General features: G+C 40.1%; 1 protein-coding gene across 2 annotated transcripts; it reads right to left on the reverse strand.

Moving 5' to 3' along the window:
- Positions 1-20,903: 20,903 nt before the first annotated feature.
- Positions 20,904-48,337, reverse strand: Sertm1 (serine rich and transmembrane domain containing 1). Of its 2 annotated transcripts, none has more exons than XM_070002961.1 (3): positions 48,186-48,337; positions 47,475-47,690; positions 20,904-24,134 (listed from the first exon to the last, which is right to left on the reverse strand). In XM_070002961.1, the coding sequence occupies exon 3, from the start codon at positions 23,941-23,943 to the stop codon at positions 23,620-23,622; it is 324 nt and encodes a 107-aa protein (XP_069859062.1). In that variant the 5' UTR covers positions 23,944-24,134; positions 47,475-47,690; positions 48,186-48,337; the 3' UTR covers positions 20,904-23,619. The 2 variants fall into 2 exon arrangements, with proteins under 2 accessions (XP_069859062.1, XP_069859063.1); XM_070002962.1 differs by lacking the exon at positions 48,186-48,337 and adding an exon at positions 47,856-47,886.
- Between the last annotated feature and the right edge of the window lie 23,752 nt (positions 48,338-72,089).

Raw genomic sequence — 72,089 nt, forward strand, 5'->3', positions numbered from 1 at the left:
ATCTCAACCTCCTGTGTATCTAGGATGGTAGGGTTAGTGACCCAGGTATTAGAAAGGTTTTTAATAAACAAGTGTCTGACTGCCAAGGCACCAAGGCTCACACCTTTAATCCTAGCTACATAGGAGGCTTGAGCTCTGAGGACTGCACTTCAAAGTCAGTCTAGGCAGGGAAGTCTAGGAGACTCTTATTTCCAATTAACCACCAGAAAACTGGAAGCGGCACTGTGGCTCAAAGTGGTGGAGTGCTAGCCTTTAGCAAAAGAGCTCAGGGACAGCTCCTTGGCTATGAGTTCAAGCCCCAAGATTACCATCACCACCACCACCACAAACAAAAGCAAACTGACAACTTGGTGTTGGATTTGATATAGACTATAAGAAAAAAGAAGAAGCCTAAAATGATTCTGTCATCCACTTAATTTGATGTGATCTGCAACCCCACTCCTCCATTTATTTAATTGACATGCCCTGAGGGTTTTCCTATGTGTCAAGGGTCATACTAAACATGAAGGTACAAGTTCATGTATGCAACAGCATTTCTTGGACCCCTCACCCCACACTTGTGGTCAGACACTATTCTAGATTCCCAGAAGCTAGCAGTGAATAGAACTGATAAAATATGTTGAGACAAGCACACATGCAGAGACAGGAAGAACAAAAGGCTTCTATTATTAAATCGGTAGACAACAGGGAAGATGGGCTCTAGAACAGCTACTTCAAAGAGATAAAGCAGCATGAAAGTATCTTACATGAGCAGAAGTTGTTTCCGAAGAAAGGTAGCAGGAATTCTGACAACAGAACCCAGAGCCAAGTTTCAGACATTTTGCTAATTCAAGTTTTAGTGCAACAGGATATTAGTGGTAGAGGCAGAAAAGTACAAGGAAGGAAGATACCTGCAGCTCTTCTGAGAAAAGTGGCTATTTCTTACTCACCTTAACTTAGGGTCAAAAGGAATAGAAAAATCTTTAGGAGGCCAGAAATAAAATAAGATTGTTCAGGAACGTATAGTCTTTCCTGTTCTTGGTTTTATGCAGTAGCACCCAATACAGGAGACAGATGATAAAATAAATAAGTTATATAGTGCATTTGTGGTAATAAGTGCTATGGAAAGAAACATAATGCAGGTAATGAAAGCAGGAAATGTGGAGTGCATGCGTATGTGTGTGTTCACACACATTCATACATGTTATTTATTTATTTATTTTTGGTGAAAATTATGGGGCTTGAACTCAGGGCCTAGGCAGTATTCCTGTGGGTTTTTTTTAAATTTTATTTTATTGTAAAGATGCTGTATAGAGGGGTTACAGTTACATAAGTAAGGTAATGAGTACATTTCTTGTCCAACGTGTTACCCACTCCTTTGTGTTTCTCCTACTATCCCTTCCCTCCCCTACCTCCTCCACTCCCTCCTACCCAGAAGTTGTAAAATTCGTTTCTAACATAGTGTCTTGTGAGTATCATTGTTGCAATGGTCAATCCTGTGTCCTTGTTTCAGCATTTGGTTATTTCCCTTCCTCTACCCAGATTAAATAAATGTATATACAAGATCCAGAGTGCTGGGCGCCGGTGGCTTATGCTACTCAGGAGGCTGAGATCTGAGGATTGCTCTTCAAAGCCAGCCCAGGCAGGAAACTCCATGAGACTCTTATCTCCAATAAACCACTACAAAACCGGAAGTGGTGCTGTGGCTCAAGTGGTAGAGCACTAGCCCTGAGCTGAAGAGCTGAGGGACAATGCCCAGGCCCAGAGTTCAAGCCCCATGACCACCACCACCAACAAAAAAAGATCCAGGGTATCAAAATCAAAAACAGCGAGGAAACAGGGGATATGCCATGGGGGAAGAACATATAAAAGAAAAATAAATCTTATAATACATTAAAAACAAGAACGATAAAGAAAAACCTCTTGTGTCCATATCTTGGGGTTCCTTTCACTTAGCATCATCTTAGATGGTCATAAGTACATAGCTTTTGAGCTTTTCTACTCATCTGATTAAATTATCTTAGAAATATATTAATTATTGCAAAGGCTGCTACTATTCTATTATTTGAGCCATAGCTCTAACTTCTGGTGTGTGTGTGTGTGTGTGTGTGTTTCATTGGTGATAAGCCAGCCTGGGCTGGCTTTTAGCCTCAATCCTCAGCTCTTGGTCTCCTGAGTAGCGAGGATTACAGGTGTGCGCCATGGGCACATGCAGGTTATTTTAAGTATGTGTCAGAAAAGGATTTGTGGAGACAGACATACACAAGGAGTGCCTGTCCTCAAGGAACTCAGTCTTCTAGATAGCTCAGGCAGGCTCAGCACCATGTGAGATGATCTGAGTTCAGGAAATCCATGAGGTGAAATGCAGGCACTAGCAGCGCACCTATCAACGGAGGAGTAGGGAAAGGTTAAAGCAAGCATCTCAGAATCTCAGATGTGGTGCTACTTCAGCCATATCTGAAGTTGAAGCAGAGTTTAGCAACTTGAATAAAACTGTTGAGGCTTGGATCGTAATTGTCCTCCAAAGACTCAGATGCAAAGGTTGCTTGCCAGCCTGGTGGCACTTTTGGGAAGTGGGGAAATCTTTAGAAGGTGGACCTAAAGGAAGGAATTTGGTTCATTGGGGTTATGCCCATGACTTTATCATTGGTGATGTGACCATTCCATACCATGGGATATGGGATTCTCATGATGGGGAGTAGGTCAAGAGCCCTCTCCTGCTCTCTCATTTTCCCAATACCACCATCATGGTGGGAGTGTGTGGCGGAGGAAACTGCTCACTTCACGGTATTGGGATTTCTCCATCTTTGGTGCTGTTCCACAAGCAGCTGCTAGGGAATATAAACCTCCTATAGTATATGGTAGAAACCATAACCATCCCAGTGACTCTCTACTCTCTAATACACAGTGAGCAGGAGGGCAAGAAAATGAGCAAAATATAGTGTTCACCCTTTTAAAATTGAGCAGGACAGAGAATAGACAGAGGATAGACAGAGTCCATGAAGCACACCATAGCAAAGGCAAAAGAGACCTCATCATGACAAGTATGTGCTAAATAAATATTTGTGCCTTCAAAGATTCAAACAAGCAATGGTGGCATAGGCGAGCTGGGGAAAGCTTATCAGAAAGATACTTGGACTTGGTCTTCAAGGAGGAATATATGGGTTTCCAGGCACAAGGGCAGCATTCAATTAAGGCAAGTGGGTAATAGCAGTAAAGAAATGCATAGTTAGCTCTGAAATTATTTTTCTGTTTCAGAAATCTAGCTTAGGCCCACAGCAATATTCTGTTACCTAAATCCATCCCTGATTAGGCAGGAAGGAAATGATTTCATTCTGAAGACAGAGATATAAATAATCACAGAAAACCAAAAATATAAATGCTATTTATTTCTGGTTCTTCTGTTAATGTGTAATTAACATTTAGAATAAAAATCTAGGAAGAAGCTAATTCTAATATTGGAAAATGATTGAAGAAAGATTTCCGGAGAATCTAGGAAAAGCTTGGGTTTTCTGATAGTCTTGGAGGAGTAGGGCTTTAAGAATTAAAGTAAGAGTCTCTGTTTCTATTTCTGCTTACCTCAGCCATGTCTTTCTTCACTGGATCAGTTAAAGATAACCAGATCTTAACGCTTCCAGAGCTATGATTCCCCAATTACTCTCTTTATCTTCTTATCACACTTCATAAATAGGGCACGGACTCCAAGCCAATTGCACAGTTCTGAGAAAGCAGTGAAAACTTGTCAGAAGCAAACATTAACTTTTGGTTAACACTGAATGAATCTAGAGCAATTTCTCTCTGAATAAACCAATATGGATTTGGGTTTGCTAAAGACATAGAGTGATCCACTCCTCCTCCTGCTCCTCCTCCTCCTGCTCCTCCTCCTCCTGCTCTTCTTCCTCCTTTTTCCTTCTTTTCTTTTTCTTCTTCATCAATTCCTCTTCTTCACTGGTCTCAGGGCTTAAAACTCAGAGCTTGGACCCTGCCCCCTGAGCACTGTCCCTGAGTTTTCTTGGGGCTTAAAGTCAGGGCCTAGGCAGTCAGTATCTCTTAAGTTTTTTTGTTTTTTTGTTCTTTTTTTTTTTTCTCAAGTATAACACTCTACCACTTAAGCCATAGTTCCCCTTTTGGATTTTTTGTGTGTAGTTAATTGGAGATGAGTTTCACAGACTTTTCTGCACAGGCTGGCTTCAAACCAAGATCCCCAGATCACAGCCTCCTGAGTAGCTAGGATTACAGGCACAGGCTACTAGAGCCTGGCTCTAGTTTTGTTTTCAATTGATGCATATTGTTTGTGCATGCTTATAACACAGAGTGTGATAATTTAATACTTGCTTATAATGTTTGTCATATTTCGCAGGACAAACAATATTTCTATCTCCTTAGATGTGTGTGTGTGTGTGTGTGTGTGTGTGTGTGTGTGTGTGTGTGTGTGTGTGTGTTTATTAGGGCCTTAAAGCTCTTCTAATTACTTCTATTGTTCTATAGAATAGTAGAATATCTACAGTATACAAGCAGTTTCTCCTCCTCCTCCCCCTCCCCCTTCCTCTTCCTCCTCCTCCTCCTCCTCCTCCTCCTCCTCCTCCTCCTCCTCCTCCTCCTCCTCCTCCTCTCCTCCTCCTCCTCCTCCTCCTCCTCCTCCTCTTCTTCTTCTTCTTCTTCTTCTTCTTCTTCTTCTTCTTCTTCTTCTTCTTCTTCTTCTTCTTCTTCTTCTCCTCCTCCTCCTCCTCCTCCTCCTCCTCCTCCTCCTCCTCCTCCTCCTCCTCCTCCTCCTCCTCCTCCTCCTCCCCCCCTCCTCTTCCCCCTCCTCCTCCTCCTCTTCCTCTTCTTCTTCTTCTTTCTCCCCCTCCTCCTCCTCTTCCTATTCCTCCTCTTCCTCCTCCTCTTTCTCCTCCTCTTCTCCTCCTCCTCCTCTTCTTCCTCCTTATTATTATTATTTTGTTCCGGTATTGGGGCTTGAACTCAAAGCCTGGGTGCTATCCTTAACATTTTCACTCAAGGCTGGCACTCTAACACTTGAGGCACAGTTCCATTTCTGGCTTTTCGTAATTAATTAGATATAAGAATCTCATGGACTTTCCTGCTCAGACTGGCTCGCAGTGGTGATCCTCAGATCTCAGCCTCATGAATAACCAGGAATACAGGTGTAAACCACCAACCTCCTGTACAATTTATTATATTAACTAGCTTTGTTTATCATGAGCAGGAAGTGATCACTGGAAGAATTGGAGTCAGAGATCTCTCTGAAGGGGGAGTTTAGAATAGAATAGGAGTTGGGAAGGAGCTAGAAGGAGAAAGAAGACATTTGCATCGTGGGGAGAGGGTGGAGGGAAGACAAGTTATAGGCAGTGGCTGGAGATATGGACAGTCATGTTCAGTAGAGATGGGTCCATCCTTGAGAATGTCACATTAAAGAACAAAGGTGTAAGTAGGGTGGGCTAGAAGTAAATTCAGAAACTCTTGCATACTGCTTCGGAATTATGATGAGATAATTTCTCCTTTCCTTTTCTTCTTTCCTTTCCTTTCTTTTTCTTTTCTCCATTTCTCTTTTCTCCCCTCCTCTCTTCTTTCCTCCATTTCCTTCTCCCCTCTCCCTTCTCCTCTCCCTTCCCTTCTTCTCTTATCACCTCTCTCCTCTTCTCTCCTTTATTTTTGTGGTGCCAGGCTTGAGGCTTGAACTCAGGGCCTAGCCACTGTTCCTGAGCTTGTGTATTCAAGACTAGTGCTCTATCACTTGACACATAGCCCCACTTCCAAGTTTTTGCTAGTTAGTTGGGGATGAGTCTTATATACTTTCTTGCTTGGGCTGGCAACAAGCCACAAACCTCAGACCACAGTTTCTCGAATAGTTAGGGTTACAAGGCTTGAGTCACTGGCACCCAGTTTAGTTTTCCTTTTAAACTCCAAAAATAAATAAATCAATGGAAAAAGGTACATTAAATGAACGTGACAAAACTTTAATATTCATTGTATTTCTAAAAGTGTCTTCAATATACAAAGAATAGAGAAATGCATGAAAGAAATAGGAATAGGCTATAAATCTATAAATAACACTAAAATTAGGAAAATATATGAACCATTAATTTTTTATGTATAAAACTGAATTAAAAGCCAAGTGCCAGTAGCTCACCATTGTCATCCTAACTACTCAAGAGGCTGAGATCTGAACATCGATTTTTTAAAATTTTATTTTATTGTAAAGATGTTGTACAGAGGGGTGACAGTTACATGAGTAAGGCAATGAGTACATTTCTTGTTGAGTATTGTTACCCCTTCCCTTGTTGTTCTCCCACTATTCTTTCCCTCCCCCACTTTCCTTCTCCCCCTTCCCCACCTGAAGTTGTAAAGTTCATTTCCAATATACTTTTGTGGGTGTCATTATTGCAATGGGTAATCCGGTGTCCTTGTTTCAAAGTTTTATTATTCCCCTTCCCCTCCCCAAATTAGACAAATGCATATGCACGACGCAGGGTACCAAAATCAAGTGCAGTGACAACAGGGGATATACCATAGGGAGAAGAACACAAAGGAAGCAAAAAAAAAATCACACAGCACATTAAAAACAACAACAACAAAGACAGACCTCTTGTGTCCATATCTTGGGGTTCATTTTGTTTAGCATCATCTTTTTTTTTCAAATTCTTTATTGTGATTAAGTGATGACATAATTTCCCAAATTTCACAGTATTGTGGGATAGTGATGCTTAGTTAAAGTCACAAAGACATTCTAACTTTCATGGGGCAAAATGTCTATCATTTATGAGTTCTATGAGCTTTGACAATACAGTTATTTCTTCCACATTGGGTGATATATACATTTCTTTTGTTTTGCATAGCATCAGCTGTTCCTTCTTTCCCACTTGTTCCTTCCCTCCCATCGCTGCCATTGAGTTGCTTAGTTCATTTTGATCAATGTCCAGTGCAGCTGATAGGTCCCACTGTTGTATGTTTTTCCCTGATTCCCTCTAGTTCTGTGTCCTCCTCCTGGTTTCCCTCCAGTATGCACATATATACCATACATGTGATCAGCAGCATGGGGTTATTTAGTAGTGATTTGACCAGATAAGTGGAAGTCTTTTGTTTCTTAAATCTTATTAATTTTGTTGTATCACCTTACGTTTTGGATTTAACATCCACTTATCAGGGAGACCATGTGCCGTTTGTCGCTTTGCTCTTCTGTTAGCATCATCTTAGATGGTCACATGTACACAGCTTTTGAACTTTTCTGCTCATCGGATAAAATTATCCTAGATGTTTACTAATTATTGCAAATGAGGGAAACCATGGGACCTATATTTCTTTGGGTCTGGCTTACTTCACTTAATAGAACATCAGGGTTTGAAACCAGCCTGGGCAGGAAAGTCTGTGAGACTCTTATTTCCAATAAACTATCCAGAAAAGGCTAAAAGTGCCGCTGTGGCTCAAGTGGTAGAGCACTAACCTTGAGCACAAGAAGCTCAGGGACACAGCCCAGGCCCTGAGTTTAAGCCCCAACTCCAGCCCAAAGCAAAACAAAACAAAAACTGAATTAAATTAAGTGGATTGATTTTTTTCAAGACTTGATATAGAAAGCAATAGAAGCAATCGAAGGTTCTTGAACAGGTCCTCAAAATACAAAGTATTGAATATATTAAGAAATTTATCATGGCAATGTAGTTCGGAATGAATCAGACATGGGAGTATGAAGTTTGGAGATCATGGCTATTTTTCAAGTTGTTCTAGTTATTCAGTTAATTATTGCTGACAATTGAAGTAAAGAGGAAAGAAATTATTATTATTATTATTATTATTATTATTATCATTATTACTATCAGTTGTGGGGCTGAAATCAGGGCTTGGGTGCTGTTCCTGAGCCTCTTTGTGCCAAGGCAAGTGCTCTATTACTTGAGCCAGAGCATCACTTCTGGTTTTTGAGTGGTTAATTGGAGATAAGACTCTCACAGGAATTTTTCTGCCTGGGCTGGCTTCGAACCACCATCCTCAGATTTTAGCCTCCTGAATAGGTAGGATTACAGGCATGAGCCACTGGCACCCTGAGAAGGAAATTATTTTATATCACGGACTATCCAAACATTGCTCCTTAAGGAAGGTTTGGAGAAAGTTGGTGCCTCATCAAAAAGGTAGGAAAGTAGCTAAACAGGTGTATCATAGCACAATTTTGGGCAATTTCTTGATTCTCTAGTGTCCCTAACACAGTCACATTCATTGCCAGTATCTGGCATTGAACTTGTCAGTGGAAAGCTGGACAGGAAGCAACTGGAAAACAGAAGCTGGTACGTGTATAGAAATGCAGGCTTTCCAAGTGAGAGAAGAAAACTCAGATCCAAAAGTGAATGAAACAGCCAGCATCTACACAACAAAGTCACAGGTGCCAGGAAGATTCTGCTCTTATCTGGATCCGAGGTTATGGTGCTGCCTACAACGGCACTTGGGGAACAGGAATGGAAGAGAGAGAGAAACCCATTTTTGACATTTCTAAATTCTCTACACAATGACATTTCTTTCAACATAGCCACTGATTTAAAGGCCTGTGGCACTATCTTTTAAACTCCTTAACATTTTCTGTGTTTTGTTCTTATGGATGTCTCCTATTAAATTAGCACCAAGCTAATTTAATAGCTAGCATGGCAAATTTCCAAATTTCATTCTTATTCTATGCATCTTATATTTTATTTATCCATGAACATTTGCTATGTCAGAGCAGCATGAGAATCTCTATCATAGTTTTTTTTAAAAAAGAATTTCCACAGTGCTCAATATTCCATTTCTTTTTTCAAGTATATTATACTAAATTGTCACTAGTAATAGACTTAGACTTTTTACAGTTAAAAAAATAAGGGAGAAAATCATTTGAGCACATTTACTTAACAAAAAAATCATTGTTAATGACCAAAATTCCACTCAACTTACTGGACTTGTTCAAATTTTAACTAGAACATTTTACTTGTGAAATTAAAGAATACTGATGAGCTATATTTTATGGATACTTTGAATGTAGGTATTAACTTCACCTACAAACATTCAGCTCTGAGTAGTGTGCTCTGTGTTGACTTTAATGTGAAAAGACTTCAGTGTGAGCCTAGAGCTAAGCTATCATTCTGCTGATAGCTGTTCAGGCACTCAACAAATACCTCTGAATTTCTATCTTCAGCCTTCTGCTAGATCTGGACATAAACTGGTGAAACAAAGCCAGGCTTGCCATCCCTTGGGAGAAAAGATTGGTCTCCTTGTGGTTCATCTTCTACCTTTCCATTCCACTGGGCTGTTTCTCCTGAACCATGAGCTAACCTAACTCAGCCCTACTGACAGTAAAGTTAAATGCAGACTTCCCTCTGTGTGTGTGTGTGTGTGTGTGTGTGTGTGTGTGTGTGTGTGTGTGTGTGTGTGTGTGTGTGTGTTTGTGTGTATGCACATGCGCGCACATGCATGTGTGCCAGTACACGGGCCTGAACTCCAGGCCAGTGAGTTAATCCCATGGCTTTTTAGCTCAAGTTGGCACTTTAGTACTTGAACCACAGATCCACTTCTGGTTTTCTGCTGTTTAATTGGAGATAAAAATCTCATAGACTTTCTGTCTGGGCTGGCTTTGAACTGTGATTCTCAGGTCTCAGTCTTCTGATTAGCTAGGATTATAAGCATGAGCCACTCATGCCTTGGCTTTTAACTTAAATTCTTTTGGGACTTCTGATCTTTTAGTTTTTCTATTCATTCTGTAGGGAAGAACAAAGAAGTAAAATTTATAAATTGTTTGAGTAAATATTTATTGAAGGTTTTGCAATGGATGTCCCTTCACAAATACTGGTTACAGTCATCTCTTTAACCTGGACTAGTGAATTTAGGTACCCAGGATTCTAAAACCCACATTGTTAAGCCAAAGGATTCATATCATTTTATTTCTTTTTAGGTTTTCATTAATGAAATACAAAAACAGAAGTTATTTTCTTGGGATGATGCCATCTTTATCCTATAAGAACTGACATACTCCTTATGAGGAATTATTTGCCCCTCATTATAACAACATAGCCAAATACAGATGAACTGTGATCTGCCCTAGAATGATTTCAGACCCTTATAGCTTATAAACAGGTGCCTTCTTGTGATGAAGAGATCTGTCCAGTGTTTCTATATTTAATCATTGTGTGTAGTGTTCACAGTCTGTAACTAACAGTTCAGTCTGCTTTGAGCACAAAGGTCTAACTTGTTGGAGAAAAGTAGGTTGCAAGCTGCTAAGTGATAGAGGTTCCTTCAAGTTAGAGAGAGGAGTCCAGTGAGAGGGCACTGGTGACAGCAGGGGCACACACAGTGTGTTCCAAGTGCAGTGAGCAGAGTGTCTGAGGCCACCTCTCCAGCCTCAGAAGCTGACAGGAACAGGGACGACACCTCCCACAGGCTATTGATCGGGTGAGCACACTCCTGGAAAGGTCTACCAGGAGCTTTCTGCCGTTAAATGACTTAGAAAAATCATTGAAATGGAGACTGGTATTTCTGCTTTCATTTCTTTTGGGGAGGTATTTTGTAGCATCTAAACAAGTGTCTCAAAGGGAATTTTATTTAGTTTGTTACTCTAAATGAATTTTGTGTGGACATATTAAAACCCAAGGAAGATTTACTTCTCCTTTCTTAGCCTATCACTCATTCAGTTGTAGACTCTACTGGGGAGGTATTACACATTCTGACCTATGAGTAGCTTGCAGCCTTCCTTAGGGCACACTGTGGTGAAGAGGCAAAGCTCAGAGAATCCTGTGTGAAGGAAGACAGATGATCACCACAGTGGTATTATACATTCTACCAGAGGTAGTATGAAACCTACAGGCTGCACTCCACCTGCGACAGTCACAGAGGACCCCAAACAGAAACTAACTATCTATGCAAAATACAAGGAGACATACTACCTAACCAGGTATTGGGAGAGGGTAGGGAGAAGGATGGTGTCCAGACGAAGGGTGATTTCCTCTTTCCCTTCTCTCTGTCAACCAGATAAGATCCCTGAGATTACTCCTGGGCATTTATTCAATAGAGAACAAACATGGCTACAGTAAAGTCATCAGCACAACCATTGTTCACTGCAGCACTATGCACTACAAGATATGAAATCAGTCCAGATGGCCCTGAATGCACAAATGGATCAGTAAATGTGATATATATATATATATATATATATATATATATATATATGTGTATATATACACATACATACACACACAAAATGGAATTTTACTCATGTATTAGAAAGAATGATAATCGTTCCATTTGTTAGGAAATGGAAAGACTTGGAAAACATATTGTAAGCCAGACCCAGAGAAGCACAAAGGTTTTTCATGGTTTCTCTCATTTGTGGTAGATAGAATGTGTCTATAAATCTAGAAGTAAACACTTTGGGATGGGCTGTGTGCACATGGTCACAAATGATTAACTGATGTACAACAGACTCTATGGAGAGCTCAAATAGTATAATCTTTTAGAAAGACTATGTCAAAGCCCAACAAAATCAATGCCAGGTAATGGGTACATCCAACAGGGGGTGGAACTAAAGGGAGAGGGGTAGGAGAATTAAAGAAGAGAGAATGCAGCTAAGAATTCATTGCATATACCACAAAATTTAAGAAAAGTAAGGGAAGAGGTGGGTCAAAGGGGGATCAAAATGTTAAAGGGGGTGATACTGATCAAAATACATTTTATTTATAAAATGCTTTGTTATATGGCACTTGCTTTGTACCCAACTCCTTAAAGATAACTTTAAAAATATGTTTTTTAAAAAAGTCAGGCATGGGCTGGGAAGGTGGCTCAGTGGTAGAGTGCTTGCCTTGCATGCATGAGGCCCTGGGTTCGATTCCTCAGCACCACATAAGCAGAAAAAGCCAGAAGTGGCACTGTGGCTCAAGTGGTAGAGTGCTAGCCTTGAGCTGAAGAGCTGAGGGACAGCATCCAGGCCCAGAGTTCAGGCCCCATGACTGACCAAAAAAAAAAAAAAAAAAAAAAAAGAAAGAACCAGGCACTTGTAGCTCACATCTATAATCTTTACCTATTCAGGAGTCTGAGATATGTGGATTGTGGTTTGAAGCTAGCCTGGGCAGGAAAGTCCATGAGACTCTTATTTCCAATTATTCACAGAAAAAGCTGGAAGTTGTACTATAGCTCAAGTGATAAAGCTCTAGCCATGAGCAAAAAGGAACTTAAGGGCCCAGAGTTCAAGGCCCAGGATGGGCAAAAAGTAATGTAAAAAAACAAACAGGCAAAATATTTTTTTAAAAAAGATCCCCTGTTTTCACTGTATTTGATTCTGGTGCCCTGCATCTTGTATTTACATTTTTCTAATTTGAGGAGGGGAAGGTAAATAACAAAATGCTTAAATAAGAATATAGGTTTACCTATGGTAACAATGAGATGTATAAGACACTATGTTGAAAGCGAACTTTACAACTTGTGGGGCGGGGCAGGGAGGAGTTGCAGAGGTGGGACGGTAGGAGAAAAAAAAGGAAGAGGTAACAATGCTCGATAGGAAATGTACTCATTAACTGTAGCCCCTCTGTACATTATTTTCACAATAAAAACATATAAAAAAGATCAGGGAGGTTCACTTGTGTATTCTAAGGAAATGAACACCCATAAGTACGGTACTCTACAAATTTTTAAACAATTCTGTCAAATTTGAGATACTAGGGATGGAGTTATAGTAGTTCAGTGATAAGAGTTTTTGCTTAGCATGTGCAAAGACCCAGATTCAATCTCTAGGAACTCAGACATAATATGAAATACTGAATCTGAAATTCATGTAAGAAGTAAGAGTGGTATCACAATTAGAGTAAAATATGATCACATCGTTTATATTTTGGGCCATAGGCCAGTATTGTGTCATACCACTGCAAATGTAAATATGATCATTCTCAATGCTTTCTGGAAAGTGCATAGCCGAAAATCAGCTGTACTCCAAGTATTTGGAACAGCCACACTTATTTAATAAGTTTAACTTTAGTTCTTTCTCAGGCAATATGACTGAAAAGCAAATTTTAGGGAGAAACTTTTAATAGATTGGAGTACAAATGCCTCCAGGACCTTGGCTTTGGTGGGGTTACCAGAGAAGGTGGTTTAAATGAGCCTAAGGTACAGAGCACCAAGCTAGCAGCTGTGGTGTACCCTAAAGATAGAGACTTCAGACCAGTCCTTCAGTGAGAGAGATAGTTGTTTGCTCCTGAGGAAAGTTAAGGAGATGGTTGAAAGCCCAGGAGGGGAATCTTTGGAGTTAGTGAGGGACTGCTTGAGCAGGAAGTGAGGTGCACGGGTGGGGGTGGGGGAAGGAGGGGAAAGTGGAACAACTTGGAGGGAGCCCAAAGCAGAAGGCAGCAAAAATCCCTAACGGGAGAATAAGAACTCAAGCAGAACTGTGGATTTTATTCAACCTATAAATGGTGCAGGAGAAACTGTCTGCTGGGTCACTGAAGCAAAGAGGACAAGTAAGCTTGAAATATTTTGATATTTACACAGCACCACTGATTGAGAGCTGCTCTTGCACAGACAGAAAGGGAGGTTTAAAGTCTCAAAGAAGCCAAGTTCAGGGATCAAATAAGACCCTCATTCCTGTTTGGCAATTTGTGTGTATGCTCGTCGGCTTATTACTACTTTTCTTGGGTCCTTAAGGACATTTATTTTTCAGGGCATGCACAAGCCCTGCTTCATCCAACTACTACTCAATTCAGAAAGTCAGTGAGCCATGGGTTGCACATCTCCAGGTCTGATTTCTTTCTAAGTCTGATTTCTTTTCTAAGTAGAAATTTGCTACTGCTCTCTTCCATGATGCAACAGGCACATTGGCAAGATTCTCAGAACACTTCCAGTGTGTCTTTTCCATCCAGGCTATAGACGTTCCAAGTGAAATCAGAGTCAGCTCTCCTCCCAGGCTTAAGAGTTCTTCGCTTCTTCTGAGAGTAGAGAGACTTTGTGCCTATATGGTTGATCTGTCTTTTAATCCTTCATTCATTCAGTGAACATGTCTAATTGAGTTCTATGTGCAAAGTATTTTTGTATATACTACTACTTTCAGACACACTTGTGAAGCCTGTGATCATGGTAAGTCTCTAAACATGAAGGCAGAATTGCTCTCCTCAGCTTCAGATTGAAAGTAGCCTATAAGGTCTGCTGGCTGATGCCTGGGTAGGCTGAGATAAGGGCTAACTCCATCTCTCACGACTCCCCTTAATTATTTTGTTATTCCAAGACCTCTCAGAGGGAGAATAGTTCCTTCATGCAGGTCTATTTGTCGTTGATCTTGGATTTCAAGATATGTTAGAAATGGCTCAGGAGATTGGGGTGTTGCACAGGAATAAAGACACCAACTGGAAAGGCACTCAGCAAGACAAAGTTTCCTTCTGCAGAAGGATGACCCATCCAGCCAAAAATCTGGCAAGCCAGAACACAGAGCAATCAGGCTGCTCCCTTTTTATCCCTAACCCAGTAGGCCCTGCCTTTCTGCTCACATTGGCTGAGCTCAGATTCACAATCTTCAAAAGGATATGGCTTAATTAACAGGATATAATTAAGGAGTGTCTAACAGGATGACTTTATTAAACTGCTCAGGAAAAGGACTTACAGAACTAAGATGTAATTAACAAGGGCCAAGCCACCTGGCCAAAGCAAAAACTCTTCAGGAAAACCATTCTCTAAAAATTAACAGAAAGAAAGCAAACTACTTTGATAGGAAAGGCACTTTTTCCTCACAGATAGATCCCTACCCTGTTCCAATGCTGCATGTTCAGACACTACAACACTAAGAATAAGAGGCTCAATATCCTAGGTGCAGAAGGTGGAACCCTGTGTATGAGGAACTAATGACATGGAATTCTCAGCAAATAAGCTCTTTATGCCTTTACACGTGCTCTTCTATTGGAATGTCTCTTTCAAGACCAACCACATGTTCAACAGCAGACCCAGGCCTCTCCAACTAGGGGATGAGCTTCCTTCTCTGTTTCTGCAGACCTCTATATTTCCTTGCAGCAGAGCAATTTTATAGCTAGCGAGTGCCAATAACAGTCTATTTTTGCTTTCAGCCATTTAGCTTGTAGCTGGGCTGGCAGGGCACCAAAGTGAATATTCAATTCAATTAGATAAAAGAAACCATCAAAACCTTTAAACTTGGCTCTGGCCCTCTAGACCACAACAGTGAGTGGAAAGCAGATGAATGAGAGGTCAAGTCAATTAATGCATAAGGGCTAAATGTTTTCTGTTCTTTTTCTTGTTGTTGTTTTTTTTTAAATGAAAGAGATAAATTCGTGAAATCCATTTGGCAGTTTTATGTAGGCTGAGTCCAAGTGATTGAAATAATGGTGACCCAATAACTATTTTCCCACTGTAATCTTTTAGAAAATCATCATTTGAGTTGTAATTTCAGGAATGGAGCAAAAAGATTGCATTTGCAACTCAAATATCCTCTTCTCAGAAAGCTCTGCCTCTGTCTAATGGTCTAAGTTTCCAGATGAATTCAGTTTTCTCTGTCTCCTTTTTCCTTTTGCCAGAAAACCACGCAGACATCCAGGTACAAAGAACAAAGAAAAGTTTTTTTTTTTTTGCCAGTAAAGGGACTGGCAAAACTCCTCACAAGAGAGAAGTGCGGGCTATTGTCTCAGGTGACCCATATAACCTACTGAAGCTGGGAGGGGCTAGAAGGGACTAGGTGGCAGAGACCCTGGTGTGGACATGTGGACCAGAGGCTCTGATATGGTAGACTAGGATTTATGGCTGCTACCCAAGTAGTAGATGAGGAGTCTTGCAACTGCCCAGATCTAAAGCTCACTCTAAGGGGATCTTGCTGCCTTTTATGGTGGTAGCTGCCCCAGAGAAGTTCCATCTCAAGGTAAAGGGGGATTGGAGGCTGATTACTCACTGCCTTTACTAAATGGGCCCAGTGTTGCCTAGGAAAGGAGCATGCTAAGCTATGGGCAGGGGAAAGAGGATGCTAAGCTATGGAAAGGAGCTCATCGGAATAATACCTATGCACCTAAAATGATCCAACATACTGTATATTTTGCTTAATTTTCTTGTTATGTGTTTGAAGGACTTCTGTCCATTTTGCTCACTGTTGTATCCCAAGAACAAAAAACAGTGACCAAGATGTTTAATAAGCATTTCCTAAATGAATGACCAGCTATCATTTCATCAGCAAGAATGCTCCCCAAGAAAAGACTCCCTTGCTTGCCTTGTGCGTATGGGTCCTCATATTTCTCAGGATAGCCATGGAACTGAGGTATCTTTGTATCCACATCCTAGAAGCAGGGTTCTTGCTCCGTATTACATATTTGGGTCGCTAGCATGTCAATGAAATGGGACTCATGTCCATATATTGAAAAGAATAAAGTCATAGCCTAAGGCTCTTTGCTCCATTTTCAGCAAGCATATGTTTATGTTGGAATGGGATATGTTACAAGGTTTAATGTTTGATTATATATTTACACTTCAATTGATTTTCTGGCATGAACATTTCCCCCAATATACCTCTATTTAAAACAGCTATTTCTGAATGAAAGAAGTGAAACCTAATAGTGAAGATGCAAAACCTAAAGCCTAAATCTTGGGTTTCAGAACCTAGCTACCTCATGTACTGTTATGTGTCAATACATTGAGTGCTTACAAGAGGGCCTGACACCTAGTGTTGAGCAAATAAGTGCTAGCAATGAATTTGTTTAACGCTATTATTATTTCTAAATGGCTAGTCCTCTTGAGCTAAATCATTTTTGTTTTATGACCAGTAGTAAGAATTGGGATAGAAGGCATCTGGATCATTGCCCATAAAAGGCCTGGGAAGTCAGTGGGTACACAAGCATCTCACACGCTTCTGATTTTCATGTGTTTCTTGCTGACTGCCTGAGGCCATCTGCCTGTATTGCAAATTTTCTGTGGCTTACAAAAATATTATAAATATATAAAGATAAATATTATAAATATGGGAAAAGGTCATATAACTATGATTACCTTTTTGGATAAAAAGGTTCCCAACCTAGGTAGATATTGTCAAATGATTATAACTTGCATTATGGTAAACTCATTGGAACTATTTCTAATCAGAATTTTTTCTCGACTGGCATTTATTTATACAAGGAAAAAATGTAGCACTTGGAATCACAACACTTGGAAGCTGAGTCAGGAGGATTATAAGTAGGTTCCAGGCTTCCCTGGACGATAGAGCAAGTCCTTGTCACAAAAAACAAAAAGGAAAAAGGAGGGGCTCAGTGGTAGAGTGCACAAGGCCCTGGGTTTGATTCCTCAGCATCATATAAACAGGAAAAGCCGGAAGTGGTGCTGTGGCTCAAGTGGTAGAGCATTAGACTTGAGCTGAAGGACTGAGGGACAGCACCCAGGCCCAGAGTTCAAACCCCTCAACTGACAAAGAAAAAAAAAAACAAGAAAGAAGGAAGAAAAATAAGCAGAGAAAAAAGATGTTTATAATAATACTGGGGGCACTCTGCAATCTTGAATTAACTCAAATCCTCAAAGTTGCGTGACTATGCTTTGGGTACTGAGTGGATATTATTATAAAGAAACCACAAACTTCCTTCTTGAAATTTTGTATTCCATAAGTAGTCATTCACTCTTGAAGAATTTTACATTCTTGAGTGCTAGAACTCAGTAGTGGGAAATATATATTTCTTAAGAAACAAGGCCAGGGGCTGAGAAGGTGGCTCAGTGGTAGAGCTCTTGGCTTGCTATGCCTGAGGCCCTGGGTTCGATTCCTCAGCACCACATAAGCAAAAAGAAAAAAGCCGGAAGTGGCGCTATGGCTCAAGTGGTAGAGTGCTAGCCTTGAGCTGAAGAGCTGAGGGACAGCGCCCAGGCCCAGAGTTCAGGCCCCACAACTGGACCTAAAAAAAAAAAAAGAAAAAAAAAGAAACAAGGCCAGTTTGGAGATCAGTGACATGCTTGCTGGTGAATGGAACCCACTAGCACAGGTGCTAGCTAACAAGCAGGCTCTGGGTAACTGGAGCATGGATATAGAAAACCCATCCTTACAATGGTTGATGAGGTCTCTGGATAGTTAGAAGTGACTAGAGGGATATTAGTAGAAATCAAACTTCATAAGAGTATCGAAGTATAGTTCAGCATGGTTTTGAAGAGATGGCACCATCTCACCCTAATCTGACTTTCTTTGGGTCTGTTCAAGATTTATTTTAACCCCCAAGTCCTCCAGCTCCATCTGTTATGCTTCCCCCAAACCACAGGTTGCTCACCAGCAGGCCTTATGCTTGGTTGTTTCTCCAACATGATTGTTTGCATTGTAGCACACGACTCGGTCCCCAAGAGGAGGAGGAGAGGAAAGGGAAAGAGGAAAGAGAGGAGAAGGAGAGGAGGTGAAAGGAAAGGAGAAGAGAAGGTGTCAGGGAAAGAAGAGAGAGGAGGGAAAGAAAGAAGGAGGAGGGGAGAAGAGGGAAGAGAAGCAGAGGAGGGGAGATGGCATAGGGGAGGGGAAGAGAGGAGAAAGAAAGGGAGGAGGGAGAGAAAAGGAGCAGGGAGGGCAGGGGAGGAGAGGAGAGGTAAAGAGAGGGAGATGAGCTAGGAGGCAGAGACGGGCAGAAAACAGAAGGAGAGCAACAGAGAGGAGAGAGAGAAGAGAAGGAGGTGAGTGTGTGGTAGAAACAGGTGGAGGAGGGAGGGGGCTGTGTGGCAAACCCATCCTCAGCTAAGACTGTTTCCATGGCTAGAGATGAACACATATTTCAGCAGCATCTCTCCACCCACACCCATACCCTACCCAGGGTGGATCTGAACAGGACTTTTTGTCCATTTCTACTCTATTTTTTCAAAAAGCAGCTAGAATAATCTTTCTTGAGCACAAATTCAGTTATGTAACTTCCCTGCTTGAAGTCCTTCAATGGATTCTCATGATGCTCAGAATAAAAACAAAGCTCTTTCTATACCTATCAGGCTCTACGTCACCTGTCCTGGCCTACCTTTCAACCTTATGATCTTACCTGAACACCCTGACTTTTCTGCTCACAAGACATTTAAATGTCACAGGACATTTAAATATGCTTTTCTCTTTGTGGACAACATTCTTCTTGACCCATTTGAGTATTCCCATATGATCTCATGAGAAAGGCTTTTCCTGGCCACCACATCTTAAGTGAATTTCTTTTGTTTATTGTGTCATGGTTGTATTTTCTTCATACCAATTGCCATTACAATTCTACATAAAATGTGTCTGAGTATCTTTTTTTTCACTAGATTATAAGGTTTCTGAGGGCAAGAACAATGTCTGTTTGCCAAAGATGGTCATCATTTAGTTAATAAATGCCTGTGAGTCATGTCTCCTTATAGAGTTCAGGATGGTAAACACCATCTCAGTATGGATCCAGTTTAAGATAATGAAAAGTCATGCTTTCTGTGAGTTGTTGAGGTCTCTGGAGTGTCAGAAGTGACTACTGGGGTTAGTGGGTTCTGTAACAATAAAAAAAGCAGTCATATAGGAAATATCTCTTATGAAGTGACAACTGCTTAGAAATGGTCTTGAGATGAAAGAATGAAGGAGGGGGAAGTAGTATACTTTGCCATTGGAGGAAGGGTTCCATTGAGGCAAGAGTTAAATGTCTTTTGAAAGAAGATGTCTCTTCAAATTGAAGGCTATTATTTTTCTTTGAGGGTCTATCTCTCTGTGTCAAGAATAGTGTATATTAGTGAGTTTCTGTGAGTATGTACACATACTTACACATACATGTGTATACATGCACACAAACATACATTTGATTTGTGGTGTGTGTGTGTGTGTGTGTGTGTGTGTGTGTGTGTGTGTGTGTGTGTGTGTGTGTGTGCTGGCACTGAGGCTTGAACTCAGGGCCTAGGTGTCATCCCTTAGCTTTTCCATGCAAGGTTGGTCACTCTACCACTTAAGCTGTACCTTCACTTCTGGCTTTTTGCTGGTTAACTGGAAAGAAGCGTTTTAGCAGACTCTCCTGCCTGGGCTGCCTGTGATCACTAGATCTCCATCACTGCTTCCTGAGTAGCTAGGATTACAGGCATCAGCCACTGGTGCCTGGCATCTGGTTTTGGTTTTGAGAGGGTGGAATGTAGTATTGGTTAGGACCTCAAACCAAGGCAACAAGTCTAGAAACTAGAACTTTTCTGTGAAAATTTTTAAGTTGTGGTGTTAATTTCCTTTCAACTGTGGTATACAGGCCAATTTTCTTCCCTTAATGTATAAATTCCCCTCATGCTCTAGTCAGGTCTGCTACAGAAACATTGTTTTGTGAAAGTGGAGTTTTGTGGCCTTGTTTCACTGAATCCCTCAAGAGGCAGAAGCTTTCCATTTCCAGAAGGATGGCCTGAAGTCCTCATTACAGAGGAGGTGGGTGGCAGTAAGGGTCATGGGTTGGGGTGTGGGATGGGGTGGTGCTCAATAATTGGAGGCAGGACCTCCTTTTCTCCAGAAGCACATTTTGACAGATGTGTTTGTTGCTCATTGTCTGTAAAGATTTGTAGAGAAGAGGTCTTAAGTCCTCCTCTTTAGCATTACCTGGAGCCCTCATTTAAAGTATCCATTCACAGTCTCTGCTCCTGGAGATCTTTGGCTAGTCTCTGAGCCTCTATATCTTCTGAGCACCTAAGTGATTCTTTTCATCAGGGAAATATGAGACTCACTTGCAGGGGTGAGAAGAAGGTATCATTTGAGTCACACATTACTGATACTGCGTTACAGAGGACATACAGAAAAGGAGTTATAGATTTACATCTATCTGTTATAGTAATAACTATAATGTGATTTAATGATCTATATTATATAGTATCTATAGAGTATAGTATAGGTACAGTATGATATAGTGATGTTAAGATGTAATGTGAAGACATAGGTATATGTAGAACTCCTGGGAAAAATACCCTCTTGAGGCAAAGTGACTTGATCACTTTGCTGAAAAAATCAAAGAAGAAACCAGGTTTTCAGTGGAGTCTTCTTTATTTATAAAGCCATCTTTCAATCTTTCACAAATTCATCTCTAGTTGTATAATCCCTTACCTTGGCAACTTGTAATGGGGAAAAATCCTTTATTCCATCTTTGGATATGGATCCTCATTACTCCACTTAATGTTGAGAGCAAGAATCTTGTGTCAGGGAGAGAGAGGCGAGAGTATGCCTGCAGATTTGATTGGCTTTGACTTAAGTAGTTTTGCTGTCAGAAGTCCTCAGGGAAGGATGTAAAGCTACCCTTTAAGACAAATTGTAATCACATTGTTCTACTTTGTGGGGGGTATTTTGCTCAAAGCCAGCTTGAGCCACAGTTCTATTTCCAGATTTTTGATAGTTAATTGGAGATAAGAATCTCATGGACTTTCTTTCCAGGGCTGACTTTGAACCATAATCCCCAGATCTCAGACTCATGAGTATCTAGGATTATAGGCATGAGCCAATGGTGTCTGACTGTGTGTATTTATGTGTTAATATTACTTCACTTATGGCTTTCCCTCCCCCATAACCAAAATAGCACAAGAATAACCAAAGATCAAAAGTGATACTATAAAATGACTGCCTTAATCCTGAATGGCTGTCACAACAATATTAACTGGGAGCATGTGAATATGCACACAGAATATATACATATTGATAGATACACAAACATGTGCATACATAAATATACTCAGAGAATGCTAATCATGATCTAAAATAGCTGATATTCTAACCCATTGTCATGCTTTAAATGGTAGCAAAGGCCATTTTATTTCCACAGATGATACACTTGTTTTTACAGTGTTTGGGGTTGTTTCTGGCATATAAGTAGTTAAATGTGGTCTAATTTAGGTGTGATGGCTAGTCAATAAAAAGAAATAAATGGCTTCTGATGTGCATTACCAGTTCTCATCTTTTTTAGCATTCTGGATTGACTAAGACAGACCCTGTAAAAATGGTGAATTGAATTCTTTCTCCTATCCTATCTAGCAAATGCTGATGGCACAACACATGCAAAGGATGTGCTTTAATGTCACCACATAAGATATTACTAAATGTCTTGAGTATGGAGTGATTCAATCGTGTTTTATGGTATATTGATGAGTATAGTGGCTCCCACAGGTTCAGTGTTTATGGTCTGGACCACTCATTAAAAAATCAAATGAAAATTCTTACCCTTAAGATGCTGCATAATCTCTTTGCTTTGTTTTAGGGGCAGCTAGATTTCCATGTCTGTGTTCCAAGGGTGTCAACGCTCATGGACAGCCATGGCTAGCTACAGTATGGTTGCTCCTAGGATTGTGGAAGCTTCTGGTACTTACTCAACTGGAATGTCTGAAATTTTTGACATAAACTCACATTCTAGAACCCTAATGCGAAATATGATGTCAACATACAACATTGCTATCAGAGACATGTAACATTCATGGAGTATAGAAACAGACACATATCAGCAATTCAACCCTGCATTTTGCAACCTAGTATGAATGAGCTAACATATGGTATATTGGAGACAATGCAATTCTGTTCTAAACTTATAAAGACGATGAAACTGAGTATAGGATGTACATGATTGCTGAGTTATTCTTGCCTAAAATACAAAGAAACAAGCATTTCCCCTATGCATACCTTCTGCTGATGGAAATTACAAGTATGATATAAAAAACTTCTGTGGTTTATCTTTTTTTTTGGCTTAGTAATAGTGCAAAACATTCCACATGGAGCACTGTGACTTAAACTAAGTAGAAGAAAAAACTCTGCAGACACAAAAACCGTATAGAGTTCATCATGACACACATTTGTCTTGCAATCAAAAGTCCAGCTTTTCCAAATGACTTCTATTCATTGATAAATGAAATCTTCATGTTTTAAAGGAAACTTAAAGAAAACATTTAAATGAAGAGCAGAAGGGGGGATTGCAGTCATAATATCCAACAAATTACCCCATGAAGCTAGAGACACTTTTTTTTTTTTTGTCGGTCGTGGGCTTGAACTCTGGGCCTGAGCGCTGTCCCTCAGCTCTTCAGCTCAAAGCGAGCGCTCTACCACTTGAGCTACAGCGCCACTTCCCCCATGAAGCTAGAAAATCGAGGGACGGTTGGTAGTGGGAGGGAAAGGGGTGCAGGATGGAAGCGGTGATATTGATCAAGATGCATTGTACAAGATGCATAGACAGACATATCTAATGGTAACCTTTTTGTACAACTATTTAGAGATAACAAAAGTATAATTAGAAAAGAAAAAAATTAGCATATTAGACTTGTAGTTTCAGACATATTATACAGTAAATCTAAACTGAGTTCCTTTTCTTTTTTAACGTTTGAATATGGAAAATATCTCTTAAATAGCTCCAACTTGATTTTGCCAGTTTTGGTTGGCCTAGTTGTTCTCACAGGTTTTGTAACAGAGAATAAACACACAGGTCTGCATCCAGCCTCCCTTAAGAAGTTTCCTCAGTTGAGTTCGTCGTATCCAGCAATGTGTGCTGATCAACTTTGAAGAAGCCAGCCTCTGATTTGTCAAAGGATCGGTGCAAAATTCTCAGCACTAACGTTCTCACTCTTCGGTCACCATTGATTTCTACTTTCACAAATGAGAAGCATCCAGAAATCAAAGTGAAGGAGGAATACAGATCTACACACCAAAAGGGTCACTTCTTCCATAAAGTAGCAGTTCCATCAGGGGGGAGGGAAAATAAGCTGTTGTCACTTTAAAGATTCTTTTCAGGATGAAAGGTTTGAGAAAGTGGATCTCTGAGAGGAAATACTACAGACTTCTAAATTGGTGAAGGAACTTCCTGCATCACTTGGATACTCTGGGTAGGAAGAACTGGAAGAGATGATATTTTTGAGCCTCTGGAGGGCAATGATTAAGAGCAGAAGTAGAAATGCTAAAAGGCTGAGGAATATGGACACGTAGATGTAGACATTGGACAGGTGGCCCGAGGACGGGTCTACCGACGTGGACAGCGATGTGGGGAATAGCTCGAGGAAAGTTCCGTTTTCCACGCTTCCTGCAGATCCAGACAAAGGGTCAGGCTCAGACATCTTAACGGAGAATGAAAGGCTGTACAGGGATTAGAAGTCAAAGCTTCAGCTGGGCAGTGGTGGCTCACACTTATAATCCTAGCTACTCAGGAGGCTGAGGATCCAGATTTGAAGCCAACCTGGGCAGGAAAATCCATAAGACTCCTCTCTCCAATTAACCAGTGAAAAGCAAAGTCAAGTGTCCATTGAGACTGCAAAAATAAAAAAAAAATAGACATTTCAGTGCATTTTTCAGAAAATAACACATTTTCAATATAATGTTTAATTTTTATTTCAGTGAGGTTAATGATCAAACCCACCAAGGAGAGGGAAATATGAAATGATTCCCCCCCAAACAAGTAATGCTTATTGAAAATGAGCTTTTTTTCTTTCCATAGTACTCTAGGTGCCATTTTATTATAAAGGTGCCAGGTTTCTCTGAGTAACTACAGATAGAACAGAAAGGAAAGCACAGTTCTGATGGGTCCAGCTGCTGTGATTTCAAGAGATGTGGAGAACCCAAAACATTAACCTTCTTCTTCCAGAAAGTTCCATGCACCCTGTGACCACTATCCTAACACCTGACCAGAATCACCTGCTAGCGCTTGGTGGAGAATCTTTGAACAAGCACATGTGGGTTTTGTCAAATATTTAGAATATGTTAATTTTCAAGTAATTTTTGTATGCCAGTACAGAGACTTGTACTCATAGCCTAGGTGCTGTCCCTGAGTTTTTTTTTTCCCCCTCAAGACTAGCATGCTATCATTTGAACCACAGCTCCAGCTTTTGGCTTTTCAATGGTTGATTGGAGATTAGTATCTCATAGACTTTCCTGCCTGGGCTGAGTTTGAATCTGGATCCTCAGATCCCAGCCTCCTGAGTAGCTAGCATTATAGGCATTGCCAGTGAGTTTTAACTCCTTGAGATTAATAGCTATTTATCTCTATTTCTCTTCTTTAAATGTACCCAGGTAGTTTGCTTTACATACTTTGGGTACTCAAAAGAAACACCTTGAACTTAGAAGTTAAACACTGTTAACTTAGAAGAACTTGGATTTCGTCTAAGTGGTAGAGTATTTTTTAGTTTAAATTTTATTGTAAAGGTGATGTACAGAGGGGTTATGGTTATGTAAGTCAGGTAATGAGTACATTTTTTTTGAGCAGTGTCGCTCCTCCCTCATTTTCTCCTAGATTTTCCATTCCTCCTACAAGTTGTATAGTTCATTTCCAACATAGTATCAGGTGAGTATCACTGCTGAATTGGTTCACCCTTTGTCCTACCTGAGTGGTAGGGTATTATGTTTGCTGTCAAGACTTAGGTTTGACTTAGGTTTGCCATGCAAATTTCCAATCATCTTTGGGCAGTTGGGCACACAATGTACATTTTCTGAGCTTTACTTTTCTCATCTGGAAAATAGCTTTTTCTCATTTTCTTTGACAAGACAATAGTTATGAAAACACTGTGAAGTAAAAAGTTGGATCAAAATGTTTGTGTGTTTATTCTAAGGGGCACTGAGGGGAAATGCTTTCCTCTTAACCAGTAAAGGAAGACTTCTTTCCTCTGGGAAGGAAGCAGTCTGAGGACAGAGGAACCTCTAAGTGGAAAAATTTAGAACTATTTTGCTCTTCAAGTGGAGAAAAAATGCTTCTTGCCTCCAGCAAGCACTGGATCCTTTTGCCATGTGTTTTAAAATGTAGCTTCAGTTGTAAAAATGCTAATAGGGAGCCATCCACGCTGCCCCTTGTCACCCCTTCCTACACTTGCTGGTATTTGTCTTTTCCCTTCTGTTCTCCAAATCTCATTAAGCAGCTGATTCTTTGAGTCTGACTTTTGCTGTGGTGGTCAGCACTGAGCAGCACTAATGAACGCTGGGAAGTGGGGAGACACGGGGGAGGGGCTGTCCCTACTGAGTGTCATGCACAGCACTCCAGAGGGGCCAGGGACAATGTCTTAGTAATTCCTAAAATAATTTGACTTCTACTCCTCATTATGCTTTGGTCTGGTGATATTTTATTCCATTAGGCTGCTACATGCTGTTTCTGGGAAAGAAAGAGAGAAACAGAGAGAGAGAGAAAGAAAAAGAGGGAGAAAGAAAAAGAAAGAAGAAAGGAAGGTGAGAAAGAAATAAACAGAAGAAAGGAAAGAGACAACCACAGAAGAAAAAGATGAAAGAGAGGGAAAGGAAGAAGGAGAAAGAAAAATGAGACAAGAAAGAATGAGATAAAAGAGAAAAAATAAAAGGAAGAGAAAGAAAGAAAGGAAGAAAGAAAAAAGGAAGAAAAGAAAAGAAAGAGAAAAGAAAAAAATCACAATGAGCGTTTCTCTGATTTGGGAGTGGGTGGCCTTCCCACAGTGTGTGATTGCTCCAGCCACTCCTCTTTGGGGAATCAAGAAAACATCTCAGAGGTAGTAGGGTACACAGAAAATGAAGACAGGAACCTCACAGACTAAATAGGAAAATAATATTCAAAATGTCCTAACACAGCCAAACTGTAACCAAGGAAACAGAGACACAAAAAAGCTAATTGCTGTGCCTTAAGTAATATTTGTAATGAAGAAGATAGGTCACCTCCACCCCTTATGGAATGAAGGTCTCAATTTTCCTATCATTTTGGCAGTGAGACCTGTCCATTGCCTTTTTTCTAGCACAGGTAAAGAAGGGAGTCTACCTTTGGTGTCTGTTATAACCACTTTGTAGGACAGATAGACTAGAGCATGTAACCATTTTGCAGATGAGAAAACTGAGGTCAAAGACACTCAGTTTACACTGTTCAGCAATGACACACAGAGAAGTAACTATCACTTATGCCTGCAGTGCATGCCTGGTTTTCTTGATTGTGGTAGGAAGAGAACAATGACAAGTCATGACAATGGTAGCTCTCTGTCACTTACCTTGGACAAGCCTACAGCTAGTCTTGATGGTTGCTTCCCATTTGCCTGACAGTAAAGTACATCTTTCTTACCTCTCCAAGAGGACCCAGGTTACAATGTGATACTGTTTGTGTAATCATAGCCAGAAAGCAATCAAAGGTCATCACAGGTACAGGTATAATAGACAAGCATTTCTTTCTCAAAGTCTAGAAAGACTAGCAGAGCTTTCAGGCCTCTGCCACAATTTTTTACAAGAGAAGTTGATAGATCCAGTCAGAATCAACTGATTATTCTCAAGCTACCTTCTCTTTTCACCCAAATCCATGTCATTTTCTTAGGGATGGGGCTGGAGTTATAGAGAATGTCATTGTGGTATCAGCAAGTGGACAGCAATGTTAAAACAAAGATGTTCTCTCTTTTCAGGTTGAATACTTTAAGGGGACCTGCTCATTTCCTGAAGGTCACCTTCTCCCTGTGAGCTCCTATTGTCTATGAGCTTCACAGAACACCAGGCTGAGAAGATTTGGTAAAAGCACCTATTTCCTAAGCTGCCTTAGGAGCTTAGAAAAAACAAACAAGTGAAACTTGTGTGTCTTTATCTGACATTTCATAATCAAATATCTTCCCCTTTAAATACCTTCATCCCAATATTACAGATTTAATACCACTTCTAGAGTACGTCTTAATTTAAAATGACAGCTACAGTAATTTCTTTTCATTGCTCTACTCTCAAACAAATAGCGCACATGCCTCATTAGAGATGATTCTAACTTGGCAGCATTAGTTCTCAGTTTCTTATTGACACAAAAAAGAAAGTTGGTTCATCTTCCTTCTCTGTACTGAATAAGGCTTTGCATGAACCAAATCACAAGTGTTTAGGCATTTCGTCAAGAGGCACTGTGGAAACGAAATCAAATGAGTGTGCTGCAGGATGACATTCGTTGAGCTCTTTCTCTTAGATAAGGTTTAAGCAAAGAAGAAACAGCCTTCATCGTAAATGCATAGCCTTGACCTATCTTGGGGCAGCGCCAGCATACTCTGATCTCAAGTGACATGTAAAGAAAGCCAAGCAGGGATCTTGATTTTGTTGTTGTTGTTCCTAAGCCATCCTCAGAAAGTATTTTTTTTTTTATTTTTTGAGAAAGGAAGAGGAGACAAGAGTATCACCACATTTATAAATGAAGATCTGTGGAAATGGCTTACCTCATTGTTAGCCAACACTTCGCATTGTCTCTTGGAACAAAACCCTGTGCTGGGAAGACATGGTCAGAAAAGCAGCGAGAAAGGAAAGCCAGGTAATCCCTCCCTGTGAGCAACATGGGGTGGAGGTGGAGAGAGAGACAGCGCAGCAGCCACCAGGACTGTCACTCAGCATCACGTCCCCCATGACCTTCCCAGAGAATGGAAACTTTCCTTTCCACTTGGTAGTCAGGTAGTCATGAGGATTTTACTGCTGTTTTACACACACACACACACACACACACACACACACACACACACAGAGATAGAGAGAGAGAGAGAGAGAGAGAGAGAGAGAGAGAGAGAGAGAGAGAGAGAGAGAGAGAGAGCTATGGAACACAAGCTGGCCTTGAACTTGTGAACTTCCTGACTCAGTCTCCAAGGTGCTGGGATCACAGGTGAGAACCACCACACCACACCACAGCGCATAGTTTGAGAAGAATAAAAATGAACTCTCTAACATGGACCTTCATCCTTTCATTTCTTCTGAAAGGAAGAGGAACTGACTAGCCCTCATCGCAGAGTCTTCTCACAGAAGCATAAGATCTTGACCGAGACGCAGCACGTGAGCAGAGCCTATGCCTAGGCCTTGACTTGCAACACACGGTGTTTTTATAAAACTCAGGCTACCAATCAGACCTGATTTATGGCACAGCAATTTCGGATTTTCTGGAAAACCAGACATTGCAGACAAGGTTTAAAGAGAGATCTACCTGGTATAATCAACAGTGTGACATCATTTCATAAATATCTACTCATGTTATGTCATACTCTAAAAGATGATTCTCTCAAACCATTACGAATAGTGTGATAAAGTAGTCGCCTGAGATGCAAAAAGTACAGAAATATAAAATTCAATATCGTAATGCAAAAAGTACAGAAATATAAAATTCAATATCGTAATGCATTAATGGTTCTAGAAGATACTGGAACTCTTTCTCTCTCTAGACCAAACAGAAGCTATTTCAAGAATTCATAAGTGAACTTACATATCTGAAAAGAGCTATTTGTAGCTTATTAAAAATAGCATTTTGGGGCTGGGAAGGTGGCTCAGTGGTAGAGCACTTGCCTTACATGCATGAGGCCCTGGGTTCGATTCCTCAGCACCATATAAGCAACAAGAAAAAAGCCAGAAGTGGCGCTGTGGCTCAAGTGGTAGAGTGCTATCCTTGAGCTGAAGAGCTGAGGGACAGCACCCAGGCCCAGAGTTCAAGCCCCATGACCGGACCCAAAAAAAAAAAATAGCATTTTAGCTGGACAATGGAGCTTCACATCTCAGAAGGCTGAGATATGGATGATCTTAGTTCTAAAACAGCCTAGGCAGAAAAGTCCAAGAGACTCCACTCCAAAATAACTGGTAAAAAAATGTGGCTAGAAGCATGGCTTAGTGGTAGAGCAAGAGTTATGCAAGCAAATCCAGCAAATATGAGACCCTGAGTTCAAACTCTGGTCTTGGGTACCCTTCCACCCCCCACCCCCCCAAAAAAAAGAAAATCAAGACAAAACAACAACAAAACAAGCATGCTTTATATAAGACCTCCCAGATCTTACTTTGATAATCATCTTCTTAATGTTTTCTTTGTGTCTTGGACTCTTAAGTCATGCTCCTTATAAATGCCAATGTTTTTTATTTTAATTTTTTTTTCAGACATGGGGCTTGAACTCTGGGCCTGGGTGCTTTTCCTGAGCTCTTCAGCTCAAGGCAAGCTCTCTACTGCTTGAGCTATAGTGCCACTTCTGGTTTTCTGGTGGTTAACTAGAGATGAGTCTCATGGACTTTCCTGCCTGGACTGGCTTTGAACCCTGATCCTCAGATCTCAGCCTCCTGAGTAGCTAGGATTACAGGCGTGAGCCACCAGTACCTGGGTCCTAATTGCCAATCTTTACTTGTTTTTACTTGTAGTCAATGGCAAAGGCTTAGTCCTGGGCTTGAAATCATTCAAATAAAGTTTATTTGCCTACTTGAGAACTGCTTTTACTTATCAGGACATGCTTTGGGAGTGCTTGTGTTATCATGTCTCCTGTCAGCTCAGTGCAAGCCAAAACCCATTCAAGAGGTGAATTGTATCTATCCACACAGAGCCAGAGGCCTGCCTTACAGATGGGGAGGTGGAGATGTGGGGCTTTGCATATGCTTAGTTCAGGGATCTAGACTGGGTAATATAAGGTGAAAAAACGAATAATATCCATTACCAACAGTTCAAATGACTCTACGATCAGAGAATACAATCATAAACTTTTTTCATAGTAATTTAGTAAAAAGATAAAGCACGACATAGTAGCTTGTAATCAATGATGAACTTAGGCGAGTAGTTTAAAAATTATTTCTAGAGCAGGTCATTAAGTTGTTTTAGATCTAATACAGTTTTCTATAACTTTCACTTGGTCATGACTTTTATCTACCTGGAATACTTTCAGACTCTGTAAAATAGTTCCTCAGCAAAAAACAAACACAAAGAAACCTTTCATGTTAGACAGCTTGTTTTGTTTTAACTACTTAAAATTAGGTATTCATCAAAGTATACTTCGTACAAGTATTCAGAATGCATTTTTTCTAATATAGGAAACAGAACAGATCGAAGGAAGTAATAACACACATGCATATACATGAGAGGGAGGAAAAGAGAGAAGAAAGGATGAGAAGAGAGGGAGAGGAAACACATTGCAAAAGGAGATAGGAATAAAACCAGTTTGACCTACCTCACATAGGCTCAGAAGTAAAGGCATGACTCTTTACATTTTGTTTGAACAGGAAACTAAGCTTTTATTTTTAATCAATTTGAGTATATGTACCTTCCTTAAGAAGATTTTTATGACCAGTCAGGAATAATCATTTAAGCCAGGTGTCAGTGTGTCATGCTAAGATCTGAGGATCACAGTTAGAAGCCAGCCTGGACATGAAAGTTCTAGACACTTTTTTTTAAAACTGGGGAATCAAACCTAGGATGTAGTGCTTACTAGGCAAGAGCTTTGCCACTGAGCTTCATCCCAGCCCATCCTTGATACTCTTTAGCTCCTTATTAACCACCCAAAAGCCAGAAGTGGAACTGTGGCTCAAAGTAAGAGAATTCTAACCTTGAGCAAAAAAGCTCAAGGATAATGCTGAGGTCCCAAGTTCAAGCTTCAGGGCACACACACACACACACACACACACACACACACACACACACACACACACACACACGGAAGAAAGAAAAGAACAGTAATTGTAAAATAATAGGATCTTAGAATTTTAAAATAATACAATCTTAAGATAAGATAGATCACTCAGAGAAAAAAAGCTTTTCCAAAACAGAACCCAATTCTGACAGTGTATTTTGATGATTCTTTTGTGATTTTTGGGGGAAAAAATTAAGAAGGCAAATTCCTGCACAGGGAATTACGTTGCCTAATATACATTTAACTGGTAATAAAAAAAAAGCAGCAACTTGAAAGTTGACAGAGTATGCACTGGTTAAGACACAGAATGACAAAATGTCATTTCTAGGGAAGAAGAAAAGAGATCACTGACTAAACTCTTCATTTAAAGAAAAAGCAAACAGCCAGAGAAATGATGATTTGATGATCACAGTCAAGGTTGTGATGAATAGTGGGAAGAAAGAGGGTAAAAAGCCACACTGGCCTTTCAAGATGTTACAGCACTTTTATTTTTGTTACAGCACTTTTAATGAGGGATTGCAGAATCTATTCACTCTCTAGTCTCAGAGCTGATCATTTCTAATTATTTAGACGTATGCCCAGAAAAACATTTTTTTCCCTCAGACCAGCTATAATTGGTTAAGTCATAGCACTAGTATACAAAAAAAGGTTTGCTTTTTTTATTTTCAGCAAGATTAAGTTATACTAAAAAAATCACATTATAGTAGGGGAATAGAATAATGCTTGTTGCTCTTCTATTGTATCTTATTTTGTTCCTATAGTTACAGTTGTTTGTATTCAACTTACTTTATTGTGCATTCAGAATATGCTCATAGCAGTCTCCTTCATTAATGTGCTATTAGGGACCATTTTGTTTTTAAAAACTTAATTTGTGATTAAAAAATTTGAGGTTTAAAGAAAGACTTTTAATTTTTTACAGGTCAACTACTAGATATCTATCCTTGAGTTCCCTGGCCTCCAACACAATTCTAAGGAAGCTTAATGCTCTTAGAAAACAACCTTTGTTAAAGTTTGTCCTAAATCTAAGCAGATTTCTTAGAAGTAAGGCCATCAGGCCACTCAGAAGAAGAGGAGCATGCCAGAGTACTCACTCACTACATACCAGTGCCCCTTCTCCATTATTTTGTGTTTCTACTGCTACCTCCTTCCTTTAGCTGTACAGACTCCTCAGTTTATGACTATTGTCATCTAGATTTTTATTTTCCTCTCCATTCTTCATTCCGCTTCCTACCATCTCCTTAAGGCTTCCAGGCTAAAGGATCAAACAAGAATCTTTCTGTGTAGATGTGTTTCTGCAAATGCCTATTGCTGATTTTGCCTATGTCTTCCCAATTTACAAGAATGAATATTGAGATAATATTTCAGTTACTTTATATCAGAGACTCCAAACTTCATTTCCATTTGAAGTATTTTGGTAATTAAAGCATAGGGAAAAAAGGAACGTGAATGAACTATGTATCTAATTCTTTTTTGGACATTAAAAAAAATACAAGGAACACTAATAACAATTACCCATGCACAAGATTATATATATAGGCACAAACTGAAAAGTAATGATGATATTGGTTGTCTGAAAAGAACTTCAGTATTAGCAAAATACTTAAGAAGACCACTACTTATATTTATGTCTATTGCAAGTAGTATTCATGGATTTGTTAAAGAAGAGTACTTTAAAAATTATTCCCTAAAGTGGAAAAATCTCCCATGCTCCTGGATCAGAAGGATCAACCTCGAGAAAATGGCAATATTTCCCAAGGCTATCTACAATTCAATGTGATACATATCAATATTCCAACCTCATTCTTCAATGAAATAGAAGAAGAAATCCAAAAACTCATATGGAACAATAAAAGACCCCAAATAGCAAAAACGATCCTTAACAGAAAGAATAGTGCTGGAGGAATATCAATACCAAATTTCAAACTCTACTACAAAGCCATAGTAATCAAAACAGCTTGGTACTGGCACAAGAACAGACTTCAGGACCAATGGAATAGAGATGAAAACCCAGAAATGAACCCACAGACCGATAGCCACCAAATCTTCGATAAAGGAGCTAAAAAAAATAGGATGGAAGAAAGGCAGCCTTTTCAGTAAATGGTGCTGGCAAAATTGGTTAATCACTTGTAGAAAACTAAAGCTAGATCCTTATATATCACCCTGTACCAGAATCAACTGCAAATGGATCAAAGAACTCAAAGTCAAAGCAGACACCCTGAAAACAATACAGAAAGGAACAGGAGAAATCCTAGGTTTCCTTGGCACAGGCTGAAATTTTCTTAATAGAGACCCAGAAACACAACAAATCAAAGAAAGGTTGGACAAATGGGATTGCATGATATTGCAGAGCTTCTGCATGGCAAAGGACATAGCTAGCAAGATCAATAGAAAGCCCACTGATTGGGAAAAGATCTTCACTAGCCATACAATGGACAAGGGTCTCATATCTAAAATATACCTGGAACTCAAAAATTAAATCACCACCAACAAATCCTCAAAGAAACAACTGCCAAATGAATAAGTGGGCTAAAGACTTAAAGAGAAACTTCTCTGAAGAGAAAATAAGAATAGCCAATAGACACATGAAGAAATGCTCAACCTCTCTAGCCATAAAAGAAATGCAAAGCAGAACATTGAGATTCCACCTCACCCCAGTTAGAATGGCAAAAATCAAGAACTCTAATAACAATAGATGCTGGAGGGGATGTGGACAGAAGGGAACCTTACAGCATTGTTGGTGGGAGTGTAAACTTGTTCAACCACTTTGGAAAGCAGTATGGAGATTCCTCAAAGAACTCCACATAGAGCATCTCTATGACCCAGCAATCCCACTTTTGGGCATTTACCCAAATGATCACAAACAAGACCATACTAAAGCTACCAGCACAACTATGTTTCTTACAGCATTATTTACCATAGCTAAAACATGGAACCAACCCAGATACCCCTCAGTAGATGGATCAAGAAAATGTGATATATATATATATATATATATATATATATATATATGGAATTCTATGCCTCCATCAGAAAGAATGACATTGCCCCATTTGTTAGGAAATGGAAAGACTTGGAAAAATTGTATTAAGTGAAGTAAGCCAGGCCCAAAGAAACATAAGTTCCTATGGAGGGCTGCAGGAGCCCCGACCAAAGACAGCCGCAAAACCAACATTGTAGCTAAAATGGTGGGGCCTTCCGTCTTCCCGGTGACGAGTGCTCTCTGTAAAAAACAACTCCTTATATGGCTATGACTTGGCTCCTAGTTTGCTTCCGTGTTTGCAGCCCTATCGGTATATGCCACATGGCGCTTCGGGATTGGCCATCCAGGAGGCTTATAACCGGAGCGCGGGGGCGGAGGGGAAAGAGAAGCAGGGAGAAGCAGGAAGAAGCAGGAAGAAGCAGGAAGAAGTGGGCAGGAGAGAAGCAGGAGAGAAGAAGCTGTAAACAAGGTCCTGAATAAACCGCCTGAAAGAAGAACCTGTTGTCGCGTCATCCTTGCGGGTTGAGGCGGTCGCGACAAGTCCCATGCTTTCCTTTATTTGCAATAACTAGTATATGTCTGAGGCAAGCAGAGAAGGTCAAAAGCTATGCACATATGACCATATAAAATGATGTTAAGCAAAATAAACCCCAAGATAGGGACACAAGTGGTTTTCTCTTTCTTTCTATAGTTTCTAATGTATTTATAATGTACCATGTGTTTCTTTGTATGTTCCTCCCCCACAGTATAACCTCTATTTTCAGTGTATTTGATGTTGGTGCCCTGCATCTTGTATATACACTTTTCTAATTTGGGGAGGGGAAGGGAAAAAACAAAATGCTTAAATAGGGATACAGGTTGACCCATTGTAACAATGAGATGCACAAGACACTTACATTGAAAAACGAACTTTACAATTTAGGCAGGGGGAGGAGTGTAGTTGTGGAGGTGGGAGGGAAGGGATGGTAGGGAAAAAATAAAGGAGGAGGTAACAAAGCTTGATAGGAAATGTACTCATTACCTTGTTCCTGTAACTGTAATCCCTCTGTACAGTATTTTTTACAATAAAAAACGTATAAAACTTATTCCCTAAAAATAGATGAGGCTATTACAAATATGTGTAAATGTTATGTATTTGCATTTCCCAATAGGGATCCAATCTCACAGTCTTTCACTGAACATTTAATTCATGGCATAACATTTACTTGAATTAATGAACCATCATCTTTCATAATACAACTACAAATAGGACCCTAGTTGATCATGTCTCTATAAATTGCCCATCTCATTTTTATATGAGAGCCAACTGTTTAGCATAACATATACATATGAGCTTTGCCAAAGAAATTTGCTCTATTTTCCAATGTTCTATGGCTGACATTCAAAGTATAATGATGCTTTCCACAGTGAAATGGGTATTTAAAAAGAATGATGCTTGGTAATTGCCAACTTAGGCAGGCTAAGTATTGGATACATCCACATTTGCTAATATGACATAACTTAGGAGTCAGCCAAACAAATACTCAGATATAAAAATTAAGATGCACATGTCATGACATCATCTTAAGGCAATGCAAAATTCTTCATGGACCTTGGATCAATGAAGAAAAACAGCTTTGTTATAAAAAAAGATATTGGAACCAATGGGGGGAATTTGAACAATGACTTTACATTACAGATGAGGGAACCACAGAGCCAATGTTTCTTTTACTTTTCTTAATATAATTTTTTTCAAGTCTTTCCATTTCCTTATGAATGGGGCAATGTCATTCTTTCTGATGGAAGCATAGAATTCCATAATTTGTATATGCTTATGATAGTCCCAGCAGAGGTTCACAATAGCCCAATAGCCATGTACACATGACCATATAAAATGATGCTAATTGAAATGATCTCCACGATGTAGAAACAAGAGGGTTTTTTTGTTGCTGTTGTTTGTTTTTCTTTTCTTTCTTTACTTTTTTTAGTGTTCTGTTATTCTTTTTTCTTTTTTTTCTCCTCTGGTTTATTTCCCATGGTCACTGTTTCTGATTTCGGTATCATTTGTCTTGCATATAAGTTTATCTGATTTGAAGAAAGGAAGGGGAATCACAGAAACAGTGGGACAAAGGATGAACCAGTGCAACTCACTAGACACGATGTTGGAAATGAACTTTACATCTTGCGGGGGAGGGGAGTCGGGGAGAGGAGGAGGGAAAGAGGGAGAAAGTGAAGGAGGGGGTGACACTGTTTGAAAAGAAATGTACTCATTACCTTACTTACACAGTTACTTAACTGAAACCCTTCCATATATCACCTTTACAATAAAATAAAATTGAAAAAGACTATACACACATGAGCTAATTACATTAAATGAATATTAAGTTTCTGATATTTGATACAGGAAAACACTCTTATTCTTTGGAAATATATGTTGAAATATCCACAAAGTATCATGATATCAGCAACTAACGCTCAAGAGGCTCAGTCAAAACAAACAAAAGCATACACATATATGTACCACATAGAAAGAAAAAAAGTGATAAACTCAAAATGTTAACAACTAATTAATCTAATTTAGGGATATATAGGTGCTCATTGCTACTGTACTGGCAACTTTTCTTGGAAAAAAAAGTACTCCTAAAGAAAATCTGCTTGGAATAATAAGTAAGGTAGCCAAGATGTTAGATGCATCTAAAGAAATATGAGGGTGGATGCATGATTCTTCAAAGGGGCATTATACCAGATTGCACATCTGCTGTCACCATTAGCTCCTGTTGGCCACTAACTCCCAGGCACTCATCATGAAGCATCAGAGGATGAGATGGAGGATCCACGGTGGGTGAGATGCTCGTCCAGGACCAGGAATGCCGACTCAACACCAATCAGCCCAATTCCTGACTCATTCATGCCAACACCCACTGAACTGCATCTCATTTGGGCTTCCTGGAACAAGGAACCTTGTTAAGTTTTTCTAACAGTATCTACCACAGTATCAGGCAAAAGTCTTCAAGGCTATCCCTCCTACAGCTAAAACACCCAGGCAAAGGTAGGGGTTTTGGCAGTATCTTGAATCTGAAGAGTTATTTGCTAAATGAGGACTAAGAGACAGATGGATTGTGAGAAGCTCAAAGACAGCCCATAATAACCAGTCAAGTTTAGGTTCAAAGTAGATCTCTGGGAATTAACAGTAGCAGATAAGCCAAATGCAGTGGGAAACCTTACATATGCAGGAAAAGAAAACAGATACATATGGCAAACTCCACAGGCACTTCTCATATCATAGCTAGCAACCATCTCCTCTATTATCTAAGTTTGGATGACTTTTTTAGTGTAGTTAGAGGCTAAACTTAACTCCCAAACTTGTTTACAAGGTCAGAGTCCTTTGAAATAAGGGTGAACAAATAATTTAGAAATTAAAGCTAGTCACAGCTGTAAATGAAAATCTTGTTAGGATTGATTTTAGAAGGGCTTTTTCTCAGTCATCTCCCATCATATAACTGATGTACACACTCAAATGATGAATCGTAGACAAGCTGGATTTTAGAAGTTGCAGAAAACACTCTCTCTACCAGGAGACAAAGGGCTCTTTCAACATAATAAAATGACTCATCTATCTGGATATCTAGGTTTACCAAGAAGGCAGGAAACAGCAAGAGGATGTGTTTGTCATTAACCACATGTTCTCACCCACATGGAGTTCTCAGTGCTAGTGGCTGGGGCAGACAGCAGCAGAGCATGCCTGAATGTGCCTCCTTTCTCTCGCAGGAGGTACAACAAACTCACAAGTCTGGTTAATGAAGAAAATGTGCACACGTTCCTGGCAACATGGAAGCAAACGATGTGGCAGGTTATTGAGAGCTGGAGGAAACCAAACCTTCGGCAGTCTGTTCTCATTTTAGCTATGGACTCTGTCAAAGATAATACAGAGGCAGTGAGCAAATGCAGGCTCAATTCTTTGAGAATGAGGAGTTAAGCAGAGGGGAAAATTGAAAAATAATTAAGAATTATTAAGAATTTATTTGTAGAAGAAAGACCTCGGTACCCGTGACTTAAAAAATGGTTATGGGCCGGGCGCTGGTGGCTCATGCCTGTAATCCTAGCTACTCAGGAGGCTGAGATCTGAGGATCATGGTTCAAAGCCAGCCCGGGCAGGAGAGACCTTGAGACTCCTATCTCCAATAAACCACCAGAAAACCGGAAGTGGCGCTGTAGCTCAAGTGGTAGAGCGCTTGCCTTGAGCTGAAGAACTGAGGGACAGCGCCCAAGCCCAGAGTTCAAGCCCCACGACTGACAAAAAAAAAAAAAAATGGTTATGGATTCTTTAAAAAAATATAAATAAATGTGGTATGATTCAGAAAATAGTGGGTAATCTTTTATAAAAGATGTAACTGACTTTGGCCATATATATATGTATGCATGCATGTATGTATGTATGTATGTATGTATGTATATACTTATATAAAACTCATTGTTAAGCTCTTCACTTTAACATTTAAGGTTAGGTGCTCTGTGTTTTTTGTTCAGTCAAAGGAACAGTACTAGATAAAAGCACACCCACAATTATGGTCTTTGTTCTTTCTTTTTCTTTTGGCGGGGGGGTCCAGTCGTGGGGCCTGAACTCTGGGCCTGGGCGCTGTCCCTCAGCTCTTCAGCTCAAGGCTAGCGCTCTACCACTTGAGCCACAGAGCCACTTCCGGCTTTTTTCTTTTTTCTTATGTGGTGCGGAGGAATAGAACCCAGGGCCTCAGGCATGCAAGGCAAGTGCTCCACCACTGAGCCACCTTCCCAGCCCCTGGTCTTTGTTCTTTCTTATGTCAGTATTGTGAGCTGGGAGGGAAGGAGATATCCTGGAGAAAAGTGATGGGAGGGAAAGGCATTGAGCAAAGTGATGAGTGTTTCTAGGTCACTGGAGAACGGCACTGTGTCTTCAAAGTGAGGTAGGAAAAGCAAGGCAAAGCCAGGGTGCCTTTGTAGGAGAAAGAATATGCAGATACGCTGGGCTTCTGGTGGCTCATGCCTATAGTCCTAGTTACTAAGGAGGCTGAGATCTAAGGATCATGGCTCAAAGCCAGCCTGGGCAGGAAAGCCCATGAGACTCTTATCTCCAATTAGTTACCAAAAAAACCCAAAATCAATCTGTGACTCAACTGGTAGACCTCTAGTCGTGAGCATAAAAGCTCTGGCTGTCAGGCCTGGAGTTCAAGCCTAGGACTGGCACCCCCCTCCCCCCAAAAAAGTATAGCTAAACCAGACTGGAAAGACTACCATCACCATAACATAAATGATAGCTGTCACTACATGTTGAATAAAATGTATGCACCAGTTCTGGATATGTGTTTTTGTTTATGTGAGGCTATGTATGTTCATCTTCACAACTCTTAGCAGTAGTTATTGTTATCATCCTCACCTGTTTTTGTTTTGTTTTGTTTTGTTGTTTTTGGTTGGTCATGGGGCCTGAACTTTGGGCCTGGACTCTGTCTCTCAACTCTTCAGCACCAGGCTAGAACTCTACCACTTGAGTCACAGTGCCACTTCTGGCTTTTTCTGCTTATGTGGTTCTGAGGAATCGAACCCAGGGCCCCATGCATGCAAGGCAAGCACTCTATCACTGAGCCACCTTCCCAGCCCGTCCCCACCTGTTCTTAAAAGATGATTAAAGTTCAGAGACTTTAAAGACTTGCCTAACATCATCCAACCCTTACAAGGCAGGGCTAAATTAAAATCTGTATCTTTATATATCCAAATTCTATGTCCAATACATTTCTTCTCTCTGGGAAACAAGGAGTGGAAGAGGGTTATCTGTTTGACTGGTAACCTTTCTCTTTTTTTGGTGGTTCTACATTTTTAATAATGTGGTATGTGAATACTTTAAAAAAGTCAATTAGTGACTAACTAGGGTTTTTTTTTTTACAATATACTTAATTTTGTTATCATAATAAAGGTGATTACTGAGTACATTTCTTTTTGGAAAATGTCACCCCTTCCCTTGCTCTCCATTTTTCCTCCTATCCTCATCCACAAGTTGCATAGTTCATTTTCAAGATAGGGTCTAGTGAGTACCATTGTTGCATTTTTTCACCCTTCATCTCTTCATTTTTGTGCTTCCCTTACACTCCCAAAGACATTTAAAGGAACAAACAGAACAAAAAGAAAAGAAAAGAGCCAAAAAGAAAAAAAGACTAATTTCCATTTTCTGGAGTTCATTTCAATAAATATAATTTTGTAGGATCAGATGCACATAAGTATTGTGCCTTTCTGTTCCTCTCCTAAGAGTATCCTCTTTTGGTCTCACTGCATGTAAATGCCTAGAGATATGCTACTATACGTATATATATATTATGTTATATGTATATAACACATATATGTGTTATAAGTTATGTGTTATGCATTTTACATCTACTTCTGCATATTAGAGGAAACGTGTTGTTTGTCTCTCTGAGCTTGGCTTACCTAACTTGGGACTAATTATCTTTAGTACTCTTGGCAAAATGTTTCTGACATTCTTCCTTCCAAGTATGTTGTATAAGTTTGCATGTTTCCAACCCCCTCTGAATGGTTCCTTTTGGCCAATACAGTGTAGGAACAGTGACATGTGCCACTCACATCTGAATAAAAAATAGAAAGCTCAAGGTGAGCTTCCCTGTCTTGCAGTAACTCTGTGAAATCCTGGCAGTGTTTACCAAACATGGAGACTCTTGTTTTGTTGTTCTTATTGTGGTAGCATCTAGTTTCTACGGGCTAACTTAAGATCATATTCTATGATGACAGACCATTTTATAATGGGTCTCCAAAATTTGACATCTTTTTAAAAAAATTATTTGTTTAATGACTTTTGTTTATGTGGTACCAAGGAATCGAACCCACAGCCTCATGCACTCTACCAAGAAGCCACATTCTCAGCCCAGAAACCAACTTCTTTGCAGCCCAATTCTTTTTTTTTTTTTGGTCGGTCGTGGGGCTTGAACTCTGGGCCTGGGCACTGTCCCTCAGCCCTTCAGCTCAAGGCTAGCGCTCTACCACTTGAGCCCACAAAGCCACTCTGGTTTTCTGGTGATTTATAGTGTCACGGACTTTCTTGCCTGGGCTGGCTTTGTACCGTGATCCTTAGATCTCAGCCTCCTGAGTAGCTAGGATTACAGGCATGAGCCACTGGTGCCTGGCTGTAAGCCAGCACATTCCATATCTGTAAATATATTGATCACAATGTATTAATTATTAATATAATAGTGTATTAATCTACTAGTAAGAAAAGCCAATGATATTTTCTATAATGAGCTAGAATATGATTAGTTACTGACACTTAAAAACTTCCACTAAACAAGCACAAATAGTTTCAAAGGGAATAAGTGAGAGACAATAAAGATATTAGTGTGTTCTGCTGGAGGAATATCAATACCAAACTTCAAACTCTACTATAAAGCCATAGTAATCAAAACAGCTTGGTACTGGCATAAGAACAGACCTCAGGACCAATGGAATAGAATTGAAAACCCAGAAATGAACCTACAGACCTATAGCCATCTAATCTTTGATAAGGGAGCTAAAACAATAGAATGGAAGAAAGACAACCTCTTCAGTAAATGGTGCTGGCAAAATTGGTTAACTACATGTAGAAAATTAAAGCTAGATCCTTATATATCACCCTGCACCAGAATCAACTCCAAATGGATCAAAGACCTTGAAGTCAAAGCAGACACTCTGAAAACATTACAGGATGGAATAGGAGAAACCCTAGGTCTCCTTGGCTCAGGCCGAAATTTTCTGAATAGAGACCCGGAAACACAACAAATCAAAGAAAGGTTGGACAAATGGGATTGCATAAAGTTGCAGAGCTTCTGCAGGGCAAATGACATAGCTAGCAAGATCAATAGAAAACCCACGGATTGGGAGAAGATCTTTACTAGCCATACAACGGACAAGGGTCTCATATCTAAAATATACTTGGAACTCAAAAAATTAAACCCCCCAACAACAAATCCTCAAAGAAACAACTGCCCAATAAATAAGTGGGCTAAAGACTTAAAGAGAAACTTCTCTGAAGAAGAAAGAAGGATGGCCAATAGACACATGAAGAAATGTTCAACATCCCTAGCCATAAAAGAAATGCAAATCAAAACAACATTGAGATATCACCTCACTCCAGTTAGAACGGCAAAAATCAAGAACTCTAACAACAACAGATGCTGGAGGGGATGTGGACAGAAAGGAACTTTACTTCATTGTTGGTGGGAATGTAAACTTGTTCAACTACTTTGGAAAGCAGTATGGAGGTTCCTCAAAAGACTTCACATAGAACTCCCCTATGACCCAGCAATCCCACTTTTGGGCATTTACCCAAATGTTTACAAACAAGACCACACTAAAGCTACCAGCACAACTATGTTTATTGCAGCATTATTTACCATAGCTAAGATATGGAACCAACCCAGATGCCCCTCAGTAGATGAATGGATCAAGAAAATGTGGTATATATACACAATGGAATTCTATGCCTCTGTCAGAAAGAATGACATTGCCCCATTTGTTAGGAAATGGAAAAACTTGGAAAAAATTATATTAAGTGAAGTAAGCCAGGCCCAAAGAAACATAGGTCCCATGGTTTCCCTTATTTGTAATATCTAGTATATGTATGAGTCAAGCGGAAAAGGTCAGATAATGTGATGTCAGGAAAATGAACCCTTAGATGTGTATTTTAATGTTTTTTTCTTTCATGCATGTGTTTCTAATGCATTTATAAGATTATCTCTTTGTTGCTTTGTATGTCCCTCCCCTACAGTATAACCCCTGCTTTCACTATATTTGATGTCAGTATAACTAGTGGAGGAGATGGGGAAAAACCAGTTGTTTAAGGATACAGGTGGACCTGTTGCAACAATGAGAAGCACAAGTTGTCATGTCCAAAACGAGCTTTACAACGTCGGTGCGGTTGGGGGGGGAAGGGGGGGAAGGAAGAGGATTGGGATGGGGGCGAGGGGGGAGGCTAGGAAGGGATGTGAAGGGTAAACAAAGGAGGAGGCTGCAATGCTTGGTAAGAAATGTACGCATTATCCTGCCCATGTAATTGTAACTCCTCTGTACAGTATGTTCACAAATAAAATTAAATTAAATTAAAAAAAAAAGATATTAGTGTGTGAGTCTTGATCCCTAATTAAGAAAAAAAGATCATTGTACAAATGGGAGTTAAAGTGATTGAGAAAAACTGTACTCTCACATATTCATTCATAAATAGTTAGCTTCAAATAATTATCATATATGTAATTTATTCCTTCTTTCTTTTATAATCCCTCTCAACATAATATTTTCCTTATTAAAAAAATCAAACAACAAAATCAAAAGTAAAACCAAATGATGATAACACAAATGGAAAAAAAGTTTTGTTTTTATGAAATCAGAGCACTATGAATCCTTAGAAATCAGGAAACCCTTTAATTAAAAGATCTTCAGTGAGTTGGGTATTGGTGGCTAGAAGTGGAGCTGTGCCTCAAGTGGTAGAGTGCCAGCCTTGGGTGGGTTTACATTCTATTTTGTGCATTTTTTGCATTTGAATTTTGATATAAAGAACATTTATTATTTTATAAGGACATCTCCAACTAAAAATAAATATAATTTAACTATAGCCTAAGAGTAAAAAAGAAAAGACTGCTGTTTTTAAAGTTAAAACTCCTCTACCTTCTCATGTTGTTCCTCCTTCTATTTTACCATCGATACATAACATAAATCATTGAGATTGTTCATTTGAACCATTTCTTTGAAAGTTTAAAACTCTCAAGCTGAGGCCTGAAAGTCTTCTTAATATGACTTAATTGTGTTAAATAAGTTGAATTTTGAGCTTTACAGCAAGTTGTAACTGTTTGATCTAAGAAACATTCATAGAAGAACAAGAAGGATCTGAAGAGCATACCCCTCTGCTAGAATCCTGGTCACAGGGAAACGCAAAGTGAGGAGCAACCAACCCAGTTTCACTGACAGCAGCAGATAGATTACCAGGCATTCTAATCAGTGCCAGACTGCTGTGGCAATTAAGAAAGCTGCTTTTTGGCTTCCTGGGGGAGGGGGCCGTGTGTGTGTGTGTGTGTGTGTGTGTGTGTGTGTGTGTGTGTGTGTGTGTGTTGTGTTGTGTGTGTAAATCTGTATGGTAAATGCTCCCTGAATGGATGGAGTCAGTGTTTTAACTGAGGGTTAAGTCATCTTCCTGACTTTCTGAGTTTAAAACCTGTTTATACAGACCCTTCACCTTTTGTTTCCCATTAGAAACTGGATTCAGGCTTGTTACTATTGTGTGTGTGTGTGTGTGTGTGTGTGTGTGTGTGTGTGCGCACGCGCGCGCGCGTGCACGCTCGTGTGCGTGCACTGGTCCTGGAGCTTGAATTCATAATTTAGGTGCTCTCCCTTAGCTTTTTTTTTTCCTCAAAGCTGCCACTCTACTACTTGTGCCACACTACCACTTCTGGCTTTTTAGTGGTTAATTGGATATAAAGTCTCACAGACTTTCCACCCCCAGCTGGCTTTGAACCTCAATCCTCAGAGCTCAACCTCTTGAGTAGCTAGAATTACGAGGCATCAGTTATGAGCATTCAGCTTCTGTTACCTTCTTAAGATACCTCTTTTACAGCTATTGTAGGTTTATTTTTTCCAGGCTCCTTGTCTTCGACAATATACTAGCACCAAACATCAAGCCTAAAATATTGTAACCCTGGGCTAATTTCCCCTCTTCATAGTTGAGGAAATTTAAAGCTAAGAAACTTGGAAAATATTAATGACATAATCTATTCCTGATATGAAGTTGGAGCTTTACAATAGCTCTGTTTGGGAGGGACTGTGCCATTTCATGCTGGAGATGTTGCATATAGGCAGGCAGATAGATAGATAGATAGATAGATAGATAGATAGATAGATAGATAGATAGATAGATAGATAGATAGATATAGATATAGATATATCTTCTCAATTGCTCTGAATTTCTCTTCTCTTTGTCTTTCTAATGGACAAACTTAGTGAAGGATACACAATGGCTACTTTCTGGTTCTGAGCGTGAATATGATCCTAAGGGACTTTTGAAGGAAGTATTCCATGCCAGGAGACTGAGTCTCTCAGAAGAGTATGTCCTGTGGATGTCTCCAAGACATTATAATCAGAGCTGAGGAAATCACATCCTGTGGGGGATGCCATCCTGCATATGAAATGGTCAATGGATGCACACATTTCTTGAATTCAAATCAAAGGCTGCACCACACTTACACACCAAGGACTTCTTCACCTATGCCTTTGCCTGAATCCTCTGTGTAGAATGTTGGTAAAAACGAATGCCTCCAGCTCACACACACAGTATCAACCTTTTCTTTTTTGGATCCCTGTTCCATTAACTAACTTAAAGGCTTTATTACTTTTTCTTCTGGCTATCATTATGAACAATAAGAAGAAACTATAAGAATTGGGCCTAAGGCACTTTCTATTAATATAGTAATACAATAATACAATATGCTCCACATTTGTTACATTTCCCTAATAATTACTAAATATAAAAATTATGATATAAAGGGAATACTAAAATCCAAGCACAGGAAGATGAGTAAACCCAGAACATGATCAGAATATGATCAAATCAGCTGAGACTCAATCTAGAACAAAAGCTAAATCAGAGAATTTTGCCTGCCATGGGTTAATCTTTCATTCTTGCAATGAATGAAAAACTTGAAATTTACTTAAGGACTCGTATGATTAATCATGCTTACCAGTCATCTCCACCATCCCTCATCTGCCCCATTAAACAAGATACAGAAAAGGAGAATTTCAAGAAGCCTGCAAGTAAACGCTCTCGTGGATTTATTGCCACGCACAATCACACCGTTATTGATCTCTTAACCCTTGACATGCTTGTGCATATTCTAAACATCTGGTGAACTGAAGCAGCCCACACCAAAGGGAGAACAGAATCAATCTTACTATGCAGGAGAATTCCTTAGTAACACCCGTGGATACACTTTGAGCTTTCCAAAAACACTTTGCTCTATACAGAAGAATAACACACATAGAATACTCCATCCACTTCCAGAAACACAGTACTTCCAGAGTACTTTTGAGGTGGGCAGGTGGTTCACTGCTATTACTGCTGCTATGGGGTCCAGCATTTCAAAGTGACCAGAGCATGGCCTGAAGAAGTTCTACCAATGACTCAGGTGATGGGACAACCTCTCTAGCAGCACTACAGAAAGCTATTTGTATCACAGAGCATCCTTGGTGAGATGATTATTAAGGATGTCCTGGCTGTGGTGGTGGGAGGGGACAGCAATCTCTATTGAACAAAATGAAGCACACTGACTGACAAAGGACCACTATGGACCAGATCCCAAGGAAGCTAATGCATATAGACTAGCTGTATAAGCAAATTGAACATTACCTTTAAAATTTTCTCTTCAGGGGCTGGGAAAGTGGCTCAGTGGTAGAGCGCTTGCCTTGCATGCATGGGGCCCTGGGTTCGATTCCTCAGCACCACATAAGCAGAAAAAGCCAGAAGTGGCACTGTGGCTCAAGTGGTAGAGTGCTAGCCTTGAACTGAAGAGCTGAGGGACACAGCCCAGGCCCAGAGTTCAGGAGCCCATGACCCCCCCCACACACACAAAATTCTCTTCAAGGAAGAGGTACTGGATGGCAAGACTGAATCAAAAGCAAACTTTTGAGACTGCATCACCTGAATGACGGAAGGGGTGACAGTGATCAAGTTGCATTGTCCTCCTACATTGACATGTTGAATTGAAACCCCCTTTTCTATATCTACTTGAAGGTAACTAAAACTATTAAGAATAATAAGAGAAATAAAAAAGACTGCCACCTATCTTGTCTCTTTTTCCTGTGGACTGATGTGAACATGAATCTCGGTAGTAATAAAGTGAAAAAACACCCGAGGAGAAACATCTTAGGTGTGGTCCCGGGGTTCACCACGCAGAATGAGGACCCCAGTTCTGTCCGTAGTGTGCACACCCGTAGTGTGCACTGTAACCAAGTGCCTTGCATGGCTTGGAGACAACCTCTAGCTGAAGAATCAGATCCACCGCACTGAACTACTTGAGTAGAAAAATGTACGGCTGGGTATCTGGCAGTGGAAAGCTCGTACTTAAGAGTCAGCAAACCTGGTTCTCCTTCTGAGAATGAATGAACAGATCTAGAAAGATCGGGGAGGAGGGTGCATTGCACGCTGTCTCTTAATCAGAACTCAAACATTTTGCCCATTGTGTACGTGCAGGGAGCCGGGCTGGGAAATGCAAGATTCCAGCGCCAGAGACCTCGGGTAGAAGACCAGGGCTTCTCTGGAGCGATGACTTACCTGATACGTGGAGAACTCGGGAATCACCGCCAGGGAATGCAAGTGTTCAGCGCCAAGGGAAAAAAAAAAACCCCAAAACAAAACTTCTCCGGATCTGGAGCCACCCCGAGACTGGTGAAAAAAGACTCGGGCGGGGGGGAGAGGGAACACACAGTAAGGTGCAAAGGCAGACGTCAGGGTGCCCGTGGCGAGTTCCCCAGGAAGAGACAGATGACCCTAGAAATTCAGAGAAGTGCAAAAGGAACATAAGAATGAACACACACACACACACACACACACACACACACACACACACACACACACACACACACACACACACACACACCAAAAAAGGCTACACAAGTGCACCTAGCAACGCTCTCTACTGCAAAGAGGGCAGACCTTGCAGCCGCGGGTGTCAAGGAACGCGGAGGCAGGCCATCCCGGGGCCAAGGACACTGCGTGTCCGGCTGCTCGGCGGGTCTCCGGTAGTCCCGGACACCGGTGCAGGTGAACGGAAGGGGCTGCTCAGGGATCCTAAAAGGGACCCAGGGGGTGTTCCACAGCAAGGAGCCCTGGGAGTCCTGGAGCAGACTCCAGGGGCTGAGGAACGCAGCGTACATCCCTGGAGAGGCGTCGAGGCTCCTCTAGCAGAGAGGGGACCCCCCCCTTCCAGTGCGTGGCACCCGGTAAGTCTGGGGGCTCCGCACAAGTCGAGAGAGCCCGACTGACCTGAGGTTGGGCCGGGCTTCGGCGATCCGAGTGGGGCGGCGCCCGGGTCTCGGCGATGCGGTCCCGGAGAATGCTGGGCGCAGGGGCGCGGCGCGCGGCCGGGGAGCACGGGCTGTGGATTCCTGGGCGCCGCGTTTTGAGCTCCGGGAAGTCGGCTCCGCCGGGTCTAAGCGATGTCCCTCCGCCCCTCCCGGACCGCGCGACCAATGGCTGCGATGGGGCCCACTCCCCGCTGCCCCCCAGGCGCGGCTCAGGCGGACATTGGGCGCTAGGACAGCACCCCGCTCTGGCGAGGGAAGAGCTTGCGCTCTGGTTGGAAAATCCTGGAGGACAGGGAAGCAATTGCGCAGGCAGCCCCATTTGGGGGCGCCAGGTGTGGTACCCCGAATTCTTGGTGGGGGTATGTGGTGTGGGAGAGCAGTTTTTGGGAGGGATGAAGGCGAAAGCATCTATTTCTTGCCAAGATTTTTCTCATATATATCTATATTATATATACACTCTATTAAATATACTATATACTATATATAGTATATATACTATGCATGCCATATATAGTATTATAATATATATACACATATATACTATAGTATATAGAATATATGTAATATATATATGCATATATATATATAGTGTGTGTGTGTGTGTGTGCACGCGCACACACACAGGGGTTTGAACTCAGCTGGGTGTTGTCCTATAATTTTTTCACTCAAGGCTGGCGCTCTACCACTTGGGCCACAGCTCCACGCCTGGCTTTTTGGTGATTAATTGGGGATAAGAGTCTCCTGGACTTTCCTGATTGGGCTGACTTCCAATTTCTATTCACAGATCTCATCCTCCGGAGTAGCTAGGATTACAGGCGTGAGCCACCTGCTCTGAGTCTCTTACATACGTTTGGAATTCTGCACAGCTCCTACCCAAGACCCACGACCCCGCCCCCGTGCATCAGTGCCACCCCTGCTCTGACTGAACTGCGTAGGGGACATCCCTTCATCCTATGACAAACTCAACCCAGAACTTTCTCATTCAGCACTTCTCACCACCCTCTGAATCCTCTCTGCCAGATCATTAAATGAATAAACAAAATTGCAGTTTCTATGACTGTTAGTCATAAAAGCCCCTAAGCAGGAACTGTCATGGAGAGCCTAGATCATAAAGGAACTCAGGAAGAGGGTACCTTAACTTTTGTGTCACACATTAGTTATGGGTCATTTCTGAGACCTTCACCCCAAGATTCTGTGTTCTTGGTCTTCAACTTAAACGAGAGACGTGGCTCCTTTGGTGTCTGTGCTTCTCTTTCATTCTGAAATCCAATAATCCTGCTGGCTCCATAGCTTGGGAGAATCAGAGCTCCTGGGAAGCGCTGGTGTGGGTGACCTTCTGCCATCTACCCGTGGCCAGCTCGTGGCCTGTATTGCATGTGTCCATGTTCAATTGCTTTCTAGGAAGACAGAGTCAAGGACATGTAGCCTAATTCTAAGGTGTATTGGTAAGTAAAGACTCCTATTCCTTCTCCAGGACATTTGTGGATATATATAGTTTTTTTTTTCCCCATTAGATTTATGTGGATTTAGGAGAATCTTTACTACAAGATCTTCCTGTGCTTTATCTCTGAATGTGGGATGATGTAGTAAGGAACTGTACGTCATAAGGGCAGGTTCAGAGAACTTTTCTTCTCCCCAGACCTCTATATTTGCACCCCCAACATCACCTGTGCAGCTACCATGCATTTGCTACAACCACCAACCACCTGATCTATTGTGCTCTTAATACATTCTGCCTTAGACTTTTCCTTAGTCTTGTCTTAAGCAATCACATGAAATCGTTGGCCTGTCAGATGCCAATTACAATGTGATGAAGCGTAACTCATCCATACCACTTAAAAGTCATATCAGGCATCAGGTGTTTTGTTCTTGCCCTTACTTGGGAAACTCTGGGAAGTATAAGAGGGCAATCTGAATCATTGATCTTGACACAGTGGTCCTCTAAATTCTTTGTATATAAGATTTCTAGCCCAGTTCCCCAGTGTGGCTCATCCGCACCCTATAGGATTTTTATGTAGTTTGTTCATTTTAAAAGAACTTTTGTGAGAAGACATCTTTCAAGAGGAGAAGAGGCTATATTTCTTGCCTTGCAGGTGTTTCATTCAGACTGACATGAGCAGATTTCTTTGATATATATATATTTTGGGGGTGTGTGTGTCCGGTCGTGGGGCCTGAATTCTGAGCCTGGGCGCTGTCCCTCAGCTCTTCAGCTCAAGGCTAGCACTCTACCACTTGAGCCACAGCGCCACTTCCGGCTTTTTTTCCCTGCTTATGTGGTGCTGAGGAATTGAACCCAGGGACTCATGCATGCAAGGCAAGTGCTTTACCACTGAGCCACCTTCCAGCCCCTCTTTGTTTTATATCTATATCTATATCTATATCGATATCTATATCTATATCTATATATCTATATCTATAGTGTGTGTGTGTATAAGAAAAGAGAGAGAGAGAGAGAGAGAGAGAGGGAGAGAGAGAGAGAGAGAGAGAGAGAGAGAGAGAGAGAGAGAGAGAGAGAGAGAGAGAGAGAGAGTGTACTGGGGCTTGAACTCAGGGCCTGGGCACTATCCCTTATCATTTTTGCTCAAGGATAGTCTCTACCACTTGAGCCACACATCCCCACTTCTGTATTCTCCCCACCCCCTTCTCATTCTTCCTCTTGGTGGTTAATTGGAGGTAAGAGTCTCATGGACTTTCTTGCTTATGCTGGCTTCAAATCTTGAGTAGCTAGGATTACAGGTTTGAGCCATTGGCACCCTGCTCTTTGTCTTACTTTGGATGACAAGTTAAGTTTCTTTTCCTTATCTTTCTATGGTGCTTGTTCTGTAAGGCATTTGTTGTCATTTCCTGAACTTGGCTAATGTTTTAAATGTCCATTTAAGCCATTACCGGGTTACATAAAAAATAGCAATCAAAGTGTCACTTGACATAAAACAATAGCAATCAAAATGTCACTTTTGGAAGCTCTGAGAATATCTATTACATACTCCTTTTTCTAGATTCCAGTAATTTTTGGTGTCCCTGGGGTCCTAGTACTTGCTTCTCTCCTCACTGCCTTGAAGTGTTCTTTCCCTCTTCTTTTTTTTTTTTTTTTCCAGTCGTGGGGCTTGAACTCTAGGCCTGGGTGCTGTTCCTGCACTCTTCAGCTCAAGGCGAGCGCTCTACCACTTGAGCCACAGCACTACTTCTGGTTTTTTTTTAGTGGTTTATTGGAGATAAGAGTCTCACGGACTTTCCTGCCCGGGCTGGCTTTGAACCGTGATCTCAGCCTCCTGAATATCTAGGATTACAGGCATGAGCCACCGGTGCCCAGCCCCCCTTCTCTTGTATGCTTTCTCTTGGATGCTTTCACCTAATCAAGCAATCACATATTGAATATATTGAGACTCTTTTTTTTTTGTCTGAGACTGAGATGGACTTGAACTCTTGATCTGATGTTTTCACTCAATGGTGGTAACCTGTGCCATACCGCCAACCCCCAAGATTCTTTTTTTTTTTTTTTGGGTCCGGTCATGGGGCCTGAACTCTGGGCCTGGGCGCTGTCCCTCAGCTCTTCAGCTCAAGGCTAGCGCTCTACCACTGGAGCCACAGCGCCACTTCCGGCTTTTTTCTTTTTGCTTATGTGGTGCTGAGGAATTGAACCCAGGGCCTCAGGCATGCAAGGCAAGCGCTCTACCACTGAGCCACCTTCCCAGCCCCCAAGATTCTTAATTATAGCTATAAAGGCTTTTCATTTTCCCCAAATAAGGTTTTAGGTGCATGTGTTTTGAGGAGAGACCCTTTAAACCAGATCAGCTATGGTTAGTGATTATACAAACCCTTTGCTTTGGGGTAAGAGCATTTTACCTGGCCAATGTGACAGCAGGTAAACTCTAGTGATGTTAGGTTTTGGGGTAGTTGGCAGATTCAACAGGGCCACCTTGAAACTCTAAAAAACAAAAAGGAAAAGAAACCTGGTAATGCAAATATGGACTAAGAGAATATGTCAGTGAGTTTTGGGGGTGTCATCATAAACTTAGTAATTGTACCTAATTCTTGTTCACTCTTATTTCTCTGGGGTAAGGTGAATTGATGACATTCTTTGTTTGAATTGATATAAGACCGCTGTGTTGCCTCCAAGAATAGTGAATAATTGGGAATAGTGAATAATTTAGCTTGATGCAGGAAGAAAAGCTCCTTTCTCTCCATTATCATTTTTAAGTTTCATATACAAATATCTAGGAAATTGTAATTGTCAAATATACTTTCATGGGATCTCTTCAAAGGCAATTCAGGAACTAGTCAAAGGCAGGGAGCAGGGGATGGGAGCTTGCAGGTAGTTGGAAATTTAGCATTCAGGTGCATGATCATCCCCATTTAATCTTAGGCAGAAATGGGCTGCTGAAAAAAATGTAAAATTTGGCATGTTATGGAGAATCATTCATTCTGATGCTTCTCTTTAATACCAGTGTGACAAGACCAATCATACATATTCTCAGAGCTTCATTTTGATGATCTATAGTATAAAATATTAGTGCACGCCTTATTAAATGGTTGCCAGGAAAAGATACGCGCGCGTGCGCACATACACACACACACACACACGTTCGCAGTTCCTGGCAATTGTTTGGCACGACATACATGCTTAAAAAAATCACTCTAGGGCTGGGAAGGTGGCTCAGTGGTAGAGCGCTTGCCTTGCATGCCTGAGGCCCTGGGTTCGATTCCTCAGCACCACATAAGCAAAAAGAAAAAAGCCGGAAGTGGCGCTGTGGCTCAAGTGGTAGAGTGCTAGCCTTGAGCTGAAGAGCTGAGGGACAGCACCCAGGCCCAAAGTTCAGGCCCCACGACCGGACGCAAAAAAAAACAAAAAAACAAACAAAAAAAATCACTCTAGCTTTTCTTCCTAGTCACCATCATTACTTTATCTACTGATTTTCTTATGGCCTATCAGGGAAACTTAATATGTTCCATTGAAAAGCTATACCTGGCTATACATCCCTGTAACCTCAGTATTTAGGAACTGGAGCCAGGAGGGTTATGAGTTTTAAAGCAGCCTGAGTTACCTAGTAAGATCTTGTGTCAAAAAAGAAAAAGAAAAAGAAAAAGAAAAAAAGAAAACCCCAATCCAAACCAAACCAAGAGAAATGTTCTGCTGCCAATACTTCAGGGATAACTCCTTGGTTACCTTTCTTTATACCTTCCTCTCTGTTGATATTACTGCTCCAAATTCAGTCTTCTCTGTCATGCTACAGCCTCTCTGCTCTCAGATAATTCTTTCATTTCATTAACTGTGATTTTGGAGACGTGTGCTCATAAAGGAACACTAAGAAAATAATTCTAAGAAGAGTCTAGAGTCTAGATTATAAAATTTCCAAGAAGATTCTAGATTATAATTGTCCTTTTTTTTTTTTTACTCTTTCATGATGTGTCAATAAGCCTTTCTTTGTTGCTTCAATTATGATCTTTCTCAAAGTATGGAGAAAGTTATGTTGTCTAATGTCCCTCAAGTATTCCTGGGCCACAAGTCTTATTAAATTCAAGAGAAAATTCTGGAGCATCTGTTTATGCCAGTGTCCTAAAGCACTGAGTTTATCAAAATGAATAAAACTTTTGTCTTATTCATCTTTACATTGTCTAATCAGGGAGACAAACATATACATAAATGCATACTTTGAAGTGCCCTGGTGCCTTTAAATGAATTATTCATATGGGAGAAATTACTGTACTTCCTCAGATATGATGTTGTTATGTATAAGCTTATCAAAATGTCTACCCTGCCCATGATCCCCTCTATGTGAGCATCCATATTTTGCTCCCCTGCAGAACTTCTTACCTTGACATACGCTGTAGTAGAAGAACAGCAAACCTTTAGTTATATAATAGGCTCCTAAGAGTCTATTACTTCCTGTCTTAACTTCCTGTCATTTAGCCCTCTTGCTCAATTCTCCACTGTTTGAGCTTCAGTGAAGTACAAAAGGTCATGTACACTTTCCTATCCCTACCCCATTGAAGCTATGAAGCATGTGACCTACCCTTGGCCAATCAAATCAATGTTCCTCATTCCCCTGGAGTTGGGGAGGTGGTAATATACAGAAGTTGTAATGGAGAGAGGCAGTTTGTACAGCACTTGCAACAATGTCTAATTTTCATGGTTACCAGGGCCTGGAGGGATAAGCAGTGACATCTGGTTCCAGGGTCCATGTGTCAATCACAGTTGCTGCTGCCTAGTGATGGCAATAGAGTCCTCTCCTAGCTTATGCAGAGGGATGACTTGGCTGTGATTCTGGCTTCTCTGCTTCTTTTTGTTCCTATTCATTTTCAGAGCATCTTTCCGATCATTGAAAAAGAACTCCAGTGCCAGACTGATTTCTGTTGCTGGCAACTAAGAATACTTTGGCTGAGGCCTGAAAAAGGCTTTACCCCAACAAGAAGAAGACTGATGAACAGATCTGAGTAATTTCTCCTTTAGAGTATTCAAACTAGAAATATTAGAGTGTGTCAATTAAAATCAAGAACAGACGTGAAATACACACTCAGAGACTACGAGACAGTGGGGGCTGTGTGTAGGTTGAAATTATGAGTAAGCAGAAGTTACCAATAAACAGGAGTTATGAGTTAGCAAAAATCAAAATTCATGCGAGGGAAGAGAAGGAGTCTGTGGCTGAGTGATGACAGCAGGCAGGTGGCTACCAAAAGGGACCTGACGGCCAGGGAGTGAAGGAATCTTTGGTTTTGTTTTTCTGGGACTCCGAGCTAATCCACTCACTTAAATAAGTCTTGAAGCTTGAACTATTTTCCAATTTCCAAATTGTGTTTGCATTTCTATGAAGTTGCATAATCCAGACAATTCAAGAGTTTCCCTAAAATTCCAGCTACTCTTACTAGAATACATCTATCTATCTATCATCTATCTAGTCCCAATGCTTGCAGTAATGGTATGACTAGAACCTTGTAAATGACTTTCAACTGGTATAATTCAGGTGTTGATGATCTGCTTCTTTCCAAATGTCATTTCTCTAGAAATTTCCAGCAAAAGAGCCCTTCTGAAGAGCAGGAACTCAATGTTCTGTAAGAGGTCCCTGTTTGAAACATGCTCTACTTCCTAGAGAGAAAGAAAGAGTTGGGGGGGGCATGCATTTCTCTGCACAAACCATCAGCAGCTAAGCAAACTGGATGAATCAATGACTAAATCTGAAGTCTCGAGAGGCCTGCCACAGGGCATGAGCTAGTTAGAGGGCAAGAAAATTGGACATAGGAAAGGGAAGGGTGGTGAATAGATAATAGAAGAGCAAGTGAGAGGTCTGTGGAACATTCTAAGGGAATCCTTTATGGTATATTCCTGTGAGGGAATGGCCTAGAACAAAGAGTGCCAGGAAGCTAAGGGTCAAAGATGGTGATATGTCCACAGAGTAGAACCCAATCAAAACAATCTTGCTTCTTAACTTGCCTGGCACTAGCTCTAGAGCATGAGCAAACCTGATCCCCATTTACCCTCTAGCTTTTGGAGGAGGTATGATGCTAAAATGGCAGAGGGGATGTGTATTGTTTCTGTTCTCCTTCAGATTCTACTCAGAATCCCCCCTGCAGTAGCTGTGGCTTGGAGCTGCTTCATAAATGTGTAACCTCCATTTTTATCTCCAGCGCAATAGTGCTCTCCCAAGGTTTGTGCAGAAGTGAACAGCTGTATATCTCACCCAATCAATGAATGGTACACAATTATAGAAAAAAATGAGGTAGTTTTGATAATGAGATTTGAAGTAAGGAGCTGCTGTTTGAGAAGACACATCAAGGTTTCTTTAATGGAAGGATCACTAATGATTTCTTTATTTCCTCAAGATCTAAAGCCATAAGGTTTGAGCTTTTCCTCCTTAAGAACAGTGTATTGAAATTGGAATAGTAATGAGTCACATCAATGTGCAGGTAGGATTAAAATATGAATGTACTGACCCATCCTTCCTATATGGTCCCAGTCTCAGCAATGCTTGTGTGGCTGCATGACTTTCTGTGGGTAATAAATCAGTCATGAGCAATGTGAAGAGCAGATGGGGGCCTTAACGCATCCTCCACATCTCTGTCTTGCGATTGGCTGAAGTCCATGTGTGATTTAGAAAAGGATGCCCGAAGAGGCTATTCATCATTTTAAATTGCTCTGTGGGAGCCTCGCAGTTCATAATGTGCCACTTAGGAACTTCTGAAAAAATACGTTTTCCTTGACATGGTTCATGATTTCATAACAACAAAAGGGCATCTTGAGGTATTGCATGGGTTAGCAAGAAATGTGGGGTGTAGAGGGAGAGAACTAAAGTGGTCTAAGTTATTGCCGCTGAATTCTACCCTCAAACATTAGTACTGGGAATTCCCATAGTCTGGCAATAGCTTCATTCTCTCTTTCTCAGTTTAACCCTCAAAGATTGCTGGGAATATCTACTTAGAACCTTCAACATGACAACAAAGTTTTCCTTTATGGAAAAGCATTAAAAACCTAAAAGCAATATTCAATGCATATCCTATAAAACTAGGAAAATTGAGGGGAGGGGTTCAGTTGGAAGGGATGTGGGGAATAACAAAAGGGGAGACATTGATCCAGATGCATTGATTTGTTGAAGGAAAATCCCCTTGTACAACTACTGAAAGATAATAAAATATAATTAAGCAAAAAAGCTCAGTGATAGTAGAGCTAATGACCTTCAGTAGGAGGTAGTGAGAAAGTTCTGAGCCAAGCATACTTGTATTCTTCGTCTTATTTTGCTGCATTTCATGAAGGGATCTCTCGGAAGGGCATGTGTGCTAGGCATCAATGTCTCATGCCCTTAATCCTAGCTATTCTGGAGGCTAAGATCTGAGGATCACAGTTCAAAGCCTGTCCAAGTATCTGTGACACTTTTATTTCCAATTAATGACTAAAAAGGCAGAAGTAGAGCTATGGCTAAAGTGGTAGAGTGCCAGCCTTGGTTGAGTGAAAAAGCTAAGAACAGAGCCCAGGCCCTGAGCCCACGCCCAGACTCAGCACTTGCACAAAAAAGTGCTTATGTGAATGGCATTGACTGCCAGGGGGAGTGCTGGTGAGCAGGCAGTTCTTTTGGGTATGGGAGTAAAAATGAATGAATAATCAGAAGCCTGGGAACATATGCATCTTGAGCCAGTGTGCTCTAACATCAGAGCACTCTTTTTTTTTTTCAGGACAATAAATATTAGTTAGTATTACCTTGGCTAATAGCAGGTGGAGAAGTTATGAGACTATTCTGTAAACACTTCAAGGGACAAGGAGAGAGGGAGCAGTACATTCAGTAATTCACTATTATATACTGACCCTTTCCTCCCTCTTCCCCCTCCCCCATCCCCTCTCTCCTCTCCCCCATCCCTCCCTCTCTCCCTCCTTCCCTTCCTTCCTTCCTTCCTTCCCTCCTTCCTTCCTTCCTTCCTTCCTTCTTTCCCATACTTGAGATTGAACACTGAACCTCACCACCCTGGGTAAATGCTCCACTACTTGAATCATGTCTTCAGCCCCTGAACTATTTTTTACACAAAACCTTCTTCCAGAGAACCCAGGAAAGTATTTCTATTTACTATACACGCATTAAAATGTTCTGGGAAGTGATGTAGTGAAATCAGGGCCAGTGATAGCAATTTTTCACCTCTTGTTCGATATACAAGCAAGAAAGTGGAGCAAATTATCTCCCAAGGTACTTTGTTGTCTACAGTTCATAAGCACATTAATTTATTCAAGAAATATGTATCAAACATCTGCTACTGGCTAGGAAGTACTCTGGGTTTAGAGGACAAAATCATGAATGGGACAGGCTTGTGCAGGGACAGCCATGGTCATCACTAGCACCTTAAGATCTTCCCCCAAACGGGGTGGATCCTGGTACTTTCCCACCCCACCATAGTAGCAGGCAGATTCCCTTCATGTCTTGTCTATTCTCATGGATCCTTTTCCTTGGAAAAAAAAATCTCATTTTCTATCTTTTTGTTCTTGTTTCCTTACATTTCTTTTCCTACCTTTCTAAGCACTTCCACACAAACACCTCCAACCTTGTCCAGTTGTCTGCACCCGCTTCTCCTACCTCCTCTCTCTTCACTTCTTTCTGTACCTGGTTTTGTTTCCAGGGTGCATTACCCCAGTGTTCTTCAGACTCGTGCCCATAGTACAGGAAGATCTGCCAGAGGAGGACTTGGGCAAAGACATTTTTAAAACCGACAGCTCTCATGTCAATTATTTTTCTCCAGTTGATCCACTTGAGAACTAACAGGCATTTACAACACCTTTTTTGTTTTATTTGAGAAAGGCACATGCTTCCACAATCCAAAACCTTAATATTATGTATTCAACTGGGATTTAAAACCTTCAAGATGCCAACTAAAGTGATGTCAAGGGCTAGGCATGGTTGTGTATACTTGCAATTCCAGTTTCCTCTGGTAGAAGGCCAGACCAAGCAAAAGTTAGCAAGACTCTGTTCCTAACACCATCCAGCCATAGTAGAAAATGCCTGTAATTCTGGCTTGGTGAGGCAGAGATAAAATGCTCACAGTCCGGCAGCTCAGACACAATCAGGAGACTTTATCTGAAAAATAAACAAAAGCAAAAAGGGCTGAGGGTATGGGTCAAATGGCAGAGCACTTCCTTGTTCCCTGACAAATGTAAGGCCCTGAGTTTGATTGCCACCATCACCAATATCAATCAATCAATCAATCAATCAATGCAGAACATTGAGAGACAGGTTTGTATAATTAAAACCCCTTTGACTTTCCTTATTTCTTTGATTTCTACATTTTGAATAAAGAAATACATGGTAAGTAGTATATTTTTGCCAGGCTGTGATGTTCTGAGTTCAGATATGGAGAATAGAATGAGAGGAGAAATAAACATTTCTGTTCAATGACTTCATCTTCATTCTGTTGTTAGTGAAGTGACTATTCTGAGGGAGTCATGGGAGAGCAAAACACAAAGGGTATCTTCAACAAATGGTCAACATTAAACACATAGTTTTATATACTTGAAATTTGTGCCTTAGCTCTCTTTCCATGGCATTTAACTTTATGAGACTTTGAAAACAGAATTCGAAAGTCTGCAAGAATTGGCTGGGAATGTGGCTGGTCCTGGGTTCAAGCCCCACAACTGGCAAATAAAATAAAATATTATAGATTTACAACTATTATAGATTTACAGAAAAATGACAAAGATTGCAGGGAATTCTTACTACTCCACACTCAACTTCTCCTGTTAGTAACAGCTTATGGTATATTTGTCGAAATTAAAGAACCAATTAATGTTCCAAGATTGATATGTTATTCTTAATGAAATGCCAAGGGATTTTTTTTCTCTTCCAATTTTTAAAGCTAATATTCTAGGGCTCCATCCAGAATACTACATTTCCCTTTAGTTATCACATTCTCTTAGTCTCTTTTGGGTTTAATGGTTTTTCAGACAACTTTTCCAAGTTAGAGGACCCCAATTGAGATTTGTCCAATCTTTCCCCCATGATTAGACTAAGGGAGGAAGAGCCCAAAGTACCACTGCATCATATCCTGTCCACATTCTGTCACTATGACTGACCCCTATTGATGTCAATGGTTGTCACCTGGCTGAGGTAATGGTTAGCAGGATTCTTGTCATGAAATTGCTCTTTTCCCCCTTGTAGGGCTGTTTGTCAACTTATAACAACCTTTAAGCTTCCCAATAAGAATAGATTGGTTCGCTTACAAATAAATTTTGATGCTTTAAGTTCACATACATGAACCAATACAATAGTTAAGCATTGGGTGGGATTGGGACAGATGGTAGAGATGATCAAAATGCACTGTGCTCATAAACTGACAAGTGGGATTGAAACCACTTTGCAGCTATTTACATATAATTTTAAAATGGAAAAACCCAATTTAAAAAATGCAGGTCTTGGGGCTTGAACTCAGAGCCTGTGTGTTATTCCTGAGCTTTTGTGTTCAAGGGGCTAGCACTCTATCACTTGAGCCACAGCCCACTTTTGGATTTTTGGTAGTTTATTAAAGATAAGAATACCCTGCCCAGGCTGGTTTTGAAACAGGATCCTCAGATCTCAGCCTCTTGAGTAGTTAGGATTATTAGTAGTTAGGTGTGAGCCTCTGGCATCTGGAAAAGACACATTTTTAACAAAGCATAATATATATCCTAATTACTACCACCGATCTTATTTCACCTTACAAAATGTTTAAAGATTGTTACTTATTAACAATAAATAATATTATCTGTTGGCTGGTGAGTTTTAAAACAATATTTTTTGCCTTTAATGACTTTATTCTAAATTTATTATTGAAGATCACATAGCCAATTGAGTTAAAGGTAATGTGCTATTTTTGTTTGCTTGTTTTTGCTGATACAAGGTCTTAATACATAATCCAGGCTAGCGTGGAACAGCTTCATTTAAACTAAAGAGCCTTTTGCTTTAGCTTTCCAAATGCTGGATTACAGGCATTCATCACCTCTCTTGGCTCATAAACTCTGATTTTATATTAATTCTTCTTTAATCATCCCATGAGGATGTAAAAGAAAGTTTGGTGCATGAATGTAAATACAATTTATTTAAAGGAAAGCTATGTGTGTTTTTATTGTTCTCACTTCATAAAAATATTATAGTTAACCATTACATTGCATTATTGTAAAATAACTATTGAGAAACAATCCATTATTATTACTGTCTTATTTTTATTGTAGCAAATTACAAAACATCTGAAATAATTCTATTAAATTTACATCATCCTAATTTTGGCTGCAGAAGCAAGTAATCCTGCTTGCAAAAAGATACCAGCAATTCATTTCTCAGTATTTTAATAATATATGTGAAGAACAATTTTAAAATGAAGTCAGTCAGCTTTATCTAAAAATCAAAGAAGCCTGAAATCAACTGCTTGCATTGACACTGAGAGTAGCTTTACCAGTTAAAAAATCAAATAAGCCAAATAAGCATTTTTCAAGTGTCAATTAGCTGAAAGCAATGGTATAGTACTTTCCTAGCAAGTAAGAAATCCTAAATTCAAACTCCAGTACACCAAAAAAAGTACTGAGGAAACTGTATTTAAAATGTATTTTAAAACATAGGATCAAAAGTGGAAACCAAATGAAGGGTATATATGTTAGCTTTTTGTCACTCTGACCAAAATATCTGAGAGAAAAGCTCAAAGGAGCAAAGATGTATTTTGGCTCATGGTTTCAGGGGGTTCTGTCCATCATAGTGCATGGCAGGAAAGTGAAGGAAGAATAGCTCACATGGTGGGGGATTGGAGGCAGAGAATAAGGAAGCATTGGTGCTAGGGTTCCCTTTCTCCTTGTCTCTCTTTTGTTCTGTCTGGGTCTCCTGCCTAGGGATGGTGCCACCTACCCACTGAGTTAACTCTCCTCTGAGTTAAGTCTCTCTGGAAAGCCCTCACAGACAGACTCCTAACAGAGAGCATCAACAGGCTACCAGGTGATTCTAAATCTCATCACATTTCCGATTGGCACAAACCATCCCACAAGGTGTGTAAGTTCTTCTAGTACTGTTTACTGTGCCTTACAGCTGCATGCGAATGAAGTTATCTGAATATAAGAATGTTAATTAAAAATGTGTTTTGATTAAAAAAATCTCATCACTCATATTGCATGGATAAACATGTAATGAAATGAACCATTTTGTATTTACTTTTCTAAATTTCTTTGGGAATATAGTGGATTAAACAAAATGCCTCTACCTGAAAAAGAATAGAATGCAGCATTTATGTTCAGCTAAGTTGTTTGGAAATTGAGAAAATACATGGACTACCTGATACCAAGTCCTTGTGCAAATTAGATTTCTGATTCTTTATTGTCAAGACACTGAGTGGTCATTTGATGACTGACATTCCTTATATGATTTTTGAGCCTTCACATCAGAAGGAATTCCGAGTTGGGAGGCATTACTATGAACTCATATGCATATTTAAAATATAAGAATATGATAAAAGTCTATAAATTTTTGTTTCTTTGTTGGTGCCAGTTCTGGAGCTTGAACTCAGGGGCTGGGTGTTGTCCCTTAGCTTTTTCTGCTCAAGGCTGGTGCTCTACCACTTGAGCCAAATTCTTAATCTGCTGTTTTGCTGGTTAATTGGAGAAAAGAGTCTTACAGCCTCTCTGCTCAGGCAGTCTGTCCTCAGATTTCAGCTTCCTAAATAGCTAAATGACAAGTGTGAGCCACCAGTGCCTGGTGACCATACCAGTTCTTATTAGAAAGTATCAGTGGAATGTTACTTTTTATGTTTAATATTTATCAAACTTCTTGCTACTTTCATGTAAATATATCTATATATGTTTATATATAATATAAACTATATATTATATAATACAAATACATTTATATGTAATATAAATATATATTATATAATATATTTATATAGAAATATATAGAAATATATAGAAATATAAATCTGTATGTTTGTATTTATAAATATGTATTTATATTTATAAATCATACATATATGTATTTGAGACACAGCTCCATTTCCAGTTTTTGAGTGGTTACTTGGAGATAAGAGTCTCACAGGGACTTTTCTGCCCCAGCTAGCTTCATATCATGATCCTCAGATCTCAGCCTCCTGAATAGCTAGGATTACAGACATGAGCCACTAGGGCTTGGGTAACTTTCATGTTTTAATAAGCCATTTGAATATACAATATAACTTAATAATACTTATAATGGTAGCTTAGTCTAGAAGAAATTTATACTACCCAGAACCTCATGTTCATGGATAATATAAAAAGTGTGTTAAATTTTAGTTTATATACATATCTTATTGCAGAGAAAATGTGTGAGAGGGATAAATAAAAACCTTATGAGTACAAAAATATATTATAAAATTCAGTTGTGGGGGTAGGTGTGAAAGGGAGTGGACTGGAAGTACAGGCTCAAATAGAAAGATGTAAAATTTCAATTTAAGGATCTCTTTTAATGTATTTTTAAATGGATGATGTTGGATACCAAAATTATGTGGTATTTAAATTCATGTGGTTGCATTTTTTAAAATGACATAAAGTACACTAGACGTCAAAAAGTCTATCACATTTAAACTTACAACAAAAAGTTTTAGATGTTACTTTTAAAAACTGTGTGAGGGCACACAGTTTATCAAAGTTTTTTTTAGATGTGGTGCAGGCAAGTATTTGTAGCATTCCTTTCCAAACATCTTTTGCGTTTTTGTTCCACTTTTTTTGGTTATTATATTCATCAAGCAATCTACTTATCAACTCAACCCTGGCTAAATGCAAGTATCTGCTGGCTCCATGTCTGCCCACAACAGCGTAAGGAGGGAAATGTGAGGCCCGGATGACTGGTTTCACCTTTAAGCAAGGAGCACTCTGAAGGGCACACTCTCTTTCTCACAGTCTTACAGTCATCCCTGGCAAGTTCAAATTCTCACATCCAGACAACTGCTTCACACCTTTTCTCTCTTCTAAACTCCTATATTACTTCTTGCACATCTCAAATCACAACTTGCAAATTTATCTCATGCTTCTTGGAGAATGGGGTTGAAACAAAATAAGACTTTTCTCATCATTCTCCAAGCAGCCTGTACTTAGTATTTATGGTCAGCCTTCCCTCATAATATGAGTGAAGTCATTCCTGTAGGAGTCCAGTGCTTCTTATAGCCTGCGTTCCATTCTCTCTCAGCTTCTTGAGGACACTGCCATCACACTCTTTCTGATTTAATATCTCTGTTATTAATATCTTTTTAATATGCTCATTCCCCTAAGCTTCATAGCTGGAAACTCACATTCCTATCTTATCCTCTAAAACTCTTCCATTTCTTTCTTAATTAACTCTTAAGAGGATTTAATGTAATCAATCACTATTTCATTTCCTTGCCTTACGTTCCTTGACTTGATCAACTCTGAAGAGACTTCCTCCTGCCTCTCCACAAAGACTTCTCTCATTAAAGGTAGCAAGGGGCTGCCACACTACCAAACTGCAATGACCAGTTCAGTGCTCTGGACAAATCACATCTTCCTAGAAGAGCTCATTGTGATGTTTGTGAAACTATCATCTCAGGGTTTGCTTCCACTTAGCTCTCAATTTCTTTTGCTTTTTTCTCTTCAACTTGACCTCTACCTTTGGAGTTTTTCCTGGCTTAGTCTTAATTCCTCTTTTCCATCAATAGACAATTTCATTAGGTGACTTTATTCTGTGGCTGATTTGCATTATTATTATTATTATTATTATTATTATTATTATTATTATTATTATTATTATTATTTTGCTGGTCTTGGGGCTTGAACTTGTGGCTTGGACACTATCCCTGAGCCACAGCTCCACTACTAGCTTTTCTTATAGTTTAATGGAGATAAGACTCTCATGGACTTTCCTTCCTGGGCTGGCTTCAACCCATGATCCTCAGATCTCAGTCTCCTGGATAGCTTGGATTATAGGCATGGGCCACCAGCACCTGTCCTGAACTGAATTTTTATATTTGTTATTGTTTAATCTATTATATAAAACTTGACTTGGTTCTCAGAAAGAACCAATTACCTGATCATCATTGAACTTTGGATTTTTGTCAACTACTACCCTAACTCTACACCTATATTCTGCCCTACATTCGCAGTCACTCAGTTCTTAACCCAAACTATTTGGCAATGCTCAATTTTTCTCTCTTTCTTACTATAAAGTGGATGCTGGGGTGTACATGGAATTGTGATGGATGAAATATGGTAAGGTGAGGCCATCCTGGAATGGAGTGGGCTCTCAATCCAATATGATTGTCTTTACTAGGAAAGACACAGAGAGACACATAAGACAGACAAGGCAGAGATTGGAGTGATGTAGAGTTGAGTTGACTGTCCTATAGACATGGGTTCTGGAAGACTGTAAAAACCCAAGACTCAACCAACTTGGAACTGAAAATATGATTCTTTACCTTATCATTTATTCCCTAAATAATGAAGTATAAAACCCTCTCCTTTGAATCTACATTGTGTTATATTGTGTTCCAGGGTGTCCTCAAACCAATATTGAGGGAGGAATGAATTTACAAGGAAAGGAGATTCACAGATTGAAACTAAAGGAAAAGCATGGGAAAGATCTTGACCTGTCAAGGGGAAATTCTATTGGTACTCTGATATGGGATTTCTATCTCCAGAGGGTGTAATAAATTTCTGTTGTTGTAAACCAAATAGTTTGCAGTTGGGGAACTAATAGAATGAAGTATAGCTTTTCAAGGTTATTTTAAGGTCCAATTAATGGTACATTTCAATGATCAGTTTTCTGAATATATTTTAATCTCCTCCTCCTCCTGCTCCTCCTCCTGCTCCTCCTGCTCCTCCTGCTCCTCCTCCTGCTCCTCCTCTTCCTTTTTCTTTCTTTTTTTTTTTCAGGGCCTGGGTACTGCCCCTGAGTGTCTCCCCTCCCCCCCCTGGGGGCAAGGCTACTGCTGTGCCACTTGAGCCACAGCTCCACTTCCAAGATTTTTTTGAATAGTTTATTGCAGATAAGAGTCTTATGGACTTTCGTCCTCAGGTTGGCTCCAAACTGTGATTAGCAAATCTCAGCTTTCTGACTAGCTAGGCATGAGCACCTGGTGCCTGGCCATCTTTTGATATAGAAGTGTGTGCATGTATATATGCATCATTGACATATGTGTGTGTACACACACATATATATACACACATATACTTTGATCATATATGACACATGTTATATATGCTATGTGATCATGTATATGACTAATATTAGGTTGACATTTATTTTTGTCAGCACATTGCAGGTTTTATTCTGTTGTCTGATGCCTTTCATTGAAACTACTGAGAACGTACTGTAATTCTAATTTCCATTTAGAAACATTTTCTTCTTCTTTGGATGTCTTTCATTTCCTTTTGGAGTCTTGCACCTTTGTTGCAATGTATTTAGGTGTGTATTTGTCTTAAACTATGTTTAAGATTTATTAGTCTCTAGTCTGCATAATCATGTCTTTCGTCCTATTTGTAAGATTCTCAGTCACTATCACTTGGAATATGATCTGCATTCCTTTCTTTCTTTTTTTTCTATTCTATTCTCCTTGTTGTTCATGTTTCTTAACTATTCTTTTATGTTTTCCATCTTGTTATCTTTCAGAAATAATTTCTTTTGATTTATTTTCCAGTTCATATTTTCTCTTCAGTTTCATCTAATAGATCATTAAATTGATCCTCTGAGTTCACTGAGGTTTTATTTTCAAATTTTCTTATTTGAATATGCTCAGTTCCTTGCATACATTTTCCATTCTCTTCCTTTTTCACATGTTGAAATTTAACCTCCCAGGTGAAGATAGGCAATGGAAGGAAGTCAGGTTATAGGGGTGGAACTCTCATGATTAGGATTAGGGTCCTTGTAAATGGAGCCAGAGATTTCTCATCCCTTCGACCAGGTAAGGACATGAAGGTATTCTCTGTGAGTCAGCAAGTGGGCCTTTAGCAGGCATGAGTCCTGCTTTCACCTTAGACTTGGAAAACTCCAGAACTAACAGAATAAATTTCTGCTTTTTGTAAGTACTCAATTTATGGTATTTTATTATAACAGCTCAAACAGACTAAGGCATATGCTCATTTTAAATCACAGAGCTGATAATTCTGATCACTGAATTACAATCACTGAATTACTGATTACATGGGAGTCAATTCTACTCTTGCTCATTTATGTTGAGGCTCATTTCCTCTAAGGAAACCCATGGCTCTTGGTTGAGGGTTCATTCCTCCAGAGGACATTTAATTGTATTTTTCCCAGATCAGAAATAGTCCCTAAGTTTTTAGATTCTGTTTTCTGGGTCATAATAGATAATATAGATGCTTATTTGTCACCTGTAAGGACACTTTTCTTAGAGGACTATTCTTCACCAAGAGGCATGGCTGAGATAGTCACACTTTTACCAATTTATTCCTTCACTTGAAAGTAGTTTCATGAATGTAGTTTAAGGCACACTTGTTCATTTTCAACAGGCCCAGAATCCACATGGGCTTTGGCAAAGGGTGAAACTAGTAGATTCAAGTGGTTATTGGTGTCAAGGACTAAACACAGGGGAGCCTCTAGGGTCAGAACTTAGTTACCACTCTTGTATGTCTTGTTATGTCTTGCATGTGTATGTGCATGTGTATGTGTGTAGGTGTGGGTGTGGGTGTGTATAAGAGAGAAAGATAATATATATATGCGTGTGTGTATGTGTGTGTACACACACATGCAAATATACAAAAGTATATACTGTTTATATGCAATTGTTTTCTGGTATATTTGGTACCTTCCACACTTTGACATTTGTATTGTTTTTGCTCTATTACCTATATTGACAATAAATTTCACGAGAATAAGAATGATGCCTATATCTCTAGTCTCTAGTACATAACAGATAGTCAATAACTATTAATGTACAGATGGAAGAATAAGTAAACATCTTAAGGTCCTCAGTGATCCTTAAACCATTGATGGTAATCTCGGGATTGCAAGCAAAGATGAACAAGAAGTTCATTTCTGATTCTGATTCCTCTTTCAATGATTTAGTTAACCTTAGTACTTCTAAGGATTCCCTCATCCCCATCGGTTTCTTGGAGGATTCTTGAACTTACACAGTACCCAGGAGGCCATCTGGCCCATGATTCATCCTTCAAGTCAACCACGTGCCTATCATCTTTGCTCGCTCACCTTTATCAGGTCGGATTCTTCGCTATTTCTTCTTCACACTCAGAAGAAACTTGCTGCGTGTCTTACGTTCTTGACGATGTTCAGCCTCCACAGAACTCTCCGCCCAGACAAATTCTTTCATGTAGAGTCATAGGGCTGGAAACAACTTTCCTTCCCTTTCTTTCTCTGCAGTTGCTTGCGAATCTCATTTGTCTAAAAGTGTAAGGATTTAGCATCTAGAATTTTGCGTTGACCTTTGCTGTATTTCATATATATATATATATTTTTTTTTTTTGTGAGACCATGATTTTACACCCACTGGAAAGAATGGAAGAGGTAAGGAGACAAATGGAAAAAAGCAATTTATATGATGTCTCAAAATATTAACCTTTTGGCATTGGTTATCCATTGGTGATGTCAAGTAGAGGAAATAAGGAGTAAAGAAAAATCCCAAAGGACACAAAAAACCATCCCTTGGAATTTCTTTGGGAAAATGGACAGAAACAGTGCAAATTAAACACCACTGATATAAAACAGAAGTAAGCAAATATTCTGTAAATGACCAGTTTATCTATGTTGTCTATGTTTGAAGCATTGCTGATCATATGTCATAGTTTCCATGTCAGTTCTGCCATTCTATAGCAGCCAAAGTTGCCATAGACGATGTGCAAACAGATAGGTTTGTCTGTATTCCACAAACAGTCTTTACAAAAACAGACAATAGATTAGATTTAACAAACTTCTGATATTGTATACGATCCATGACCTTCCAGAAGTCTGGCTCTATGTTGGGTAATCATTGTGTGTGTGTGTGTGTGTGTGTGTGTGTGTGTGTGTGTGTGTGTGTGTGTGTGTGTGGTTTATTTTTATTTTTTTGTATTGGAGAGCAAACCCAGGGCCATGCGAGGCAGGTACTTTATTGTTTGAACTATGTACCTAGTCCATTTTGTATCTAGTATTTCGTTTGTGAGATAGGGTTCTATTTGTCTGGGCTGGACTTGAGTTTGCAATTCTCCTGACTCAAATTTTCAGAGTAGCTGGGATCACAGGTACATTCTACCACACCTGGTAGTAGTTAAATCCTGGTGTTACCTGTCGGGAACCCACCTACATGGTCAATATCCAGACATTCAGGCTGTCAAGTTTACCATGGCAGATACAATTTTTCTAAAGTTCTACTTTTCACTTGAAATCTTGAACTTTATCATTGGCATCAAATGCCGTCAGCTGTTTTCCTTAATGTGGTAGTCTCATTTGTTTCATTGTTGAGACAATGTCTGTCGGGTACTCAAAACTAAATTATCACGGCTCTTCACCGATTCAAGTGAAGTGGTTTTTTTCTTTTTTCTGCAAAGAGTGGGCAGATCAGTGTACAACTCAAGCAATCTTATAAGGGATTTTTTGAGATAACATCATTTTCCTGTGGGCTGTAGAAGTGCTTTACTGCATATTTCCCAATTTGTCAAACAGAATACAAAACATGATGTATGCTTGGAGCAGATATTTTTTAGTAAAATCAATGGACTGCTGTTTCATTAAGGTTTATTTGGAAGTGAGACTCTTCTAGCTCCTTCTCCTCCCACCCAACATGAGTACAATGAGACAATATATCTTTTTTTTTTTCCTTCAATTTTTTTTATTGTGAAAATACTGTACAGAGGGGTTACAATTACATGGGCAAGATAATGAATACATTTCTTATCAAGCATTGTAGCCTCCTCCTTTGTTTACCCTTCCCATCCCTTCCCAGCCTCCCCCCGCCCCCCCATCCAATCCTCTCCCCCCACCAAAGTTGTAAAGTTCATTTTCGACATGACAACTTGTACTTCTCATTGTTGCAATGGGTCCACTTGTATTCTTATTTAAGTGACTTGTTTTTCCCCTTCCCCTCCACAAATTATACCGACATCAAATACAGTGAAAGCAGGGGTTATACTGTGGGGGAGGGACATACAAAGCAACAAAGAAATAATCTTATAAATGCGTTAGAAACAAATGCATGAAAGAAAAAAAACGCTTAAAATACATATCTTAGGGTTCATTTTCCTAACATCACCTTCTCTGATCTTTTCTGCTTGACTCATACATATGAGACAATATATCTTGTCCTGGTGTTCATGACTCCATCTTTCCCAGATGCTGCCTTGATTTGTGCTAAGTTACCAGCTGTTTGACCCACCCTCATTTTACACTAGCAACACGTTTATCAACACAGTGACAAAGGCTAGCAAGGTCATAGTGTCTTTAGGAAAATGACTTTGGGTTTCAGAATATCCTATTCTTAGGGCTTCTTAGGGCCTCTCAGAAGTCTATGGCCCACACTTAAGTTATAAGGTATTGGCTAGTAGCTAATTTCTCCTGATCTTTACCTTCCCTTCATTACCCTCAAGTCCCACCTCCATGCTCCCAACGGCCAATGACTTTACTCAGGAAGCTGAGAACTTAATTGTATCCTTTGGGGGGGGGGCTGGGGGGAAGGAATCTGCCTTTATACCACCTTTATATTCTACTTCTTTTTCTTTTCTTCCCATTCCATATCTTTTTCTACCTTCTACTCTTTCTCACTGCCCTTTTCCTCTTTCTCTTCTTCCTCCTCCTTCCACCCACATTTTCCTTATCCTCTTCCTCATCCTCATTTTATTTTATTGTGGTACAAACACTAAAGATGAGTACTTTATCACTTTCACCATGCTTTCAGCCCTTCCATATTTATTTTGTTTTTAAGATGCTGTCTTTCTGACTTTGCTCAGCCTTCTGTTTCTATCTCTTGACGTAACTGAGGTTACAGATGACTACAATCATGACCTAGTTGGGACCTCCCTTCCTGACACGTATATAATAAACTCTGAGAGTCCCATTGCTATACAGCAAATCGTTCAAGTTTAAATCACCTTGTACAACCAAAATATAATATGATTGATTAACCAGTTTTTCTTCCTTCCTCCCCACAGCCCCTGGCAACTACCATTCTATTCTTTGCTTCTATAGCTTCTATAGCTGACTACTTTAAGTGCTTAGCTACTTTATTGTAGTATAAGGTCCTTTGCTTCTGACCATGTTATCAAATAAGGATTTCCATTTTTAAAAGGAAAGTCTGTCTTCTGGACATCAAATTCAGTGCAGAATGTTTTACACATTGATTTTAAATACTAAGAGGATTTTTTTTTTTTGGGTCCGGTTGTGGGGCCTGAACTCTGGGCCTGGGCGCTGTCCCTCAGCTCTTCAGCTCAAGGCTAGCGCTCTACCACTTGAGCCACAGTGCCACTTCCGGCTTTTTGCTTATGTGGTGCTGAGGAATCAAACCCAGGGCCTCATGCATGCAAGGCAAGCACTCTACCACTGGGCCACCTTCCCAGCCCACTAAGAGGATTTTTATAGGAGTGATAGTTACTCTAAAATTAAAATTAACACACTCCATCTTAATGAAGTTGGACATCTGCCATAACATCATTATTAAAGTTGTTCGTTCTACAGTATTGGGCATTGAATTATGAAATTAAGATGGAGAGAACTGCTTTGCTAATTGGGCACTAAACACATATATATGTTTAGTCATCCTCTTTCAGGGTAACTGATAAGCACCAATGGGTCATCATCGGATCTATGACAAAGCTGAAATGCTTTATCTCAGCTTGGTGGAGACATGGCCTTCAGAGGCACCTGAAAGTCTTTGCTTTTCTTCTTTGCATAGTGGTCTGGATCTGGATGCCACATTACTCATCTTGGTGTGGGCTGGTGCAGAATTTTCTAAGGGATGATGAATGTAGCTTTTGGTGAGAGATTTTTGAGGATAGATCTTGTATTTTGCCCTTTTATTTGTTTCTTCAAAGTATTATACTTTACAGGAATAGCCTGGTTAGATGTGGACTAACATCCGTTTGTTTGTGACACTGAAGTTTGATCTCTGGGCTTTGCATTTCTAGGCAAGTACTCTTATCACTGAGCTGTGCCTCCAGCCCAGTTTTCTGCTGGCTATTTTTTAGATAGGGTCCCACTTTTTGCCCAGGTGCATGCCTGAAGCATGACACACCTATGTTAGGCTAGAATAGAATATAGAACAGTATGGAATAGACTAGAAGCTAGAATAAGAGACATGCAGGAAGTCCAGTTTTCCATTGAAAAGGGATCTCAACTTTTCTATCTGTGCTGGCCTTGAACAGCAATCTTTCTACTCTCTGTCTCCAAAACATCTAGGATTACAAGGAAGAGCCACCAATGCCTGGGTATTTGGACATTTTTATTGCAGTGATCCACCT

This window comes from Dipodomys merriami, unplaced genomic scaffold (genome assembly GCF_024711535.1).
Source record: "Dipodomys merriami isolate MVZ:Mamm:240054 unplaced genomic scaffold, mDipMer1.0.p SCAF_6, whole genome shotgun sequence".
Taxonomy (NCBI): domain Eukaryota; kingdom Metazoa; phylum Chordata; class Mammalia; order Rodentia; family Heteromyidae; genus Dipodomys; species Dipodomys merriami.

Coding starts and splice junctions, on each gene's coding strand:
- Sertm1 (XM_070002961.1), bottom strand. CDS start 23,943: ATGTCTGAGCCTGACCCTTTGTCTGGATCTGCAGGAAGCGTGGAAAAC.